This window comes from Rana temporaria, chromosome 6 (assembly GCF_905171775.1).
Source record: "Rana temporaria chromosome 6, aRanTem1.1, whole genome shotgun sequence".
In the NCBI taxonomy this organism is placed as follows: domain Eukaryota; kingdom Metazoa; phylum Chordata; class Amphibia; order Anura; family Ranidae; genus Rana; species Rana temporaria.
Window position 1 is genome coordinate 41,674,463 of NC_053494.1, and position 72,089 is coordinate 41,746,551.

The 72,089-nt window shown below is 44.9% G+C and overlaps 2 protein-coding genes across 2 annotated transcripts; one reads left to right on the forward strand and one right to left on the reverse strand.

Moving 5' to 3' along the window:
- Positions 1–7,887: 7,887 nt before the first annotated feature.
- LOC120942626 (homeobox protein unc-4-like) lies at positions 7,888–11,663 on the forward strand. Its single transcript, XM_040355598.1, has 2 exons — positions 7,888–8,069; positions 10,652–11,663. Exons 1-2 carry the CDS (start codon positions 7,890–7,892, stop codon positions 10,961–10,963), a joined length of 492 nt encoding a protein of 163 aa, XP_040211532.1. The 5' UTR covers positions 7,888–7,889; the 3' UTR covers positions 10,964–11,663.
- A 5,440-nt stretch (positions 11,664–17,103) lies between these two features.
- Positions 17,104–18,012, reverse strand: LOC120944393 (taste receptor type 2 member 8-like). Its single transcript, XM_040358452.1, has one exon. It carries the CDS (start codon positions 18,010–18,012, stop codon positions 17,104–17,106), a length of 909 nt encoding a protein of 302 aa, XP_040214386.1.
- Positions 18,013–72,089: the final 54,077 nt, after the last annotated feature.

Genomic DNA, 72,089 nt, shown 5'->3' on the forward strand with positions numbered 1-72,089 from the left:
ATGGAGAACATTTCATGGTTGAAAATCAGTCTATTCCCCCATTAACACAGATGGTGTTGACAGGGAAATCCCTCCCGTGAGCCATAGTGTTCTCCTTTGGGTGGTGGGCCTATGGCCGGGGGAAGTCGTCCCCGTGGGGATAACATAGGGATTATTGCTAGCGGCTATAACAGCTGCTAGCAATAATCACATGTAAAATCTGGCAGACTGCTTGTACCCAAATCGATTAATCGATCAACTTGGGTACATTCAGCCTGCCCATACATGCTTTGCATCTCGGCAGGTTCCTGCTGAACTGACCAAGGATTCAGACTGTCTATGACCAGTTTAAAACCATGCAAATGAGCTTGGCTTTTGGAGGTAATAAAGGTGCTCTCTTGGGGAATATAAAGTGTTTTAATGTAATAAACACGGAATAATACAATAAAAAAATGAAGCATCCATTGTAATAACACAAAAGGGTAGCAAGTGCCATAGTGACCTTTTGCTTCATAGCAAATAATGATCAGTAAAGCAGATTGGTAAGAAAGGTGGCATTTGCCTTGGTTTTTTTTCCCAATTAAAAAATGTTTATAAATGACTACAAAATGTTACACAGGCTTTTCTTCACATTCCTGGGAATAACACACTGTGGCCCAGATTCACAAAGGACTTACAACGGCGCAGCCCCATGTACGCCGTCGTAAGTCCTAATCTGGGCCGTCGTATCTATGCGACTGATTCTTAGAATCAGTTACGCATACATATCCATTAGATCCGACAGGCGTAATTCTGGCTTTTCCCGGCGTAAAGTTGCCCCTGCTATATGAGGCGCAGCCAATGTTAAATATGGCTGTTGTTCCCGCGGCGAAATTTTAAAAAGTTACGTCGTTTGTGTAAGTCGTCTGTGAATGGGGCTGGACGTCATTTACGTTCACGTCTAAACCAATGGCGTCCTTGCGACGTCATTTGGAGCAATGCACACTGGGATATTTTAGGGACGGCGCATGCGCAGTTCGTTCGGCGCGGGGACGCGCTTCATTTAAATTATACACGCCCCCTACCCGCCGAATTTGAATTCCGCCGGGTGATTTACGCTACCCCGCCGCAACTTTACAGGCAAGTGCTTTGTGAATAAAGCACTTACCTGAAAAAACTTGCGGCGGTTTAACGTAAATCGGATATGTTACGCCGCCGCACAGATACGCCCACTGTACCTGAATCTGGCCCTGTCTGTCCCTGGGTGGCTGTCACCCCTCCACTGTATCTATCAAGGCAACCATAGTTGTCTCCTTAGGTCTCTACTTGTAAGGACTAAAAAATGTCCGTATTTCTGGATGTGATGAAAGCAATGCATTCCTGGCAAGATCAACATTTTTTTTTTTTATCTTTATCCTTTAAAGGCCCAGGAAAGGTTTCCATTTATTGTTTAAATGCAGCAAGTGTAAGTATCTGACTCTCTTTTCACATCAGTCTCCTGTATACACCTGTACAGCAGCACTCAGACTTGGAAAAGGAGCGGTCAGCAAGTCAGAACTTTTGAGTGACCGTGTGTATGCAAGCCAAGCTTGAGGCCCCGTACACACGTCCGAGAAACTCGACGGGCAAAACACATCGTTTTGCTCGTCGAGTTCCTTGTGAAGCCGCCGAGGATCTCGGCGAGCCAAGTTTCCCCATTGACTAACGAGGAAATAGAGAACATGTTCTCTATTTGGCTCGACGAGTTCCTCGTCGGTTTCCTCGGCCAAAAGTGTACACACGACCGGGTTTCTCGGCAGAATACGGCTCCGATCGAGTTTCTGGCTGAATTCTGCCGAGAAACTCGGTCGTGTGTACGGGGCCTAAGCGGAATTCCATTGGAAAAACCATCCAAGGTTTTTCCGACAGAAAATCCGATCGTGTGTACGCGGCATCACTCACATACAGTGCATTCTGAAAGTATTCACAGTACTTCACTTTTTACACATTTTGTTGAGTTACAGCCTTACTCCAAAAGGGATGAAATTTATTATTTTCCTCAAAATTCTACAAACAATACCCCATAATGGCAACGTGAAAGAAGATCGTTTGAATTTATTTTGCAAATTTATTAAAAATAAAAAGTCCCATGTACATAAGTATTCACAGCCTTTGCTCAATATTTTGTTGAAGCACATTTGGCACCAATTACAGCCTCGTGTAGTGGCGTAGTGTGGGTTGTCAGCGCCCGGGGCAGGACAAGAGATTTGCGCCCCCTAACCCATGGATTTTTAGCACTCTGAGTCCCTTCCACTAGTGCAGTAGTACCGACCAACCTGATTGCTACACCGACCTACCTGATTCCTACACTGACAACTAAACTGACCTATCTGATTGCTATTATGACCACTACACTGACCTACCTGATCACTATACTAACCTACCCTCCTCCTCCTCCCCCCCACAGTCTCTGCACGGTCACAATCCCTGGGATCATCACAGATGGTCTTCAGTGTACATTTACTCACTGCTGTGTCAGTGTCACCGCTGAAGCCTAAGCCGGGACTGCAACGCAACTTCTTTCTCATAGCGACGTGGAAGAGCTCACAGTCTCCTAGACTGCACAGCGCAGGAGAAAAACTGCAGGTAACCTGCCGCCTGCTGCTGCGCCCTCTAAATTTTGCGACCAGGGCAATCGTCCCCCCCCCCCCACGCTACGCCACTGGCCTCACGTCTCTCTGAGTATGATGCTACAAGCTTGGCACACCTATTTTTGGGCAGTTTTTCCCATTTTTCTTTGCAGGACCTCTCAAGCTCCATCAGGTTGGATGGGGAGCGTCAGTACACAGCCATTATCATATCTCTCCAGAGATGTTTAATCAGGTTCAGGTCTGGGCTCTGGCTGGGCCACTCAAGGGCATTCACAGAGTTGTCCCGTAGCCACTTCTTTGTTATCTTGGCTGTGTGCTTAGGGTTGTTGTCCTGTTGGAAAAACGTTTGCCCCAGTCTGAGTTCCAGAGCGCTCTGGAGCAGGTTTTCATTAAGGATGTATCTGTACATTACTTCATTTACCTTTCCCTCAGTCCTGACTAGTCTCCCAGTTCCTGCTGCTGAAAAACATTCCCACAGCATGATGCTGCCACCACCATGCTTCACTGTAGGGATGGTATTGGCCAGGTGAGGAGCGATTGGCTGGTTTCCTCCTGGCATGAGGCTTGACGTTTGCCATTCAGGCCACAGAGTTCAATCTTTGTTTCATCAGACCAGAGAATTTTGTTTCTCATGGCTTGAGAGTCCTTCAGGTGCCTTTTGGCAAACTCCAGGTGGGCTGTCATGTGCCTTTTACTGGGGAGCGGCCTCCATCTGGCCACTTTACTATACAGGCCTGATTGGTGGAGTGCTGCAGAGATTGTTCTTCTGGAAGGTTCTGGAAGGTTCTCCTCTCTCTGCCGAGCTCTATCAGTGACACCATCGGGTTCTTGGTCACCTCAGTGGAAACAGAATGAACCCAAGCTAAATTTTGAGTGTCATTGCAAAGGCTGTGAATACTTATATACATGTGATTTTTATTTTTATTTTTTATAAATTTGCAAAGATTTCAAACAAACTTCTTTCACGTTGTCATACTGGGGTATTGTTTGTAGAATTTTTAGAAAAATAATGAATTGAATCCATTTAACCACTTCAGCCCCGAACCATTTTGCTGGTCAATGACAGGGCTACTTTTTGCGATTCGGCACTGTGTCGCTTTAACTGACAATTGCGCGGTAGTGCGACATGGCTCGCAAACAAAATTGACGTCCCTTTTTCCCCACAAATAGAGCTTTCTTTTGGTGTTATTTGATCACTTCTGCAGTTTTTATTTTTTGCGCTATAAACAAAAATAGAGTGACAATTTTGAAAAAAATTATATTTTTTACTTTTTGCTGTAATAAATATCCCCAAAAAATATCTAAAAAAAAAATGTTTTTCCTCAGTTTAGGCCGATACATATTCTTCTACATATTTTTCGTAAAACAAATCGCAATAAACATTTATTGATTGGTTTGCGCAAAAGTTATAGCGTGTACAAAATAGGGGATGTTTTTTTTTTAACCACTTCAGACTCAACCACAGCAAGAGACTTGCTCATGATTTTATTCATTAATTCCGTCTCAGCTTTGGTTTCACATCATTTGTGGTATTCCGAATGTTATTTTATGTATTTATCCTTTACTTTGTTGTATTCATTATTTTACTTATCTTGTTTCATTTAATTGAAAATATAAACCATACCCACCCCCTTCCACTCCCTTCCCCTAATGGTTTGTCCCTTACTTTCCTTTTAGTCTTCTTTAGTTACCCACTGTCTGCTATTATTTTTCCCAAATATTGCTCCGTTAATTTAAAATCTTTCCACTGTCTCCATCTCTTATTGTGTATATTGAGTTGGCCCTCATCACAGCTACATAGGTATTCCAGATTATTATAATTTTCCACCCTCTCGAACCATTCTTTTATGTCTGGTTTCCTTGTATTTAGCCAGTTTTTTGGTATCAATCCCTTTGTGGCATTTATCAATGGTGGAATTAATGTTTTCTTATAAGTAATATTTGATTCTTTTGATTTGTGAAACAGGCAAGCTTGTATGGTATTGGGTACCCTTTTCCCAGTCATCACTTCAATATATTCAAGAATTTCCTGCCAGTATTCCTTTATCTTTGGACAATCCCACCATATGTGTGTAGTTGTTTCAATCTGTCCACATTCTCTCCAGCACAATGGGGTTTTATCTTTACTGAATTTATGAATCACTTCAGGTGATAGTTTTATGGCATTTTTATTAATATTTTTTTTTTACTAGTAATGGCGGCGATCTGCAATTTTTATCGGTGTGACGACCTTATGGCGGACACTTTTGACACATTTTTGGGACCATTGGCATTTTTATAGCGATCAGTGCTATAAAAATGTATTTATTGCTGTAAAAATGTCACTGGCAGGGAAGGGGTTAACACTAGGGGGCGAGGAAGAGGTTAATTATGTTTCCTAGTTGTGTTCATACTGAAGGGGGGGTGGGACTGACTAGGGGAAATGACAGATCGCTGTTTATACATTGTATGAACATGCGATCAGTCATTTCTCCCCCTGAAAGGACCGGGAGCTGCGTGTTTACACACACAGCTCCCGGTTCTCGCTTTGTAGCGAGCAATCGTGGGTCCCCGGCGGTGATCGGCGAGCAGGGGGCGCGCTCCCCTAGTGGCTGATATATGAAATAACGTTATATTACGTGATTTCGCGCAGCCAAGCCGACCTGCCGCTGTAAAACTGCGGCGGCTGGTCGGCTAGTGGTAAAGAATAAGGCTAAAACATAACAAAATGTGGAAAAATGTGAAGCGCTGTGAATACTTTCCGGATGTAGATTGAAGGTTTGTATGGAATGGAGCCAAGGGATTAATACTGCAGTGCCATCCAGAAGCTATAGGTGAAGCCTACTAAATCTGGCTAAATTAGATTTTACAATCTACGTGAATTGCAGTGTAGAACACCTAATTCTCCCGCCCGTAATACAAATATTCCTCCAGGCCAAACAACAATACTTTTCCCTGTAGTCGGGTTCTCACTGCGCTATAAACATTTTTCTCGAAAAACCTCAATAAATCAGGTTTTTCAATCTTCATGTGACTTTCCAGTGCTCAGCCGTGTGCAGACAATATCATTGCCATTAAATATTGATCACCGAGATTGTTCAACATTACAGGGGATGTTATGTCTCTAGTACGTAATCTATGAGTGTTTGTGGAAGAGAAACATTGTATCATACATAATAGATGTTGTGATATTGATAATGACTGGTTGGTGGATTACAGAAGATGTTTGTAGATTGTAATTATTTATGTTTCCATTCAACCTTTTTTCCTCTCCAAAGCTATTGCTATAGTTTATGACAGACAGGGCAGCTCCTAACTGGCAGGGGAAGGGTAAAATATGTTTCAGATGTTTTTTCTCTGCATAATCATAAATCTTTTCCTGGATGAAGGCAAAATGGCATCTCTTTTGCAACTGAAAGCCAGCGAGGAAGATTAGGATGAAAGTCTATTGAAATGTCAGTCCGTAGTGGTAGTCCAGAATTGGGTAGGATTCTACTGGTGGAGTTAACCACTAGTGTCTTCTGTCTCTTGGTAAAAAGCATTGTCAAGTAAGGTAATAAGGGTAAATGGTTCCTCAAATTTAAAGCGGGGGTTCACCCTTAGAGGGCACTTTTTAGCCTTAGATTCCTGCTTGTTTTGTCTAGGGGAATCGGCTATTTGTTTTAAAATATGATCCGTACTTACCCGTTTACGAGATGCATCCTCTCCGTCGCTTCCGGGTATGGGCGTTCCTTCTTTATTGACAGTCTTCCGAGAGGCTTCCGACGGTCGCATCCATCGCGTCACGATTTTCCGAAAGAAGCCGAACGTCGGTGCGCAGGCGCAGTATAGAGCCGCACCGACGTTCGGCTTCTTTCGGCTACGAGTGACGCGATGGATGCGACCGTCGGAAGCCTCTCGGAAGACTGTCAATCAAGAAGGAACGCCCGCTCCCGAAGACCCATACCCGGAAGCGACGGAAGAAGATGCATCTCGAAAACGGTAAGTACTGCTCATATTTTAAAACAAATAGCCGATTCCCCTAGACCAAACGAGCAGGAATCTAAGGGGAAACATTTTTTTTTTTAAGAAATGGGTGAACTCCCGCTTTAATTATGTGCACCCTACCCTACCATTGGTGGTCAGAGGCACCAAGGGTAAGACTAATTTTGTGCCCCCCTTTCTACTGCTGGTCAAGTAAAAACACCTATTCATTGTACTGATTGATAGAATTGAGCAGTGTTCATGTCTACAAGGCAGTGGAATGGGTCTCAAAACATTTAGGGGTAGATTCACAAAGACTTACGACGGGCGTATCAGTAGATACGCCGTCGTAAGTCTGAATCCGCGCCGTCGCAACTTTAAGCGTATGCTCAAACTGAGATACGCTTAAATGTTGCTAAGATACAGCCGGCGTAAGTCTCCTACGCCGTCGTATCTTAACTGCATATTTACGCTGGCCGCTAGGGACGTGTACGCTGATTTACGCCTAGAATATGTAAATCAGCTAGATACGCCTATTCGCGAACGTATGCCCGCCGGTCGCAGTAAAGATACGCCATTTACGTAAGGGGTTTTCAGGCGTAAAGATAAACCACCAAAACCATGGCGCAGCCAATGTTAAGTATGGACGTCGGAACCGCGTCAAATTTTTTAAATTTTACGTTGTTTGCGTAACTCGTCCGTGAATGGGGCTGGCCATCATTTACGTTCACGTCGAAAGCATGACGATTTGCCGACGTCATTTGGAGCATGCGCACTGGGATATGTCCACGGACGGCGCATGCGCCATTCGATCGAAACGTCATTTACGTGGGGTCACAGTTAATATACATAAAACACGGACACAGCTTCAACATTTGAATTAGGCGGGCTTACGCCGGCCCTAATACGCTACGGCGGCAAAATCTTTGAAAATACCATACTCGCCTCTCAAAGTTACGGTGGCGTAGCGTATAGGAGATACGCTACGCCCGCCTAAAGGTATGTGAATCTACCCCATAGTATAAATTGGCCTCTAAGCACTAAATCGCCCGGCATCATTCAACTTGGAGGTCTGAGGACATACCGTGAGTGCAGAGTGTCATGAGCTTTCAACATGGCACATTGGACTGTGTCATTATGTCATAGCCCTTCCTTGGAATCATTGACCACAGCTGGGAGAAGACCAAAGAGCTAGAGGACCCTGCCCATCATGTTAAAAGCCTGGAGATATTTTGAAACGATAAATATAAAAAGCATAAAAAACTACTTGCATGGACTATTATGGGGGAAAAAATCAGGTGGGAGCCTGGATTTTGGAGTTGGGCTTTAACTTGTTAATAATGTACAATCTACTGTAAAATGTTGCTTTCTTTTCCTTTAGACCAAAGCCATCGCTTGAAGCAACGCAGATCCCGAGCGAATTACTCCACCTGGCAGCTCCAAGAACTGGAAAAAGTGTTTCAGGCCAATCAATACCCTGACATCTTCATGAGAGAAGCCTTGGCTCTAAGGCTGGACTTGTTAGAAACTAGAGTGCAGGTAAGATAGTTGAAGACCGATTAGTCTTTGGAAAAAAATTAGAGGCAGACTTCAACACAATGGCCCAGATTCAGGTACATTTGCGCGATATTTGCGGGGGAGCAGGGCAACGATTTTGCCCTGCGCCCCCGCAAATATTTTGCGCTGCCCTCGATTCACGGAGCAGTAGCTCTGTAAATTGCGAGGGCGCGCCGGCAAAATTGCCCGGCGTAAGCGCGCGCAATGTAAATGATCCCGCCGGGGGCGGGAATCATTTAAATTAGGCGCGCTCCCGCGCCGAGCGTACAGCGCATGCTCCGTCGGGAAACTTTCCCGACGTGCATTGCGGCAAATGACGTTGCAAGGACGTCATTTGCTTCAACGTGAATGTAAATGGCGTCCAGCGCCATTCACGATTCACTTACGCAAATGACGTAATTTTCAAACATCGCGACGTGGGAACGACGGGTATACTTAGCATTGGCTGGCCCTGCTAATAGCAGGAGCAACCTTACGCGGAACCCGACGAACGTAAACGACGTAAACTGCGTACGTAGGGCGCGCGTACGGTTGTAAATCGGCATTAGTATGCAATTTGCATACTCTATGCTGACCACTACGGGAACGCCACCTAGCGGCCATCGTAAGAATGCAGCCTACGATACGACGGCATAAGAGCCTTATGCCAGTCATATCTTAGGCTGCAGTCGGCGTAACGAGCTTTCTGAATACAGAAAAGTCGTTACGCCGGCGCAACTAAGCAATTGCGCTGCGTAACTATGGTTACGCAGACGCAATTGCTTACTGAATCCACCCCAATGTCAATTTCCTGAGATCAGGTTCTTTCACAATTGATGATTCAACTGGCTCACTCTGCATCCAGATTCTGGAAAAGGCTGAATTATTCTTGTTCTATTTTATTTTTAAAGCACCATCATATTCTCCAGTAAAGTAAAAGTAAATACTAGCAGTGCGGTGGGTCTCTGGTTACATACAGCCCATTCTCTGGGTCCCCTTTAATAAGGGACCACGGGCTCTGGTAAACAGATCTTTTTAGCATTTGGTGGTGGACATCACTTATTTGGTTTCATTCCCTGCTCTTGAGAAGTTTGGATCTTACCATTTGTGCACGGGTGGATTTACACCAACTGGATTCCTTTATAATTATTTTTATGGACGTTTTAAGGATCATTCACTTTTGCACTTTATAAACTATTGGGACTCGGAGAGGCTTTGAGTATAATAACCGCTGGGCTGTATGTTACCAGAGACCCACCACACCGCTAGTCCACACACTCCATGATGTTAAAAACCAAGTGGTATAGATGTGGCATGAAAGAGAAAGTGCCTCGAATAGTGTAAAAACTTCTTAACGTCACCTTCGTTCACTGCTCGTATCTCCAGACAGACGGGTCTGCCTGCTTGCGTCTGGCCGGTGCAGCAGGCTTTAGGCATATCTGTCATTTAAAATTTGGAAATGCAATATGTTTTTTTTATTTTATGTTAAGTTTTTACACTATTCAAGGCACTTTGTCTTTCATGCCACATCTATACCACTTGGTTTTTAACATCATGGAGTGTGTGGACTAGCGGTGCGGTGGGTCTCTGGTAACATACACAGCCCAGCGGTTATTATACTCAAAGCCTCTCCGAGTCCCCTATAATAAGGGACCACGGGGGTCTGGTAAGCAGATCGTTTTGGCATCATGGAGTGTGTGGACTAGCGTTGCGGTGGGTCTCTGGTAACATACAGCCCAGCGGTTATTATACTCAAAGCCTCTCCGAGTCCCCTTTAATAAGGGACCACGGGGCTCTGGTAAACAGATCTTTTTAGCATTTGGTGGTGGATATCACTTATTTGGTTTCATTCCCTGCTCTTGAGGAGTTTGGATCTATAATAAGGGACCACAGGGGTCTGGTAAGCAGATCTTTTTAACATCATGGAGCGTGTTAAATCTTTAATCTTCCTCCTCCCTGGCACTCAGTAGCCAGTTTATCCTTTATTTGTATTTACCTTTGTTAGGACTCTGAAGGCAAAGCTCCAGGGGGGGTATTCCATAGGCTGCCCACCCTTCCACAATGTAGGAGGAAGGGCTGGCAGCAGCTATAGCAGGGGGAAAACGCATGGACATGGGCTAGCAGTCCTTCCACAAAAAAATATGCATAAAATTCTACTGCCTGTACTTTGCTGCAGAATGGCTCCCAGGATGTGGCCCTTGGATACACTTGGATTGGCATGTTTTCTTAGCATTTACTGCCCCCTGGCCGCCAATGTGTCTGGACACCTTCATCTGCTGTCCATCAACTGGCTAATTTCTACCAAACCAGAACTATGGGCTAAATCTCTGATATTTTTTTGTTTTTAATTTGGTATATGGGGATGCGGCAGGGCGGTTATCAGGTGACTTTATCAGGTGTTTTGCAGTGTTATTTACAGTTTTTCTGCCCAATGATCCAGTGAGGTGCTGAGAAAAAAAAAACCTTTGATTGGATGCTTTGATGTGCTTTATCTGGGTAGCATTATAAGTCACTAATTGTACTGTTTTGTAGTTTGTGTTTAAATCCCTTTTGATAAACCTGGAAATGTTTTGTTTTGGTTGCAGGTTTGGTTTCAAAACCGCAGAGCAAAGATGAAACGGCAAATAAAAATGCAGGATTACCAGTGCAAATCCACCAAGAACAGGTCAGACTGTGTGGGCAGTGGAAGATCAGAGGATATTCTACTAGTAGCTTCCCAAAGTAAAGCTGTGGACCTTTCAAACCAGTCAAAAGAACTTTTGAAAACAGAAGATGTCAGAAAGACTCCAGTTTCAAGCAGCATTGCCATTCTTCGGGCAAAGGCTCGAGAGTATGAAGCTGGAGTATGTGGATCGGGGGCTCAACATGAAAATGACCTTAATGTGTACCCATCATAGGTATAAACAAGAGCTCAAAGACTGAAAGCATGCAACACCAGGTGCCTGCATGTACCTCCATCATCTTGAAATACTGCTGAAATATGTCTCGGTCCTCCATTAGGACATATGGCCACCCCCTTTTACTCACTGAACTCCAATGGCCCCCCTCTCCCTCTACTAAACACCAAGCCCCTCCACCCCCCCCCCCCTCAATTTGTCATCCTGCTGACCACTAATGCCGGGCAATTGTTCCTTCTGCTCGAGGGATCTTCCATTAAAAAGGGCTTGGAATATTTGGTCTGTAGAGCATACAGAACCAACTAGCTCTTTTACGTAGACTAAAGAATGTGTTCCATGGCATCTCATTGATAGCCAGACATGGTTGAATGGTTGGTCTTCCAGCATCAGCTTTCATTGCAGATCTTTGCTTTGCATTACATGACATCTCAGAACTGCAAAGGAGGTTGGTCCTGTAAAACTTCCCTCTGTCAGATGCTGTTATTGCTGCTCTGAATGTGGAGGAGGTACGGTAGGTACTATTAGTGTTCTATGCTTCACTTACTGCATGTACTGCTCTGACATCTGAATGGTTAAATATGTCCACTCAGAGCCACCATCCCAACATATCTTATTAGTGCTGTCCAGAAAGCAAATGCCCTTTCTATCCCCCTGCTCGGTTCCCTCTATGGCTGCATGTCACCTCAGGACAGGCCCGTTGCTACAAGGCAGGCAAACCAAGCAATTGCTTGGGGCCCCGAATTGGCCTGGGGCCCCAAGCAGGGCCCTTGCTGCACTTCCTATATGCTGCAGCCGCCTGAGCGCTCTATAGAGAGCCTGCAGCACTGCTGCCTTGAGTCGTCACTTCCCCTTCTCTGTAGCGTGGCCGAGCTCCTCTTCCTTCCTCCTATCAGTCCAGAGTCCGGCCAGGTACCACACGGTACAGGAGATTCAGTTTCCTGTTCCCGGCCGGACTGACAGGAAGTGAACACTGAGTGCTCACTTCCTTTCAGTCCGGCTAGGAACAGGAAACTGAATCTCCTGCCGCGTGGTACGGACCCGGTAGGGAGGGAGGGCCAGGAGGAGGCATAAAAAGAACATAGGGAGGGAGGGGGCCCAGGAGGGAGTAAAAAGAACATGGGGGGGTTTGCGTGCGTGCGGGGAGGGGGGTTGGGGGTCCTCTATGTCTATTTTGCTTGGGGCCCCCAAATTCCTTCAAATGGCCCTGGATACAGGGCAGGTGCAAGATCAGGATAAGGATCAGAATAAATGGCAGAGCAAACCACTGGAGTGAGAGGCACTGGTAGGGGAGACCTAAATACCCTTCCAACCTAAATACCCTACAACCTTCTGCTCTGGGAAACCCGGTGCCACCAGCAGGTGATCCAGGTCCTGACAGTGGGTGTAGGGCAGGGCCATATATATAGATTTTTTTTATTATTTGCGCCTAAGGCCGTGTACAGACGACCAAACATGTACGATGAAACCGGTCCGCCGGACCGTTTTCACCGTACATGTCTGCCCGGGGATTTCTGTATGGTGGCTGTACTCACCATCATACAGAAATCCGCGCGTAAACAATACGCGGGGCATGGCCTCGCCGTCGCCGCGGCGACGTGGGCGGCCCTGCCAGTTCAATGCTTCCACGCATGCATCGAAGTCATTCGACGCATGCGAGGGATGGCGGGCGCTCAGACATGTACGGTAGGTCTGTACAGACGACCGAACATGTCCGAGCGGACAGGATTCCAGCGGGCTGTTTTAAAACAAGTGCAGAAATATTTGCCCGCTGGAAAAAGGCTCGGTGGGCAAATGTATGCTGGAATCCTGTCCGCTCGGGCCTACACACGACCGAACAAGTCTGCTGAAACTGGTTCGCGGACCAGTTTCAGCAGACATGTTCGGTCTTGTGTATGGCCCATTAGGGTAAAACAAATCTTAATGCCCATTTTTTTTTTACTTTGACATGTGTTAATAAACCTGTAAAATCTATTTTGTCCAGGTGGATTATACCTTCTTCTTTTCAGAACAAATTGGGCTTTCATTTGATGGTAAATAATAATGTATATCTCCTGATTTTTTTTTTTTTTCGTTATCTAAGGAAAACTGGCCCAAAATATTATTAATAATAATAATAATAAAAAAATAATAATTTATTTTTAAATGTAACTATATATTTCTTGCTACTACCATAACCTACCACCTATGAACAACCAAAAATCAATTCTCCTACTCCTGATGATCGTAGTGATACCACACATGTGTATGTTATGCCTTGTACACACGATCGGATTTTCCGTTGGGATAAACTCCGACGGATTTTTCCGACGGAATTCCGTTCAAGCTGTCTTGCATACACACTGTCACACACAATTCCGACCGCCAAGAAGGCGGTGACGTACAACACTCCGACGAGCCGAGAAAAATGTAGTTCAGTGCATCAACTTGATTCTGAGCATGCGTGTTTTTTTCCCCCGTCGGAGTTCCGAATTTTTTCAATCGGAAAAAAAGAGAACATGTTCTCTTTCTAAATTCCGACGGAGTTCCCTACAGACGAACGGAATTTCCACTAAGGTTTTTTTTCCATCGGGAAAAAAAGAGAACATGTTCTCTTTCTAAATTCCGACGGAAAAAAGTCCGATGGGGCCTACACATGGTTGGAATATCCAATGAAAAAATTCTAATCGTGTGTACAAGGCTTTATTTGTTGTTTGTACCCGTAGTACAGCCCAGAAACAATAGTGCACATTTTTCCTTTTTTTTTATCCTACCTTAACCCCTTCCTTACCGTGCCATAGTAATATGACGCCGGCAGGAACCCTCCCTCCGGGTGAACGTCAATAGTCGTCCTTTCCTTGCGGCCCTCTAGGGGACACACAGATCCATCTCCTGTCAGAGGTGAGGAGACCGATGTGTGTTCCCAGTACAGAGCAACACACATCGGTTTCCTCCCCTTGTGAGTCCCCTCCCCCTACAGTTAGAATCACTTAATAAGGAACACATTAACCCCTTTTTTTTTACCAAAAATATGTAGAAGAATACTTTTTGGCCTAAACTGTTTTTAATTGTGATATTTATTAAATTTAAAAGAAAAAGAAAATTGTGTTTTTTTTTTCAAAATTGTCGCTCTTCTTTTGTTTATAGCGCAAAAAATAAAAACCGCAGAGATGATCAAATACCACCAAAAGAAAGCTCTATTTCTCATTGAAAGTGTAACAGCTCTGAAAACTAAAAATTGGTCCGGGCAGTAAGGGGGGGAAAATGTCCTGTATGGAAGTGTTTAAACACGCCGACACTGATACTAATAAAAAAATAAATAAAATGGTATGGTAAATCCCTCTTAGACATGATATTGTAAACCCCTCTTAGACATGATATGGTAACCCCCTCTTAGACATGATATGGTAAACCCCTCTTAGACATGATATGGTAAACCTCTCTTAGACATGGTATGGTAAACCCCTCTTAGACATAGTATGGTAAACCCCTCTTAGACATGGTATGGTAAACCCCTCTTAGACATGATATGGTAAACCCCTCTTAGACATGGTATGGTAAACCCCTCTTAGACATGGTATGGTAAACCCCTCTTAGACATGGTATGGTAAACCCCTCTTAGACATGATATGGTAAACCTCTCTTAGACATGGTATGCTAAACCCCTCTTAGACATGGTATGCTAAACCCCTCTTAGACATAGTATGGTAAACCCCTCTTAGACATGGTATGGTAAACCCCTCTTAGACATGATATGGTAAACCCCTCTTAGACATGGTATGGTAAACCCCTCTTAGACATGGTATGGTAAACCCCTCTTAGACATGGTATGGTAAACCCCTCTTAGACATGATATGGTAAACCTCTCTTAGACATGGTATGCTAAACCCCTCTTAGACATGGTATGGTAAACCCCTCTTAGACATGATATGGTAAACCCCTCTTAGACATGGTATGGTAAACCCCTCTTAGACATGATATGGTAAACCCCTCTTTTTCTTGGTATGGTAAAGCACCTTGTAGAGAGTTGTCATCAGAACAGGTGTTCCCATTGGATGATTACCCCTCTATTCCTGCTCAGCTGACAACTCCAAATTTCGAATTTTCTCATCACTTTCATTCCCAGTGCTAATGATCTCGAGAAGGGGACTGACCCAAGTGAGGAACACAGACAGTAATTAAAATATGACAGGAGATATAACCAGTGGCGGTTCGTCCATAGAGGGCGCTGGAGCGCCGCCCCCTCTGGCTCTCACCGCCACTGAGTGAAATAAAATAGATTCATGCATTGCACGAATCTATGTTATTTTCGCCGCTGCCGATGTTATTCAGATGGTCGGCGCTCAATGTCCGGCCATCTGAATAACGCCAGCTGGTTGGCTGTACGGAAATGTCTATCAAAGCCAACAGCTCTGATAGGCTTTCCCAATACAGCCCTCGGGTCCCGGAAGCTTATTCTCGGAGCGCACAGACTGTACGCCCCTTGAATAAGATGACAGGCGTCTCAACCAATCAGGTTGGCCGGTTCTGGCTACCGGTAACCTGATTGGCTGAGACGCCTGTCAGTCATCGAGGGCGGGAGAATACATCGTGGGACGTGGATGCCTAAAACCAGTAAAGGTAAGTGTCAGGCGGGGGGGGGAAGAAAGCAATTTACAGGGCACAGTGGGGACAATTGTCACAGCGGCGACCATTAAAGAGCACAGTGGCTGCGTTTAATGGCATGGCACAGTGGTGACAATGGATGGCACAGTGGTGACAATGGATGGCACAGTGGCTGCGTTTAATGGCATGGCACAGTGGTGACAATGTATTGCACAGTGGCTGCGTTTAATGGCATGGCACAGTGGTGACAATGGATGGCACAGTGACTGCGTTTAATGGCATGGCACAGTGGTGACAATGTATGGCACAGTGGCTGCGTTTAATGGCATGGCACAGTGGTGACAATGGATGGCACAGTGACTGCGTTTAAGCGTTTAATGGCATGGCACAGTGGTGCAAACTGATGGCACAGTGACTGCATTTGATGGCATGGCACAGTGACTGCGTTTAATGGCATGGCACAGTGGTGCGAATTGATGGCACAGTGACTGCATTTGATGGCATGGCACAGTGACTGCGTTTAATGGCATGGCACAGTGGTGCGAATTGATGGCACAGTGGCTGCATTTGATGGCATGGCACAGTGGTGCAAATTGATGGCACAGTGGCTGCATTTGATGGCATGGCACAGTGGTGCAAATTGATGGCACAGTGGCTGTGTTTCATGGCATGTAACAGTGGCTGCGTTTGGGCACAGTGAGACTGCAATTTTTTTTTTCTTTGCGCCCCCCCAAAAATTTTGAGCACCAGCCGCCACTGGATATAACCCTTCCACACTCCATACAAAGCTAAAAGCTTTGGGGCATATTCTTAAAGATCTGAGGCGGCGGAACGTATGTCCTTTACGTTACGCCGCCGCAAGTTTAAGTGGCAAGTGCCTGATTCCCAAACCACTTACCTGTAAACTTGCGGCGGCGTCGCGTAAAGTCCACCCGCGCAAGCCCTCCTAATTCAAATGATCCTGGTAGGGGGCGTGGATCATTTAAATTAAGCGCGCTCCCGCGTCGATCGTAATGCGCATGCTCCGTCGGGTAAATTACCCGACGTGCATTGCGCTAAATGACGTCTCACGGACGTCATTTGTTTTGACTGTAACGTAAATGGCATCCAGCGCCATTCACGGACGACTTACGCAAACGACGTTAAATTTTCAAATTTAGACGCGGGATCGACGGCCATACTTAACATTGAGTACGCCACCTAGGGGGCATGTTTATCTTTACGCCGCGTATCGCTTACGGAAACAACGTTAAAACACTACGGCGGGCAAGCGTACGTTAGAGAATCAGCGTGACTAGTCATTTGCATATTCTACGCTGACCGTAAATATTGCAGCCTAAGATACAACGGCGCAGGCCGTCGTATCTTAGGCATGTTTAAGTGTATCTCAGTTTGAGAATACACTTAAACATAGGATCGGACTTACGTCGGCGTATCTGCTGATACGCCGGCGTAAATTATTTGAGAATATGGCCCCTTGTCTCTAGAAGCATTTTAAGTTGATCCCTATACAAGGCAGTAGTATATATTTAGACATTCAAGTTACTATCATCTACATTTTAAGTCTCTGTGTTCCTCCGGCTTCTGCTCCAGAATCTTCTCAGAATGATCCTTCTCAGCTTGTTGCTGGCCTGGAAGATGACGGCGGCCTCCACCGATGGGGATAATAATTGTAAATTCCAACTGACAGCAGTTAATAACTCTGTGAGCTGTGTGGATTTTTCAAGAAACAGAAGAACCTGAGACATGCAGAAGATTGAGAAAATGAGAAGTAAGAAGAGGATTGTCCTCAGTGCCGTGACATGAGCCTGAAGATTTGGACGTGTTGATCCCGAGTCGTTATTCTTCACCCTCCAGACGTGTCTGAGCAGAAAGGAGAAAGTGAGGACCAGACACAGAAGACTAAGGAAGAATGGAACAATCACGCCTAGGAAGGTCACAGGGACAAAATAAGAGAGACTGATATGAATCCTGATAACAGAGGTTTCTGTGCTGTTCTGGAAACTTTCTTCATTCAAAGTCCAGAACTGCAAAATACTAACGGGGAACGTCCCAAGTGCTGTCAGGAATAGAAGGTGACTCAGGAAATTGGACACAATTCTCTTTATCCAGATGAAGAGCCCATAGCTGAGATTGGTGATGCTGGTACAGTAATGAGCCGAGAGCCAAAAGGTCAACCAGAAGTTGTAGTAGAATAGGAAGTAATCTGATGTGATCAAAAATCCACGTACTTCTGTAACATAACAGACTTCCAGACACAAGACATAGAGCATTGCCTCTAGACTCAGCACACCCTGGAGGAGAATATTCACAATTCCCTTCCCCAGAAAGATCACATCGGAGGGACTCAACTTCCCTTTCTTTCTGATGATGTCCAGATTACCCATCACAATACAAGTGTTAGAAGGGATTGCCAAGACCAGTCCCAAGACTGAAGAGATCAAAATAGATAATTCCAGGTACATCATGTTGAGGTTTGGTGTGATCTCCGGACAGAGATGACGGGACACGTCCAGTGATAGCAGACAGAATGATATAATTAGAGTTGGAATTATGGAAAAAGTCTTCAGAGATCCGTCTCATGATTGACTTTGCATAAATGTGATGGATTTCATTGCAAAGCCGACATCTAAAGTACAGAACATCCCGTGTAATACAATCTTTGACTCATTTCCATAATGGGAGTGATATTGTGCAACATTATCTATGTGACAAATCTGCTTTCGTTTTATAATTTTAGACTTTATAGAATGAAAACCACATACACTGTTAGAAACTTGTTTGAGAAAAAAATATGCAACCTGCTCCTTTAAATTTTCTTGCCAGTGCAGTCGAAAACCAACGTCAGTTTGACACACTAATGATTAGAAATACAAACTTTCTTAGAAGCTTCTTTTCCCAGAATTTTTAAAATTTTACCCATCTATGGCCAGCTTTACAGTGGAATAGTGAGCTACTCAGGGAAGTGTGTCATTCACCAGGTGAGAATAAAAAAAGGAGAAAAAAAAGAAAACAAATAAAGCCATCACATCTTAGAACTTGTACAGACGAGCGAACATGTCCGATGAAAACGGTCCGTGGATGGTGTACACACCATCAAACCAAAATCCCAGCGGACAGACAGCGCGGTGACGTTGACGCCGCCACGCGCGCAAAGTTCAATGCTTCCACGCATGCGTCGAATCACTTTGACGCCATGCGCGGGTTCTCGGGCCAGCAGACATGTCCGATGAGTCGTACTGACCATCGGACATGTCCGACGGACAGGCTTCCAGCGGACAAGTTTCTTAGCATGCTAAGAAACTTTTGTTTGCTGGAAACCTGTCCGCTAGGCCGGAAAATTGTCCGGTCGGCCCTACACACGACCGAACATGTCCGTGGAAACTGGTCCGCGGACCAGTTTCAGCGGACATGTTCGGTCGTGTGTACGAGGCCTCAGAACTTGTAATCTTGCATATATAACATTTTGGTTTAGGGGTTTTTATACACTTTTGGTCAATACAAAAGAAGAAATATTGTGTAGTTAGTGATGGACATACACATGAACTCTTATGAGTGTGTTTATAAAGAATCGAATTGTAGATTCGCTAATGACTGGCCAGACATTAATTTACAAATCATACTTTTTTGTCTATAAAGCACATTGAGGTGACACTAAAATCTGAATTTTTTTGTCGGAAATCCGATGAAGCTGACTTCCATCAGTCTTGCATACACACTGTCAGACCAAATTCCGACCGTCCAAAACGCGGTGACGAGCCGAGAAAAATTAAGTTCAATGCTTCCGAGCATGCGTTGACTTGATTCTGAGCATGCGTGGGTTTTTTCTCCGTCAGAGTTGCACACAGACGATAGGAATTTCCAATCGGAAAAATATAAAATGTGTTCTATTTCTAAACACCGACTTTTTTCATTGGAAATTCTGATCGTGTGTATGTGGCATAAGGGGGTAATTTACGAAAGGCAAAACTACTTTGCACTATAAAAGTGCACTTGGAAGTGCAGTCGCTGTAAATCTGAGGGGAAGATCTGAAATGAGGGGAAGCTCTGCTGATTTTATTATCCAATCATGTGCAAGCTAAAATGCTGTTTTTTATTTTCCTTGCATGTCCCCCTCGGATCTTCTGCTGCTGCAGCACCTCTTTGGTGTAGCCAAGTTGTATCCACAGCAGCTATAACTAGGTCTATGATCTCTGGTGGAGGGTTAGGACCATACTGTGCCAGTCTTAGTTTAACAGCCTGATCAAACCTTGCCTCCTTAGGTGTCCTATCTGTTACGCTGGGCCTTTCAGCTCTATCCATTTCGACAAGTACTGCGATAATGTCCCTTTTCTTACGGTTGTTGGCCGGCCTGCCCCGGCTCTCCAGTAAGTCCTTGAGGGAAGAGAGCTTCAGCCATTCATACTGTGTCTCCATTGTCCTGTGTCCTCTTGTAGCTGTTCTTCCGGCGATGGAATCATCCCACTGCTAGCCAACAATTGTAACGGTCAGGGGTTAACGCTGTTTACGATATTCCATTCCACCAAACCACGACAGCTTATCCACACTCCACAATCCAGCAGACGAACACGGCCCATATGGATTCCCCAGAAACGAGACACACAGCTCTGTTCTCTGGTTCAAAACGGATAGACAATCTTTATTGAGAAGGCAGGCTCTTATATACATCAAAAAGGATGCTGCAGTAATCAGATGGACAATGACACACTCCACCCACAACATCATACAATGGGTACTAATGAGCCTCCAATACACATCTTTTAGTAAGACTTTCTTGCACCGAGATAATCTACATGAGCTAATTACTAATCATTTACCCAGACAAGGTGACTCCGAGATAAGCTCTTCTCACCTGCTATACAATACACATTTATCATCAATAGAAATTCACACAATACAGTGTCAATGAGCATAACACAATGAAAGGTCTTTAGGAGGCCAGACTAAGGTTCATTTACATCACAGTAGCAGACTTAATTACTACCTTAACAGTCTGTGTTCCCACATAAATGAGTCACTCTTCTATTGACCTGTTGGGTTCAGAATCAACAACCTGTAATTAGTTCAAGATATCCTGGAATACATTGTGAATTATCATTATTGTCCCATCTCCTGTAATCCAAGATATCATTTCTCAGTCATCCTATGCCCCTAGTGGACATAGGATGACTTTAGACACAAGAGTCATCGGTAAAGCTGAAACAGAGGTACCCCATACCCTGCAAGAGCCTCTGGGTCCCACAGGCCCTCCCGTTACATACACAAATACTAATGTTTATTTCTCTGTTTTTAGTTTTGTGACTTATCCCATATACATCGTTTAATAAATGATGTGCCTATGTATGGCTCCTGAGGAAGCGGACATCAAGTAACCGTGAAACATGCAACATGTAGAGTTTATATACACTGCACAATTTTGGATGTTTTGTATACATCATTGGTAGTACAATGTTTATGATAAGCTGATTTATGGTTGTCACTTGTCACAATCAATATTTTATTGTAAATGCCTAGAAACTTTTTCTACTTTGTAATAAAAATATTTTTATACTATAATTTTGACTGTCTATCAGTTGCTCATACGATGCCATTATAGTCCATATAGTCCATTATAGTCATAGACTAAGCACTAGTTTCAGTGCGAAACGCGTCAGCAGTCAGGTTTTATTTTATTTTGCTGTGACTTGTAGTGCTGTCCTTCTTTTAATAAAAGGCTACAATTTGTTCAGAGTGCGGCTGTCCAGAGACAATCTTTGTTCCTGCTTCACTAAATAAAATGGTTAGCTTACAGTCCTGTTTACACCTGCTTTTGCTTGGTGCTTCGATGAGGCTTTGTGGGGCTTTGGTGGGGCTCAAAGCAAGCTTTGTCATAGACTTCTATGGAGGCTTTAAACACTCTTTGAAGCACCACTGAAGCTACATGGGGCAAAGCAAAAGCAGGTGTATACAGGACTGTAAGCTAACCATTTTATTTAGTGAAAGGAGCTTTGACTGGCGTTCAGAGAGCTTTAACAAAGCTTGTCCAAAGCCTTGTTGAAGCCGAAGCAAGTGTAAATGAACCCTTACTGTGTTTTTCTGGCTTCTTGTAGCGTCCTCTGCAAGCTTTCCTTTTTTCCCTGACCTGTGTTTGTTTGGAACGAGTAGTGCACTTTAGTTGCAGTCATGTACACTGCTCTAAGCACACTACACATCCAATAGTCCATCTCGAGGGGTAACAGGAAATCAGATCACAGCTGCAAAAAAAAAAGGAATTGAGAATTTGGAGGAGGCTGAGAACAATGGAAGAGCGTTTTTGAGTTAAGAATACATTTAATACTTCAATAAAAAAATGTAACCATAGTTTAGTGTAATTTTCTGCGTGTATTTTCTTACAAATTCACCTTTTTACTAGCATCTGAAATTTTTATTTTTCGTGTAACTGCTGGTCTCCCTGCTATTCATTTTATATATAAAGCTGTTTATTTATAAAGCCATTAGGATTCTTGCAGTCACCTTTACCACTTGCGAAAGTATTCGGCCCTCTTGAACTTTGCGACCTTTTGCCACATTTCAGGCTTCAAACATAAAGATATAAAACTGTAATTTTTTTTGAAGAATCAACAACAAGTGGGACACAATCATGAAGTGGAACGAAATTTATTGGATATTTCAAACTTTTTTAACAAACAAAAAACTGAAAAATTGGGCGTGCAAAATTATTCAGCCCCTTTACTTTCAGTGCAGCAAACTCTCTCCAGAAGTTCAGTGAGGATTAGTGACCTAAATGACCAATGATGATAAATAGAATCCACCTGTGTGTAATCAAGTCTCTGTATAAATGCACCTGCACTGTGATAGTCTCAGAGGTCTGTTTGAAGCGCAGAGAGCATCATGAAGAACAAGGAAACACACCAGGCAGGTCCGAGATACTGTTGTGGAGAAGTTTAAAGCCGGATTTGGATACAAGATTTCCCAAGCTTTAAACATCCCAAGGAGCACTGTGCAAGCGATAATATTGAAATGGAAGGAGTATCAGACCACTGCAAATCTACGAAGACCTGGCCGTCCCTCTAAACTTTCAGCTCATACAAGGAGAAGACTGATCAGAGATGCAGCCAAGAGGCCCATGATCACTCTGGATGAACTGCAGAGATCTACAGCTGAGGTGGGAGACTCTGTCCATAGGACAACAATCAGTCGTATACTGCACAAATCTGGCCTTTATGGAAGAGTGGCAAGAAGAAAGCCATTTCTTAAAGATATCCATAAAAAGTGTCGTTTAAAGTTTGCCACAAGCCACCTGGGAGACACAGCAAACATGTGGAAGAAGGTGCTCTGGTCAGATGAAACCAAAATCGAACTTTTTGGCAACAATGCAAAACATTATGTTTGACTTCAAAGCAACACAGCTCATCACCCTGAACACACAATCCCAACTGTGAAACATGGTGGTGGCAGCATCATGGTTTGGGCCTGCTTTTCTTCAGCAGGGACAGGGAAGATGGTTAAAATTGATGGGAAGATGGATGGAGCCAAATACAGGACCATTCTGGAAGAAAACCTGATGGAGTCTGCAAAAGACCTGAGACTGGGACTGAGATTTGTCTTCCAACAAGACAATGATCCAAAACATAAAGCAAAATCTACAAAGGAATGGTTCACAAATAAACATATCCAGGTGTTAGAATGGCCAAGTCAAAGTCCAGACCTGAATCCAATCGAGAATCTGTGGAAAGGATTGAAAACTGCTGTTCACAAACGCTCTCCTTCCAACCTCACTGAGCTTGAGCTGTTTTGCAAGGAGGAATGGGCAAAAATTTCAGTCTCTCGATGTGCAAAACTGATAGAGACATACCCCAAGCGACTTACATCTGTAATTGCAGCAAAAGGTGACGCTACAAAGTATTAACTTAAGGGGGCTGAATAATTTTGCACGCCCAATTTTTTATTTGTTAAAAAAGTTTGAGACATCCAATAAATTTAATTCCACTTCATGATTGTGTCCCACTGGTTGATTCTTCAAAAAAAATTACAATTTTATATCTTTATGTTTGAAGCCTGAAATGTGGCAAAAGGTCGCAAAGTTCAAGGGGGCCGAATACTTTCGCAAGGCACTGTATATCCAATGAATTTCGCTGGATGGAGGTTTCCCCTCTGGAAGTGATGCCACTACCTCAGATTCAAAGTAACATTTTTAATTGTCTGTCTGGAGTGTCTATGTAATTCAGATTGTGGTCAGATAGGTGAAAGTCTATCTGATCCAATCAACTGCAAGCTAGCTTGCCAAGCGCTTCCTGGGCGTGTACGAACCACAGTGAGGCTTGAAGCGCAGCATGTGTTAGTTTATTCAATCTGATTGCTTGCAATCACAACTGAAATACCAGTCACTCTTCATTTGGCTTCGCTTTTTGACCACTGTTGGGTCACTCCGCACATATATCCATCCATCCTCTTTTGGGCAACATCATTTGGAGATTTGGAGGTCGTTAGAGAACTGCAGCACTGATTGGTCCAATTACATCTACATCATGCTTGATTGACCCTCTCGAACATATGTTCCTTAGGGTTCAATCCCTCCGGTAAGCCTCTCTTCAGTTGGTGACGGCTTCTTTCTTCCTTGGTTTCACGTTTGGAATTATTGGAGCACCATCACTTTTATATATATTTTTTGGACTATCACTCACTTTCAAGAGAAGGGGCCGGATTCAGAAAGAAGATGCGACGGCGTATCTCTGAGTCCGGCCGTCGTATCTATGCGCCTGATTCATAGAATCAAGTTACGCATAGATATGCCTAAGATCCGACAGGTCGGACACCGTCGGATCTTAGGCTGCAATTCCAGGCCGGCCGCTAGGTGGCGCTTCCGTATCTTTTATGCGTCAAATATGCAAATGAGCATTTACACCGATTCAGAAACGAACGACCGCCCAGCGCTTTTTTTTTACGTCGTTTGCGTTCGGCTTTTTCCGGCGGAAAGTTACCCCTGCTATTGGAGGAGTAAGTGCGGCGTATCCTATGTTAAGTATGGCTGTCGTTCCCGCGCCGAGTTTAGAATTTTTTACGTTGTTTGCGTAAGTCGTTCGCGAATACGGCCGGACGTAATTTACATTAACGTCGAAACCAATGACGTCCTTGCGACGTTATTTGGAGCAACGCACGCTGGGAAAATTTGCGGATGGCGCATGCGCTGTTTGATCGGCGCGGGGACGCGCCTGAGTTAAATTGTACACATACCCGGAAGCGGAGGGAGAACATCGATCTCTAAAATGGTAAGTACTACATTCATTTAAAAAAAAACACCCGATTCTGCTTACTAAAATTAGCCTCAATCTAATGTTAAAAATGTATATTTTGGGCGAACCTCCACTTTAAAGGTCGTGTCTGGGCTATAGCCAATCACTCGATTTGCTTGCCCTCTGGTAAGCGGCCTATTATTCCGGTGGAGGGTTCACCGATATTGTTTACTTGTCTCTTGGTGGTGTGGATCGTAGGATATCATCCGCAGTGATCTAACCTACATGGATTTATACTTATCACCTAAGTGATACTTTTTTATTTCCTCACAGACTTTTACTTAAAGCGGGGGTTCACCCTATCGACGGGAAAAATTTTTTTTTTTTTTATTTTACCTTAAAATCAGGCATTGTAGCGCGAGCTACAGTATGCCTGTCCCGAATTTTTTACCGCCGTACTCACCTTGTAGTCGTCCATCGAAGATTCCGGGGAATGGGCGTGCCTATGGAGACGGAGGATGATTGACGGCCGGCTCTGGCGCGTCACGCTTCTCCGGAAATAGCCGAAATAGGCTTGGTCTTCACGACGCGTGCGCATAGCCTGTGCGCAGGCGCCGTGAAGAGCCGAGACCTACTCCGGCTGTCTTCGGGGAGAGTGACGTGCCAGGGCCGGCCGTCAATCATCCTCCCTCTCCATAGGCACGCCCATTCCCCGCGGGAGCCGGAATCTACGATGGACGACTACAAGGTGAGTACGGGGTTAAAAAAATCGGGACAGGCATACTGTAGCTCGCGCTACAATGCCTGTCTCTATGGTAAAATGTGTCGGGGGGGGGTGAACTACCGCTTTAAGTGATTCATGTTACTTATATATGGACTTTTTCTATATACCATACTCTGAGTTTCCTATCAAGAGTGTTTTAAACTTTGTGGCGCGGCTTTTTTGTTCCTGAGTGGTGGGGAAACCCCTGCAGAAATGGTACTGGACAACCAACAAATTATTGGCCACACCTTTTTTTGGAACCGTCATGTCGGAATATAAATTTTCTCTGATCATGAAATATTTGCACTTTGCAAATAATGAGGACTTTGATGAGCTCCAAAGCTGAAAAAAAAAATTGGGAGATTTACCAGCTTATTTTGCATAATTTTCAGCAGACCTATGTTCCAGAGAGAGAAATTACTATTGATGAAAGTCTCATGGCCTACAAAGGTAGACTCAGCTGGATACAGTTCATCGCATCAAAGCGCGCTCGCTTTGGCATAAAGTAATTTATGCTATGTGAATCCAGCTCTAGGTACATCTGGAACTCAGTCCTGTACACCGGGAAAGGGACCAAATTCTGCCATCGATTCAGCAGTTTTGGAATGGCAACTGCTTTGGTTCTTTCTTTGATTGAGCCATTGCTGAACCAGGGCTACTGTGTCACCACAGACAAATTGTATACGTCCCCAGAACTCTATTGCCGCGTACACACAATCGGTTAAACCGATGAGAATGGTCTGATGGACCATTTTCATCGGTCAAAACCGACCGTGTGTGGGCGCCATTGGTTATTTAACCATCGGTTAAAAAAAAGCCAACTTGTTTTAAATTAAAATTTAACCGATGGAAAAAAAATGACCATCGGTTAAAAATCCACGCATGCTCAGAATCAAGTCGACACATGCTTGGAAATATTGAACTCCGTTTTTTTTTCAGCACGCCGTTGTGTTTTACATCACCGCGTTCTGACACGATTGTTTTTTTAACCGATGGTGTGTAGGCGCGACGGACCATCAGTCAGGTTAATCGATGAAAACGGTCCATCGGTCCGTTGTCATCGGATGGACTGATCGTGTGTACGCGGCATATGAGTTCCTTCTCCTGAACAAGACGGACGCATATGGGACCGTGAGGCCTAACCGGTGTGACATGCCGTCAACTTTTGCTATGATAGCACTGAGGTGGCGGGACAAAAAAGACGTGTGCCTTATGAGTACCATTCATAACACCCCGACCATAATGGTACACACCAAAGGTGGAAAGGATGTGATGAAGCCACAGGTTGTGTTGGACTACAACCACACTATGGGAGGTGTGGACAGAGCTGACCAGGCCATGACCTTTTATCCAGCCATGAGGAAGCAACACAAAAAATACTATAAAAAAAAATTCAGACATATTCTGGAACAGTGCCTCTGCAATTCCTTCATTCTGATGAAATAAAAGAGTGACAGGCCTATGGTCCATGCGGACTTTGTGTGCAAGGTCGCAGAACTAATCTTTCTAAAGCACCAGACGCCAACGGCTGTAAACTGATCTGGAGGTCGGGCTGCTGGTGTTGTGAACCCTGAACGACTGACTGGTCGTCACTTTATGGACCACATTCCACCCACTGAAAAGAAGACAGCACCCACAAGGATGTGTGTGGTTTGCTGCGCCAAGGATGACGAAACCGGAAGAAAAATCCGAAAAAAAACCAGTTTCTATTGTCCCGTCTGTGACGTTGGACTTTGTGCTGTACCTTGCTTTAACCACTTAAGCCCCGGACCTTTAGGCAGCTAAATGCCCAGGCCAGGTTTTGCGATTCGGCACTGCGTCGCTTTAACAGACAATTGCGCGGTCGTGCGACGTGGCTCCCAAACAAAATGGACGTCCTTTTCCCCCCCAAAAATAGAGCTTTCTTTTGGTGGTATTTGATCACCTCTGCGGTTTTTATTTTTTGCGCTATAAACAAAAATAGAGCGACAATTTTGAAAAAAATGCACATTTTTTACTTTTTGCTATAATAAATATCCCCAAAAAACATATATAAATTTTTTTTCCCTCAGTTTAGGCCGATACATATTCTTCTACCTATTTTTGGTTAAAAAAAAATCGCAATAAGCGGTTATCGATTGGTTTGCACAAAATATATAGCGTTTACAAAATACATTTTTTTTTTACTACTAATGGCGGCGATCAGCGATTTTTTTCGTGACTGTGACATTATGGCGGACACTTCGGACAATTTTGACACATTTTTGGGACCATTGTCATTTTCACAGCAAAAAATGCATTTAAATTGCATTGTTTATTGTGAAAATGACAGTTGCAGTTTGGGAGTTAACCACAGGGGGCGCTGAAGGAGTTAGGGTTCACCTAGTGTGTGTTTACAACTGTAGGCGGGTGTGGCTGTAGGTCTGACGTCATCGATCTAGTCTCCCTATAAAAGGGATCACTCGATTGGTGCAGCCGCCACAGTGAAGCACGGGGAAGCCGTGTTTACATACGGCTCTCCACGTTCTTCAGCTCCAGGGAGCGATCGCGAGGGGGCGGCTATAAACGAATAGCCGCGCCCTCGTCCCGGGTCGCTCCCCGCGGGTTACCGACCGCCGCATGTACCGGGGGGGGGGGGGTTCCGATCGGACCCCCGCCCCGCGGAAAGGCGGGGACGTACATGTACGCCCATATGCCTGTACGTGCCATTCTGTGGGCGTATATGTACATGCGGCGGGCGTTAACCGGTTAAGATTTTCCATACCCGAGACATTTACTGACTAATGATATTGCACCCTTGTTTGACCCCCAAAAAAATCTGAGTTTTTGAATTTATTATTTACTAAAATGTATTGAATAAAAAGTATTGTTATTATTAAATTATTATTTGTTATTATTTATTATATTATAATTTATGATTTTGTGTTTCAAACTTTATCATAGTCTACTAGACTCTGGTTTGGACAGATTTAGGTCAATTATTCTTAAGAATTACAGGCCTGCAATCTAAAACGCCAAATTTCCATGCAAAATAATGGTACCGCTTTCAGCACCTAGAATCTGAAAGAATCATACCGCCAGGGAGGTTAATTCACCAATAAATCTCTTCTTTCTGTATCTACTGGTTTAGTAGTTGTAAAGTAAACACAGGTTATATTTAATAATGGCTTCATACCAGGAGCAAGCAAGATAGTCTCCTTGGAATTTAAACTTTCTGCACCAGTGCTTTGCACAAAAATTCATTTTTGGATAGCGGTCTTAAAAATGAACAGTTCTGTTATTGCTGTAGATAGAGAACTAAAAAAAATGTTGCCAGGTCTTGATTGTGATGAAAGAAGAATGGAATTTAAACTGAACTTTAGGCTGAACTTTTGAAATTCAATTGGTAAAAATACCAATGAATGCAATAATACATTAATATTCAATACAAAGTTGTATTAAGGAAAAGAAATTCAATAAAAAAATGACTGGATTAAAAAAAAAAATATTCATTACAATTATTACATGTATTTTAAAATGCAACAAGTGTACTTAGACTTTTCTTTATATAGGCCTATTCTAATCACCTGTATAGCAGCATTCAATCTGGGAGAGGGAGGAGCAGCTCTAGGAGCCAATCAGGCTCTGATGCAGTGCACAATGTGCTGACAGAAGGTGACATCAGAGTGAGTTGAATGATGACCTTAACATTGCCCCCCGCCCTCTAGCGGTCATGTGATTAGGCCAAAAAAATGGGAAGTTGGAAACTTTCAAATCAACTTTTAAAATAAAGTTGACTTTTTTTCTCCTCTCCTTTCTCTTTTTCTTCCTTTTCCTTTTCCTACCTTGCCTTCATTTTCTTTTATTTTTTTCTGTTCCTTTTCTAATTCTTCTCAAGTAAATAAATGAAAATATGGTGTGTACAGGATCGCATTCTCTACCCCATTTTAGACTTCCCTTTATGATGTGATGGATTTCCCTGGCAGTCAAGGGGTTCCCCCCCTAGGACGGACTCGCTTTTGGTGAGACCTGCCTGAGGGGTTTTCTTCGGGAAGATGGGAATGTCGTTTATTTTATTTATTTTTTTCTTATTTTGCCTTCAATATTTGTTTTGACATTTTATGATTCAGTATGAAGTAATGGCAGTACAAAACAAGTGTGACATTGATTGTTTGTTCTGAGAAGTTACCGTTTTATTGTACCTGTAACACATCTTTAAATAAAGAATAAAAAAAATAAAAAAATAAAGTTGACCACAAGGTATTAGGACATTTTTATTTTTTATACTGATAATCGCCTTAACCACTAGCCGACCAGCCACTGCAGTTATACGGCGCAAGGTCGGTTCGGCTGTGCAAAATCACGTAGGTATACGTCATTTCGCCCATTAGGGGCGCGTGCACGCCACCGGAGGTGCGCGCGTGCGCCCCTGGTGCCGACGCGCGTGCAGAAATGCTGTATACTGGACAAGCAACCTGGAGAACGAGTAGTATTCCAGACTATCTGCTCATTTCACTAAGCTACAATGCATGTTTTTTTCATCATAAAGATTGTCATTTTTAGTTACACTTATTTTCAGCTCTCACTGGCTGCAATTTCTGAAAATAATGGCTGGCATACAAATACCCTATATACTCCGACCCGAATATAAGCCAAGGCACCTAATTTTACCACAAAAAGCTGGGAAACTTATTGACTCAAGTATAAGCCTAGGGTGTCCATCTGCATGCCTCACTGTGCCTCACTTTGCCTCACTGTGTCCATGTGCATGCCCCACCGTGTCCATGCCTCACTGTGTCCATGCCTCACTGTGCCCATGCCTCACTGTGCCCATGCCTCACTATGCCAATGCCTCACCGTGTCCATGACTAGACTGATGTTTAACATGGGAGTCTTTGGAAGGGGTGACTGGCTTTGAAAAATTGGTTCTCCCCAGCTGTAGATCCCCCAGACAACAATGACCGTTGAATATGGGAGTCTATGGAAGCGGTGCCCAGCTTTGAAAAATCAGTGCTCCCCGGCCATAGGTCCCCTGGACAACAAACTTTGCACACTTGTAGAGGAAGAGTGGGGCTACATGTGTGCCAAGTTTGGTACCAGGTCCCCAAAGTCCAGGAGATCAGGAGCAAAAAGGTGACTCGAGTATAAGCCGAGGGGGGCATTTTCAGCACAAAAAAAGTGCTTAAAAACTCGGCTTATACTCGAGTATATACGGTACCTCCAAAATGACCTCCAAAATGACCTCTGTCAATAAAGTAGACACCTTACAGCAGAACTTCACCCAAAAGGGGAAGCTCTGATTGTCTGCCTCTTCCACCCCTCCTCTACTATATTTGGCAATTCTTTAGGGGGGGGGGGACAGCTACCTGGCTTTGACAGGTACCCGCTCCCGCTTCAGGTCGGATCGCTGTGGCGATATAAGCATAAGTTCGCCCCTTTCCCCCCCAGCCCTCTGGGACATGTCAGGTATTAGAAAGGTGCAAGACTGCTCTCAAAGCCACATGCGCAGTGGGAAGTCGGCTGTGAAGCCGAAAACAGTCACAGCTAGCTACTCAAAGTAAACATACAGCACCTGGACCAGAAGATGGCCAAGGAGCCAACTTAGGTGAGCACAGCGCTGGACCCCCTAAGAGGTAAGTGTTCTATTAGTAAAAGTCGTAGCTACAGTATTTGTAGCTATTGACTCTTCATTTTTTTTTCAGGGCTAAGAACTGCTTTAAGGTGATCTTATTTTTTGCCAAAATTTTGGGGAAATTGGAAAACATGCTTGTATTGAGGACGTTAAAACATAGAGCTTGGTAATGGGGCACTGGATACAGTGCATATAAGTCATACACAGAGGGAGGAGGAGATGAAGGATTTAATGTACAGGTCACCTACAGTGGAAGAATGGTAACAAGGGCGTTAATGTGCAGTATAAGGGGTTAAAGTAACTAATATACAGGTCACTACAAAATCAGGATAGTGATGAGATGTACAGGAGAGGAGGCGGGGGTAAAAGGGTTAAAATAAATCTCACAATAAAATTTAGTAAACCCCCCAACTTGAACCTTCTGCTTCCTACCACTCTAGAATCATCCCATTTAAAAAAAATCCCCTTCCTTCATTGTGAGAGGGGTGGAGAGAACATCACAGAGATCTCAAGGCACAGAGCCACTCTGACTGGCTCCATGCATTTTGCCTGTAATTTACACTGTCTAATGACAGCACGATCACAGGCCTTGTGCGAGCAGTGGGTGAACATACAGGTAGTAAACAGAATACTGCTGCCGCAAATTTAAAATAGTTGTCAGTGGGCAAGCAGCTAAATATTCAGTAGAGGCAAATGCTGTTGGTTAGATGCCAGTGGGGCGAATTATACTTTGGGTTCTTGGGGCTTACATTGCCTATTTAAAAAAATAATATACCTTAGGTAAAGGCAATGTCACAGAATCTTGTAGGAGACTCACTCAAGCAGAAGTCCACAGAAGACGTATACCAAATTCCAGATATGCGTGAAATATCAGTTTCATGGGTGCTTAATATTTAAAATGATATTAGCGTGCAACTATAGATAGATGTGCTTGTCAGTCTGCGCAGCCCCGGCGTGATCCGATATATGAAGTGGCCAGACAAAGTCATACAAGTATGCTCTCTTTCAATGTTGATCTATTGGTTCAATAAATCACATTGCAGTGTAATAAGCATTCTATTTTGACATCTCAGCATCCTCTACATTCTACATGAATGTGTTAGCCTGAGGTAATAATACAGAGTTTTTGGCCTCTGATATCCAGCCTCTTCCATCTCCCTGATGGTCTTGGTAAATGAAGGCTTCAGTTTATTAGCAGCAGTAGGCCAAAGGGTGGTCAACTTTGTTCTTATTTTGATGATCCTTCTTCTAAGAAATGTGGTGTTAAATTGTGCCAATGTAAATCTAACTTTGGCTGATCTTGGCAGAAATATTGCTTAAAGATAAAATAACTACTTACATAAAATAGGGAATTGAAGGATTCTAACAGAAAGTGATTGTGAGGGGCATTGGACTTTGCCCTCATAGTTTCAAAGTAGGTTGAAAAATACGCAAAATAAAATGTCTTGTCATGTCTTGAAAATCGTAGTGAGCAGGATATATATTACAGTAAAATGTAGGGTTATTAGGACACAATAGAGCTCCATGACCACAGAGAACTGCAAGCATTCATATCAGGTATTATTGTAGAGGTAATGTAACTTCTGAACACACCAGGCCATCCATTCTCAGCCAGGAGTCCATGAAACCTAAGGTTCCTCCAAGGATTCCTTGAGCGCCATCAATTCTCAGCCAGGAGTCCATGGAACCTAAGGTTCCTCCAAGGATTCCTTGAGCGCCATCAATTCTCAGCCAGGAGTCCATGGAACCTAAGGTTCCTCCAAGGATTCCTTGAGCTGTGGCTGATTGACTTCCTATTTGATGGTGTCTGCAAAGTCCCGGGGGTCTACACAGCCAGCTACATGAACCCAATGATCTTCTTACTTTTCTACTAGGGTGGCATTCTGAGCACCACTATAAAGCCTCATACACACGATCGGACTTCCATTGGACTTTTCCGTGGATCTTGGTCCAAATGGGCGTTGGCAGTGAACTTGTTCTGCATACACACGGCAGAACATTTTCAGCCAACTTTCACCAAATCACATGGTTTTTCAGCTCTTTACCACCACCCTTTGGGCAACTTCTGCTATTGTTGGCTGATCTTTAGCATTGGTTCTGCACATGAGTGTTTGTACTTTGGAAAAAAAAAAGTACTGTGCTGTCTGTAAAAAAAATTGTGGAAAAAACTGCTGCAACTTTTATGTGAGATAAACACAAATAATAGAACTAGAAAATAATAAGCTGCGTTGAAATATGTGAATAAATTGAATTAAAATGACATACTGTAAATATGAGAACAATGCATCAGACGCAGGAAGACTTGAATTCACTATGGGGCAGATCCACAGACAGAGTACGCCGGCGTATCTACTGATACGCCGGCTTACTTTCAAATTATCCGCGTCGTATCTCTAGTTTGAATCCTCAAACCAAGATACGACGGCATCTGGGTTAGATCCGACAGGTATACGTCCTCGTACGCCTTTCGGATCTAAGATGCAATACTTCGGCGTCCGCTGGGTGGCGTTCACGACATTTTCCGCGTCGGGCGTATAGTTAGATTTGCCATGTTAAGTATGGCTGTCGTTACCGCGTCGAAATTAGAATTTTTTATTTTTTTTGCGTAAGTCGTCCGTGAATCGGGATGGACATAAGTCACGTCTAAGTTTAAAAAATGACGTCCTTGCAACGTCATTTCGCGCAATGCACGGCGGGAAATTTAGGGACGGCGCATGCGCAGTTCATTCGGCGCGGGGATGCGCTTCATTTAAATGAAACACGCCCCCTACTCGCCGATTTGATTTAGGCGCCCTTACGCCGCGAGAGATAGACTACGCCGCCATAACTTACGACGGAAATTCTTTGAGGATTCGAAGTTTAAAAATGTAAGTTACAGCGGCGTAGCGTATCTCCCATACGCTGCGCCCGTGCAGATCTCTGTGGATCTGCCCCCAAGTGATCAGGTGATACGTCCAAAATAGATCTCAAAACAAATATGTATCAAAATATATAAAATTAAAAGAGACCTCTAAATATTCAAGTGACCCCAGTAATTTGCTGGGAGAATAGTCTACTCTACAAAATATAGTTCAGAATGGAATGGAGATTTAAACGATGATTCCACAACCATATATTCCACAGTGACTTGAGACCACAACACCCAAAAGGTTGTGAAGAGGTATAGGAAAGGTCCTCCACCAATAAAATGACTGACGCTTACCAGCTTGCTAGGATCTCTTGTTACGGAGATCACAAACGCCTGTGGCTTATTCCCCAGCCCCAGCTCTCTATGCTTGGATAGCAAGATGTCCCCAGAAATTTCAATCAGGATATCCTCAATGTATGGTATTCAATCATTCCTTTTGTCTTCCAGAACTTGCACAACAGCATGAGTGTCAAAGTAGAACTTTTTCCCCACAAATGAAAATACGGTCCTTTTATGTTTCTCCCGGGTAATGAAACGGATGTTCTGTAATCTCTCAGGCACGCTCTCGGCACGCTCTAAAGTCCAAAGTACAAGTGTTTGTACTTTGGACTTTAGTCCGATTGACTTGTGTACACACAATCAGATTATCATTTGTTGCCGAAAAGTTTGAGAGCATTCACAGTGAACATTTGTCCGATGAAAAACCGAAAACAATTGTCCGATGGAGTATACACACGGTCGGATTGTCCAATAAAACACATCCGTCGGACAATTGTCAAAAAGTCTGATCGCGTGTATGGGCCTTTAGGAGGACATTCTTCCCACTAGCCGTCAATGTGGGAATTTTTTATTTACTTTTAATTTTTTTTAGGAGAAAAAGCTTGAGAAAGGCGACATCAGATTATTATTTATATATATTATTATGTAACAGATGTGCAGCATCAGTTTGGCCTCTGCCCCTGCCATGGCTTTCTGGAAAGTGATCAGTGATAGATTATTAGCCGGAAATAAATGTACTAACCTGGAAGCTGAATAATGTAGAAAGCATAACCTGGAGCCAGTATGTAGCTCTCCGTTTTTCTACAGTACTTGATCACATCTATCATAACTCAGAATTAGCCCATTGCCATAGTTGATGGTTTAGTTATTCCAGCACAGATGCAGGGGTAATGGGAGCCAAGTACAGACATTGTAGAGGAAAGCATGATGGATTTGAGGACTCTGCAAGTGCACTAGTGCCTTTGCGTCCATTGTGCTGCAGTAACGCATGTGCTATTTTTTCATAGTGGCACCCAATACATCTTACCAAAACATCTGCGTTGCAGATCACCTCCATGCATAACCAGGCATTGGGGTTGATATACTAAAATTGGTGTGTGCAAGATCTGGTGCAGCTGTGCATTCTAGCCAATCAGCTTCTAACTTCAGCTTATTTAATTAAGCTTTGACTAGAAGCCCTGGTTCACACTGGTGTGTTTTGACATGCGATTTGGCATGTCAAATCGCATGTCAAAACAGCGGTCTTTGCCGCAAATTGCCGGCAATGGCACCGTCCTAATCAGTGCGGCGCTGCACCGATTTCAAAAAGTAGTTTCTGTACTACTTTTTGCGATTTCGGCCCGCGATTTACATTGACATCTGTGCAGAAACCTGCAAATGTCTCTATAATCGCGGCCGAAATCGGGACTGCCAGCGGGAGTGAAATCGTGAGAGTTGAGCTGAAATCGCAACAGCTTCACTCCCGCAGCCCAGTGTGAACTGGTGAAGCTGATTGGTTTGTATGCAGAGCTGCACACGATTTTGCTCGCTCCAATTTTAGTAAATCAACCCCATTATGTTGCACTGTAATACAAAATACTGCATGTACCTTTTTTGTGCATTAAAGTGATTTTAAAGTCTTGCTTTTTTTATTTTAAAGTAACAAACATGTTATACTTACCTTCTCTGTAAAGTGGCTTTGCACAGAGCAGCCCTGATCCTCTTCTTCTCGGGTCCCTCTTTGGTGCTCCTGGCCCATTTCTCCTGTTGAGTAGACACAGAATGCATTAAGATAAAAAAATCTTCTACCTTTAAAACCACTTTAAGCCTAGTACACACGGGCCAAATACCGTGCGGTTCAACAGAAACAGGCTGACATTTGGCCCATGTGTACATCAAGACAAAACCAAAGAAATTCCAAGCTAAACTTACTGACTAGCATGCAGCCACCCAACCAAATTATCCTGGGGTGCCTTGATGGGGCTCTGTATCTTACACAGGTATTTGCAAATGTGTACAAACTACTGTTTAGGATAATTTGGATAATTAAATTGAAAATTAAATATATATGTAAAAATAAATAAGTTCTTCACCACAAAAATTGTTAAATCTTTTCAGGTTCTTTTTTGGTGCGCCGCAAGACGAAAAAGTTTGAGAAACCCTGACTTATACTGTATACTTTTATATCTCTGTATGGTTTGTGTCATACGCTTGAATTGCGCACTTTGTAATATTTCCTTCCAGACACAAGAGGGAGCCCATGTCTTGTAAATCACGAGTATATTAAACAAGACATTAACAGCTTACATAAAATCGAAATACACGCAACAAATTAAATACAGCTGCTCAGCCTGCAAATCATTTAAATCCTGTGTAGTGCATATTTTTGCGTAGTGCAAAGGAATTTTAATTATAACCAAAAAGTTAATGCATTGTTAATGTCATATACATCAAAAGCTTGTGCATATTTTATGAACAAGAAATTTCAGCCATGTTATAATTACCAAATATAGAAATGTTTCTCCATGCTTTGTTCACATATAAAATCTATACCCTGACTCCCTCTGAGTCCCTCTCCCTCCCGAATCTTTTCTAGGGACATTTTATGGCTTGTATATCAAAGCTAAATACTGACGCAGAGGACTGCGGCATCCTTAAATATACAACTCGCTGCAAAAGTAATATTTTAGCAATACCTTTTTCCCAGTAAACAAAGTAAAATGTTACACGATGATAAGAATAATAATAAAAAAAAAAAAAACGTAATTTATTATTTATTTGGACTGTAAAGAAAAAAAAAAAGAGTTGCATTCTTATATAAATAAATATACATCAAATATTGCATATGAATATCTCATTTTCATTGCTTCAGCCAATGAGATCACCTTCTTCTCTGCAGGTTTCTTCTACCGCTGTGCTGTGAAGTAGATCTAAAAAGAGATATCAGATTACTGAGTAACTCAAATAGGACCCCCCCCCCCCCACTCCCTCTCTCCTAGCAGAGACAGGCTTAAAGGATACCTAAAGGTATTTTTTATTTTTAAACAAACATGCAATGCTGTATCCTGGCCTAGGCCAACAAGGCCCAGGCCTAGGGCAGCACAGTGTCCCCGCCGGCTTACACTGTTGGGCAAATTAGTTTAGCGCCCCCATAAATCGGCCGCACTGCTTCCAGTATGTGGGCGGTTGGCATTCTGCAACTGTGGGGGGGGGGGCTTCTAATTTTTTACCATCCCTGTCCCATTGCAGAGATTTCCCTTCACTTCCTGTCCCATAGCCAAACAGGAAGTGAGAGGAAATCCATTGCCTCCCCCCTCGCCCCCAGGCCATCAGAACTAGTGTCCCCACTTGAAAATTTCAGGGTGGGTCTTAAACCGCAAGGGGTGTGGCCTTGACAGGAAGGGGTGGGTCATATTTAAATTAGGGGGTGCACGAGTTTAGTCAGGCCCAGGGCAGCACAAAACCTAAATACACCCCTGCAAACATGTCATACTTACCTTCCTTTTTGTAGTTGGTTTTGCAGTGGCCCCTCTTCTGGGGTCCTGGCTCCTCCTCTTCTTCAGTGCCTGGTCGGAGAAGCGCTCTCCCTGGGGGTAACAGGGGGTGCTCCCGTGTCCTGCTGCTGCATCTATGGACACAGACAGCAGGACTTGGCCCCGTCCCGTCTCCCGCCTCATTGGATTTAATTGACAACAATGGGAGCCAATAGCTGCGTCCAGGGGTCAAGTCCTGGGGAAAAAAGTGTGGGAACTCCCACCCAAGATCCACTCCCCCACCAAAAAAAAAAAATGATACGCTCATATGCATAATTATTAAATCGCTTTTTTTTTTTCGATCCGCTGTACCTTAGTAGTCCTTTATGTTATTGGCCGCTTCCTGTATATGGATTCATCAGGTAGTGTGCAGGTATTCCGTCACTTCCTCGATGCCGCAATGTCTCCTGGGAGCTTTTGTCATTGTTCCCAGGAGACATTGCGGAGGTCTTCCGCGCGTTATTGCGGGATTTAGAAAGAACTTTAAGTTCTTTCTAAATCCCGCGATAACTTGGAAATAAGTGCAGGATAACCCGCGATAACTGTGAAATAAGTGCAGGAACTCCGTTCCCACGCGTTCCCGCAGGACTTGAGCCCTGGCTGCGTCGCTATTGATGTATCCAATCAGGACACGAGACACCGGCTGGAGCTGGTGTGCTCGTTCCCAGCGTGGGAAAGACCGGGTTCAGGTAAGTAAAAGGGGGGCTCTGGGGGGCAGCTGCACTTAAAGAGGTTTTTCACCTTAATGCATAGACTGTATAAAGGTGAAAAACTTTGAGGGTTTAGAACCCATTTAACCACTTCTGCCCCGGAAGAATTGGCTGCCCAATGACTGAGCCATTTTTTGCGATTCGGCACTGCATCGATTGCGCGGTCATGCGACACTGTATCCAAACAAAATTTACACAATTTTTTCCCCACAAATCGAGCTTTCTTTTGGTGGTATTTGATCACCTCTGCGGTTTTTATTTTTTGCGCTATAAACAAAAGAAGAGCGACAATTTTGAAAAAAAAAACACAATATCTTTTTGCTATAATAAATATCCCAAATAGTTTTTTAAAAAACAAATTATTTCCTCAGTTTAGGACGATATGTATTCGTCTACATATTTTTGGTAAAAAAAAAAAATCGCAATAAGCGTATATTGATTGGTTTGCGCAAAATTTATAGCGTCTGACACTTTTGACACTATTTTGCGACCATTGTCATTTATACAGCGATCAGTGCTATAAAAATGCACTGAATACTGTGTAGACATTACATTAAAGACATTAAACACTAGGGGGCGATGAAGGGGTTAAAGGGACACTAAAGGCAGAATAAAAAATAACAAACATGTTATACTTGCCTCCACTGTGCAGCTCGTTTTGCACAGAGTGTCCCCGAATCCGATCTTCTGGGATCCCTCGACGGCTGTCTCGGCTCCTCCTCGCAAAAGCTTTCCACCTTCATGAGAGCGAGCTTGCATGGTGGAAAGCTTTTGCGGGCGCGCTCCCGTGATACAGCGGCGGGCATAGCCGCCGACTGTATCACTCGGCCCCGCCCCCAGCGTGCCGCGTCATCGGATGTGATTGACAGCAGCGCCAGCCAATGGCTGCGCTGCTATCAATCCGTCCAGCCTAGCCAATCAACGGCCAGGCTGGGAACCGAAGAAGATCACAAGGACGCGCACGGGGCTTTCGAGGGGTGAGGTAAGTAAAACGGGGGTTCGGGGGGGGGCCGGTACAGTCGGATGTTTTTTCACCTTAATGCAGAAGATCAGTCATTTACCCTAGTGAGGCCACCCCCCCTACAGTTAGAACACACCCAGGGAACATACTTAACCCCTTTCCCGCCCCCTAGTGTTAACTCCTTCACTGCCAGTGGCATTTTTATAGTAATCCAATGCATTTTTATAGCACTGATCGCTATAAAAATACCAATGGTCCCAAAAATGTGTCGAAAGTGTCCGAAGTGTCCGCCATAATGTCGCAGTACCGAAAAAAAATCGCTGATCGCCGCTATTACTAGTAAAAAAAAAAAATGAATAAAAATGCCATAAAAATACCCCCTATTTTGTAAACGCTATAACTTTTGCGCAAACCAATCAATAAACGCTTATTGCGATTTTTTTTTAAGAAAAATATGTAGAAGAATACGTATCGGCCTAAACTGAGGAAACAATTTTCTTTTTTATATATTTTTGGGAGATATTTATTACAGCAAAAAGTAAAAAAATATAATTTTTTTTCAAAATTGTCGCTCTATTTTAGTTTATAGCGCAAAAACTAAAAACCGCAGAGATGATCAAATACCACCAAAAGAAAGCTCTATTTGTGGGGGGAAAAAAGGAGCCACATCGCACGACCACGCAATTGTCAGTTAAAGCGACGCAGTGCTGAATCGCAAAAAGTGCTTTGGTCTTTGACCAGCAATATGGTCCGGGGTTAAGTGGTTAATATACTGTAAAAAGGAAAACTGACTAACAAAGAAATGTGTGGGAAATTATAGATTTTATAATTCATATCATCATGCTGAATATCAGGGAGTTTTTCTAGGGCAAACATTTTAGTAACAAATAATCAAATCTCAAAATGATGCTTGAAAATTAGAGGCAGCTGACAAGTCTACAGCTCCATTCTGTTCCATTAACCTTCTCCTTTCCACTGACCAATAGATGGCTAATTGTTTCTCAATGGCAGACATTATGTTGTAGTTTTGAGAATTTGTTAGTTCAGTTCACGTACATTGGGCCAGATCCACAAAAGAGTTACGCTGGCGTATCTATGGATACGCCGCATAACTTCTATTTTGCTCCGGCGTATCATTGTTTTGTATCCAGTACAGCGCTCAAAAAAATGAAGAAGATCTATAGTAAACTGATCTTGAATATGACTTTAGTAACAGGTGAATACTGAAAAATAATTCTCACAGTAACAAAATCTTGTGAAAAACCAGTATGAGTGACACAAAGAAACATGTGTGAAAAAGAAAGTCCCACTACATTGAATGGATAAAGGAACATAAGAAAAATCAGTCCTTATGAGGTTAATCCAGGTAAGCGCCCAAAGGAAAGGTTGAAAAATAGAGCAAACTTCATCCACCAGGAAGGCACCCAGAAGTGGTAATGCAGTCTCCTTACCCTAACTGTATGACCACCGTTACAGCGGTCTCAGCAAACGTGGGGATTTTAGGTCTCCCTCCGGACCCTCTATGGAATGTCTGGGGTGGTATCTGTTATCTCGAATGATCAGAGAAAAGAGGACCATAGCATAATACCGTAAAGTATAAATTTATCTAGCCTAGTAACTATGCACTTACAAGACCATGGAGATTTTGTTGCGATATAAACAAATCCGATGGAGGTGCGGCGGCTTCTCCTGCTTCTCCTATTTGTATATGCTCCATGCTGCCTCATCTGGAAAAGCGTGATGACGTCGGATCTGCAAGCCACACCTCGTCTGGAAAGGGCCTGAAGATGTGGTACTGGGCTCAGTAGCCATGCAGATAGCTAGCATTAAAGAACGACTTTATTTTTAAGCTACACAAAAAAGGGGGCCCGCGAGCCTGCAAAGGGCATTGTAACGGTCACCACCGTTTACGATACTCCTATTCCATCGCCCATGTCAGCTTATCTGACACTCCAACCATCCAACAGACACGATCCATTCCATTCCCCAGAATAACTGAGACTCACACAGCTCGTACTGGTTTCAAAATGTATGAATGAACTTTTTTATTTTTTTTCAAAATTCTTTATTTATACATCACAATGAGCGTTTCCGCATGGATCACAACAGTAGTGTAAAACATAATATCAACTCCAGACTAGCATGTGTAGAAATTTCCAGTTATACATACATTTTCAACAGAGTCGTGCAATCAAGGATCCGCGGGCCTGCCCACATTTTCCTAGTTTCTAAGAAGTAGCAAGGGTGGAGAAAGGAAAGATAGCGAACAACAGCAGCTTCCAGGAAGTAACCTGGGGAGCTAGGAAGGGTAGACACCCCGTGGGGAGTTTCCCCCTCGGGTAGTCCAGGGAGAGGGGGGGGGAGAGTAAGAGTAGAGAGGGGGGGGGCGTGGCCAAGATGGCAACCGAGCTGGACGTGTAGGAGCGGAGCTCTGCTGAAACGGAGGGGATTTCATCCTGTTTGCCTATCCTGTTCTGGCGGGGGCACCCCTCATCCTGCCTGCTGGTGTTGGCTGATGGTCCAGACCCGAAAAAAGCACAAGTGCGGGTCCCGAGCGGCCGTGAAGAGCCGATCGCCGCCTCATCACCCTCCGGCGGGGACCGCGCACGTGGAGAGGACCTCCAATATGGCGACACAGACTGCCGACGCTGGCCCGGCTCTCACTGCGGATGCTAACTTCTCGGCCCTGATGCAAGCCATCAATGGCTGCCAAGCAGCACTTACAGCCAAGATTGACTCCCTCCAGGCTGAGATGGGTCTCATTCGGCGTGACCAGGACAAGATCAGGGGCCGCGTGGCTGAGACGGAGCGCCGGTTGGGGGATGCTGAAGATGTGATCCATGATCACACTGCCACGCTCCACACGGTGCAAGTCAGGCTTAAACACCTGGAAGCCAAATCCGAGGACGCCGAGAACAGAAACCGACGTAATAACCTGCGGATTGTCGGTCTCCCGGAGGGGTCCGAGGGGTCAGACGCACCAGCCTTCACTGAGCGGCTCCTCCGAGGACTGTTCCCCCAGGCCGCATTCTCTGCGCACTTCGTCGTGGAAAGAGCCCACAGGATGCCGGCTGGCCGCGGGCCCCCGGGGGCCCCCCCCGCGCACCTTCATATTCAAGCTATTGAATTACAGGGATCGCGACCTGGTGCTGCGGGAGGCACGGAGGATCGAGGCTGTCCGGTTTGAGGCCACTAGGATCATGTTCTTCCCGGACTTTGCGGTGGATACGCAGAAGCGGCGGAAATCCTTCGACACTGTGAAGCAGTCTCTCCGCGCCAGGAACATAAAGTACAGCATGATGTTCCCGGCCCGCCTGCGGGTAGTGGATGGCGAGACCGTGCGGTTTTTTACTGTGCCCGAGGAAGCTGCCAGATGGATCGACACCTTGCCACGCGGATGATCTGACTGTGCCTGTGAGTAGTATCCTGTTTGGCTGTCCCTCCCTGTTTGCCCCGGATCGTGCCCTCTAGGGTAGGAACTGTCTGCCTGGTGCCCTCAAGCATCCCTGCCTGAGCCCTGGGACCGGTGGGTGCCCCCCTGCTACGGCATGGCCTGGCCTATTCTGCCCCTGTGACATGACTCCCCTGCCTGACCCCCCCTGTTTCGGTACTGTTCCTGACCTGGGAAGGACTTGGCTGGGAGCTACTTGTCTGCCCTTTCCCCTAGGAGCTGATTCCAATGAACACACACTTCTGATACACCTCCTGCACTTGGGGGATTGGGGGCCTGAGGCTTGCTCTGGAGGGAGGGGGTGGTGGCCGGCTGCATGATCCGGGAATGGCATGGGAGGATACTATGTGTTGGTATATCTCTTTTTGTTTTAATGTTCAGGCTGGGTTATAGTACTGAGCTTATTTTGATTGTTTGGTGGGAGGGCTGGGGTGAACTTTGCCTCGGAACGACCCACCTGCGTCTGACTGTCATGGATCCTCACCACGTGGTGCTTGCTATTGTAAGGACCTAGTTAAGAACAGTGCCCCTGGCTAAGCCAGGAGACTACCTATTTTTCTTTTTTTGGAGTCCCGCTCCGTTGGCGGCACCTCTGCTGTTCACCTGTGCACCTAGTGCTCGGACTGCACTTGCCTGCTTGACTGATGTTCACGGCCCTATGTGGTGTATAACCACCTTTGTTGGGGGGGATCAAGGTGCATTCTGGTTTTGATGAATGTACAGGGTGGGGGGAAGTTGGGGATGTTAACGTTTTAAGCTTTCTTTTGGTTTTTCTTTTCTTTTTCTTTGTTTTCATATGGTTTGAAGGAATAGATACTGTGCTCAATTCCAGATATGTGCATGTCCAGCTGGGGGGTGGGGGGGGGTGGCCCGCAGTCGCTGCCTGTCACGGCGGCTGTGCCCGGGGTTCCAGATGCGGGTCTCTGCTGCCTCCCGGTCCCATTTTACTTTTTATTATATTTTTCTGCAGTTTTACTATGGCCTCCCTATCGGTAGTCTCTTGGAATGTCCGGGGGCTGAACTCCAAAATTAAGCGGGCGCTGGTTTTTAAGTTTCTTCAGCACTACTCCCCGGACGTCTGTATACTACAAGAGACACATCTAGTGGGTGGCAGGATTCTCAGCCTGCGTAAACCATGGGTGGGGCACTACTATCATGCCACCCACTCTAGTAGGGCCAGGGGGGTTAGCATTCTTATTCGTAAGTCCCTAACGTTTGAGCTGCTTGACCTGCATCTGGACCCAGAGGGAAACTATGTAGTGGTACACGCCGTGATGGCTGGTATGCCGATGGTTCTGGTGGGCCTGTACAGTCCCCCCCCTGCTAGTATTGGTCTCCTAAATAGGATTGTTCAGCTAGTAGCGTCCTATTCTGCCGCTGCGGTCCTCTTGGCGGGGGATTTTAATATGGTGCCCTGCCCAAACTTGGACAGGATGTCCTCTAGCTCTGCAACTGACTCCCCGCTCTCTAGGTGGGCGGAGGCAGTTGGCCTTACGGATGTTTGGAGGTGGAGGAACCCGGGGGTTAAAAGCTTTACGTGCAGCTCAGCCACCTATGCAGCCATGTCGCGGATCGACCTCATGTATGCCAGCAGCCCTATGTTAGCTAAAGTACAAGAGATTTCTGTGCTCCCGAGGGGAATATCAGATCATGCCCCCATCTTACTCCGACTACATACGGGCCTGGCCCCCGGGGGCGGCCTTTGGCGCCTTTCGAGGTACTGGGTTTCCGATGAGAGGATAGAACCTGAAATGGAGTCTAGTATAGCCGAATATTGGTCTTCCGATGCTCCTGGAGCCGAGTCTCCGGAGCGCTGGGAGGGGTTCAAGCTTTTAGTTCGAAATAAATACCAGTCCCTTATTCAATCTGTTCGCGCGTCCTCCCGGGCCTCGCTTGCCCAGGCGGAGGAGAGAGCTCAGTCGTTGGAGACGCAGTATGCTGAGGAGGGGGGGGAGCAGAAGAGGGCGGATCTTCAAGTGGCGGTGCGGGAGGCTCAACTCCTTAGACTGACGGCGGCTAAGAAACAGCTCCTGCATCAGTCTCAGAGAGTGTTTGAGCAGGGGGAAAAGACGGGACGGCTGCTAGCGTGGATCTCTAGGGACCCGACCAACTCAGTTCCCATAGCTGGTATCCGGACTGTGTCGGGAGACCTGGTATCTGACCCTGGTGAGATAAATGCCTGCTTTGCTACCTACTATGAGGGGTTGTACTCGTCTAGGGTCGATTATTCTCCGGATGAACTACACTCCTTCTTAGATGACCTGGTCTTCCCTGCTCTTTCGGAGGAGGCTCGCGCGTCACTGGACGCTCCGATCACTCTGAAGGAAGTCCAGGGGGCGATTGCCTCCCTGCAGGCCGGGAAGACCCCTGGAGATGACGGCCTGCCGGCCGAATTCTTTAAGACCCACGGGGCCACCCTGGGAGCGCGATACCGAGGGGCCCTACTGACCTCCCTCCGGAGACACTCATTGCCCCCCTCCATGCAGCGGGCAGTTGTCGTGGTGATTCCCAAACCGGGGAAGGACCCTGCACTCTGCTCGTCGTACAGACCGATTTCGTTATTGAACGTTGATGCAAAGATATTTACTAAGGTATTGGCGAATCGGCTCGGTACAGTGATACTTTCTTTGATTAATGGGGACCAGACCGGATTTATGCCGGGCAAGGGGACAGACATAAATTTACGAAGGCTGTTCACGGTTATTGATCGGGTGGCCGGGAGGGGGGGAGAGGAGGTTATTGCCTCCCTCGATGCCGAGAAGGCCTTTGACTCGGTGGAGTGGGAATACTTGTGGGAGGTCTTACAGAGATTCGGCTTGGGTCCACAGTTCATCTCTTGGCTCAGGATGTTGTACGCCAATCCGACGGCGAGGATTCGGACCAATGGCTCCCTCTCTGCATCCTTCCCACTCCACCGAGGTACAAGACAGGGGTGCCCTCTCTCCCCGGCCCTGTTCGCCCTTGCCATCGAGCCACTGGCTATTATGCTTCGCTCCACCCCTGAGGTTACCGGTATTACGGTCTGCTCTGTTGTCGAAAGGGTCTCTATGTATGCGGACGACACTCTCCTCTATCTAAACGACTCACACAGCTCCCTGTCCGCTGCGCTTTCGGTTATTAACACGTTTGGCCGGTTTTCCGGTATTCGAATCAACTGGGACAAGTCGGTCCTTTTTCCTCTGACGCGATCGCCCCCTCCCGATGATCTGCCGGCTCCGCTTCAGTGGGTCGACAGTTTTAAGTATCTGGGCATCATGGTTCGCAGAAACCTGTCTGAATACATCGAGGCCAATGTGAACCCTGTTCTCCAGAAGTTTCTCCAAAGATGCGCGGCCTGGAAGACCCTGCCTCTCACACCTGTCGGCAGGGTTAACTTGGTTAAAATGTCCTTCCTCCCTAAGTTTCTATACGTCTTCAGACATACACCGGTGACTATCCCCAAGTCATTTTTTGATAGACTGGATCAGGCGGTGGGTACGTTTGTCTGGCAGGCCTCGGTCCCGAGGGTGGGAAGGCCCATACTTCAGCTCCCCTTGTCGGAGGGCGGTTTAGCCCTTCCGAACTTTAGAAAGTACTATTGGGCGGCAGTGTTGGTATCCGTAAGATGGTGGTTTGCTCAGGATCACAACAACCCGTCTGTTACCCTTGAAGCAGCAATAATGGGATCCTATGCTGGACTGAGCAACTTGGTTTACCGGGGTGTTAGAGTGAGCGCCCAGATTACTGCACCAATGAGGGCCACAGTGGTGGTATGGAGACAGGTCTCGAGGCTACTGGTTGAGCCCGGATCTTTCTCCCCCCACGTCCCTTTGTGGGGCAACCCATCCCTGTCCCATATGAGGACTGTGCCGGATCCGCAGCTGTGGGCGCGATATAGCATTAAGACACTGAGAGACATCATGCCGGAGGGTCGTTTGCTCTCTTTTGGCGTGTTAAAGGCTAAGTTTGGGCTTCCCCCCTGGATGTTCTTCAGATATCTTCAGCTTCGGCATGCGGTCCGGGCGCAGTTTCCGGATCCTATCAAGGTGGAGCCCCACTCGGTGGAGAGGCTCCTTACCTCCCGTGTAGTGGACAGGGTGCTCTCTTCTGTCTACCTTCGGCTGGCCTGTGCTGGGGGGCCCGGGGCCTCGCGGGCATTTTCAGCCTGGCAGCGGGACTTGCCGGCCCTCACATCGGAGGACTGGTCAGAGGGACTGCAGCAGTATATTCCCTTCATGATATCGGCAAAGGAGCGTTTTATCCAGTTGAAATTTATTCATAGGGTCTACTATACGCCTCAGAGGCTGGCGGTTATTTACCGCACCTCTGAGGATAAATGTCCCAGATGCAGCCAGGCCGTGGGGAACTTCATTCACATGGTCTGGCTCTGCCCGAAGATCCAGGAGTTTTGGCGGCTGGTGGCGGCAGAGATTGAGTCGATCGGCGGCGTGGCTGTTGGGCTGAACCCCTTAATCCTACTGCTGGGTATTACCGATAACCTCCCCACCTCCACACACAAAAAGCTTTTTATCTTCTATACAGCTTTCTACGCTCGCAAAGCGATCCTACTCCAGTGGAAGGCGACTGACCCGCCTGGTCTACCTGCCTGGCGGAAACTGGTGAATGACATCCTCCCCATGTATAAGCTCACGTACATGGGGCGTAACTGCCCCAAGAAGTTCGACAAGGTCTGGGGGGCCTGGGTGGCGGCCAAGAGGCTGACGGTATAATGAGTTTGGGTCTAGCTGCTTGCCCCCCCCTTCCCCGGGGCGGTCCCGGGGTTCCCCCTTACCCCTCCTGGGTCCGTGATTTGGGTTGGCGGAGCCCCCACGATCGGGTTCTTTGGTAGGGGTGTTATGCTTGGGAGACGCAGAGGGTGCACGGTGTGTTATGCGGTATGGTCACCACATATGGCTTGCTGGATGGGATATGGCCCCCCCCCCCCAACCTCTCCCCTCTCCCCCTTCCTGCCCTCCTCTCCGGTCTGGATAAGTTTTCATGATGTCCTCTAAATGCAACTGTTTTTTTTTTTTCCTGCACTGTCTGTAACCAATGGTTGGGCCTTGCGGCCCTCTTTGTATTATTTGAATGATATGAGCATGTAATCGTTTGATTTTCTTGAATAAATATTCCTTCTGTTAAAAAAAAAAAAGAGTAGAGAGGGGGGGGACCCGCAAGCATGGATCTACGCGTCCGGTGGCCTCATCTGTATCAAGCTCAGTTTGGCATACTCGTCTCTGTTTAAACAAGGGTGTCAGTCAGGTCTTTGGTTCTAGGTCTGGTCTCTAAGGCTCAGTCCTTCGTCTGAATATTTGTAGATATTCCACAACTGCCATGTGTCTTTATAGGCTTCTTGTCTGTCCTGGCTTGAAACAATCAAATCTTCCAGTCTTTTTATTTTATCCAGCAGCGGGCGCAACATGGCCCTTCTTTGTAACGTAGCCCTTGATAGATCTGGGAGGATTTTTATTTGTGTCCCTTCAAACCTGACCTCCCCGACATCCCATGCTGCTCTACTGACCAACTCTTTATGAGCATATCTGTGGAAGCACCCAATTATGTCTCTCGGTCTATCCAAGTTCGTTGAGCGGGGTCCCAGTGCTCTATGTAGCCTCTCAAACTCAAATCCTGAGGGGGGCGGTGAGCCCACTAATTGGTTACATATCTCTATTATCGTTCTCTGCAGGTTCTCTTTCTCCACCGTTTCGGGGACCCCTCTAAACCTTAAATTCCTGCGTCTACCACGGTCCTCAATTTCTTCCAGCCTAAGCTGAATATAGTCAACCTGGGATATTTTTGTCTTATATGTCTGCTCTATTACAGTAACCCGTGCATCCAAATTAGTCAACAGCAATTCATCTTTTTCCAACTTATCTGTAATCTGTTGAACTTCTTCCCGTACGACCTCCAGATCTTTACGATGGGATTCCTCCATACATGGATAAAATAAAAAGTGTGGGAGGAAGCTACAGATGGGGGTACCCAATTTCTGTTACAGTTAAACGGGGGACTGAATCTTACCATGTGCAGCAATATGAGGACTTGCCTGGTGTGTTTAAGTTTATGGGAATAGAGCCAATTGAAGTCCCAGATTGGCTACAGCAGCTCTCAAAAGTAAGAAAATAAAGCCGGGGAATAGTAAGGAAGTAAGGAAGATCCTGGAGTATAAACAAGGGGTGATTAAGGGGTCCCTGTCTCCCTGCCCGGCTTCCCCCTCCCCCTGAAATTTTTTTTGGAAAGGAGTGGTTTTCCTTTTTCCCCCATTACTGGCCAGGTCCCTCCACCTGAAATCACCTGAAATCACCAATAGCACTACTGCACAAATGACACTAAATCACAAAAAGATACAAAGATAGAAGAGAGAAGAGAAGATAGAAGAAGAGACAAATGTCTGGAAAAATTGAAACACGCATCACAAATTTGAAAGGGATTTTTTTTCCTTTTTTTTTTTTTTTTGGTTGTGTTTTTTGTTTTTATTTTTTCTCCCCCCTTTTTTTTATATAGGGGAGGAGGGGTGGGAGGGGGGGGGGGAGGGAAGAGGGGGGGTATGGAATTTCGATAGAATTGTTTTTTTTCCTCACAAGAGGTCCCAGTCCTATAGGACTTAAGGACTTACAATACTCACAGGACTCACAGGACTCACAGGAATTATGGGGTATTATCTGCTTGATTTGTGAAATAATGTGCTGAATTATGACTAATAGAGATACAAGAAATGAGTAGAGGTACAGAGGTCGGCAGAAAGTGGCAGATATGTATACACTTTTTGTTCATGTTTTTTTTTTATTTTATTTTTTTTTATTTTTTTTCGCACAATATGGGGTATGTGGGAGAGGGTGGGGTGGAGATGGCCGGGGGGGGGAGGGAGGGGCCCTACCTTGAGCCTATGGGGCTATTTAAGGTTAAGAAAGGGGGGTAAGATAAACAACATACTTCCTCTTCTCCTTTGCCTCCCCCTTTTTATTTTTTTTTTATTTTTTTAATTTAATTTTGTTTTTTTTTGTTTTTTTTTTCTTCCCCCTCTTTTTGTAAGAGAGCAGAGTTATAAAGGCGGTGGTCCCGCCATATGGGTCTTTTTTTTTTTTTTTTTTTTGCTCTCTCTCCTATAGAAAAGGGGTAAGCGCCTACCAGTTCAAAAGGGGTATTAAATATGTAGGAATATTAAATACTTAATAACTTGGGGAAATTAAATATAAAGAATAGAATTAAGAATGAGAACTGGATAGCGGGAGAGAAGGGGAAGGGGGAGGGAAGGGTAGGAAGGTGGAAGGGCTGAGAGACAAGAATGGGGCGGGTGGGAAGAGAGGGAGAGATTGAAGAAGGAAAATTAAGGTGGGTCGGGGGAGGAGTGGAGGGGAACTGGGTGAAGCTACTCGATCGCCCAGTCAATCCCCCCAGAATAGGTATACACCCACGGTGAATACTGGAGAGAGATCCAGTCTTGGGTGTTTTTTTTTCCTTAGGGCCATAAGGGGAGGGGTGGAAATAAGGGAGGGAGAGAGGTTGAAATAAGGGGGGGGCTGTTGGGGGTGTTTTTTTTTTTTTTTTTTTTTTTTTTTTTTTCTCTTTCCTTTTTTCTCTCCCGAGATGGGGACAATAAAAGTAACCTCTTTGAATGCGAGAGGATTTAACATCCCTGAAAGACGGAAAATGTTACTAAAGGACTTAAAGAATTGGGGCTCGGATGTAGCGTTCATCCAGGAAACCCATTTCAGGGGTGGGAGCCTGCCATTCCTCCAGAACAGATTTTTCCCTTTTGTGTACCATTCGATGAACCAAGAGGCAAAGACCAAGGGAGTATCAATCTTGATTTCAAATCGAGTGAATTGGTCTCTACAAGAGAAACGTCTGTATCCGAATGGCAGGTTCCTATTCCTGAAGGGGAGTATAGGAGGGGTAAAGGTGACTCTGGCTTCGCTGTACGCACCAAATATTAAACAAGACAGATTCGTGAAAGAAGTTCTCACAGAATTGACTGAATTTACAGAGGGTAAATTAATTTTGGGAGGTGATCTTAATATTACGTTGGATCCCAGAATGGATGCATCCACAGGGACCTCGTCGATACCAGGGAGGGTCAGAAGGGGGATAATAAAGAAACTACACGAGGTACAATTAGTGGATGTGTGGAGGATTCTACATGGAGACGAAAAGGACTACACTTTTTTCTCCAATCCACATCATGTTTATACCCGTGTGGATATGTTTTTTGTCCCTCACTACCTGATTACTTCTGTAACGGAGACAACAATAGGGAACATAACGTGGTCAGATCATGCCCCGATTAGTTTATGTCTCTCCCTTTCTAACGAGGTATTCGCCCAGGATAGAACCTGGCGTTTGAACGAGAGTCTGCTGCAAAACCCAGAAGTCAGGGACGATGTCGCTAAGGAGATTGCAGCATACTTTCAGGTCAATGATATACCAGGGAGTAATATAGGTATGGTATGGGAGGCCCATAAGACAGTCATTCGGGGTATTTTGATAAAACATGGATCCTATTTGAAAAAAAAAAGGGAAAAACAGATTAGGGACAAATTAGAGGAAATTCAAAAATTAGAACTCCAACATAAAAAAAAACAAATACCCGAGGTGGGGAGAAAGCTGGGACAATTAAGGAAGCAGATCTCAGAGATGATGCGGTTTAAAGCTAAAGCGACTATACAGAGAGGAAGGAAGGCTAACTATGAGCTGGGAGATAAATGCAGCAAATTACTTGCAGGGAAACTCAAAGAAAAGAACAGGTCGGTATATGTCCCATTGATCAAAGGGAAAGAAGGACAGCTTATAAAAAAACCTAGAGAGATTGCCCAAGTATTTGGGGAATATTATGCGGAGTTATATAATTTACCAATAGAAGGCGATAAACAGGTAGAGATAGAGGAATACCTCTCTGGGGCAGGAATGCCTAGATTACCATCTTTAGTCCGAAAGAAGTTAGAGAGTCCAATAACTGTTGAAGAGGTTGGGGAAGTTCTAAAGAAGGTGAAGATAGGGAAATCTCCAGGTCCAGATGGATTTTCGGTAAGCTATTATAAGGAATTTTTAGGGATATTAAATGGACAGATGGCAAAGTTTTTTAATGCATTGGGAAGTTCGGCGGTATTCCCCCCGGAGGCACTTTTGGCCCACATTACTGTTATTCCTAAAGAGGGGAAGGATCCGGCTGAATGTGGCAGTTATAGACCTATCTCATTACTAAATGCAGACCTTAAACTCTTCTCCAAAATAATAGCATCCCGGCTTCAACTATGTATATCAGAATTAGTAGATATGGACCAGGTGGGATTTATCCCAGGAAGAGAAGCTAAAGATAATTCGATTAAAATACTTAACTTGGTGCATTATGTTGGAGAAAAAAAAATTCCCTGTGTGTTTTTAAATACAGATGCAGAAAAAGCGTTTGACAGGGTGAGCTGGCGCTTTTTGGAGGAAGTATTGAGACAGGTGGGGGTAGGTGAACAGATGATCAGATGGATAATGAGTATGTATACAGGCCCCCGAGCCTCAGTAAGGGTTAACGGAGTAATATCATCCCCGTTCAAAATTACAAACGGAACAAGACAGGGATGCCCGTTATCACCCTTGTTGTTTGCCCTTACACTAGAACCCCTATTGAACAGAATCAGATTAAACGGGGATATTCAGGGAATACAGATGGGAGATCAGACTCATAAAATTGCAGCATATGCGGACGACCTGCTCTTTTCAGTGACTAACCCTCATGTATCACTCCCTAACCTTGTAAGAGAAATTGAGAAATATGGTAGGTTATCTAATCTGAAAGTAAATAACACAAAATCGGAAGCAATGAACGTGGCAATCCCTGAACCCATGGGGGATATAATAAAACAGAATTTTAAGTTCAAATGGGGGAAGGTATTAAAATATTTAGGCACATACATATCAGCAGACATTAAAAATACTTATGCATTGAACTTCCCCCCATTGTACCTTGAAATAAGAAGATTGCTAGAAAAATGGAGACATGGAGTGCACTCCTGGTTTGGGAGAGGAAGTATAATCAAAATGTGTATTTTGCCAAAGGTATTGTATTTGTTCCAGGCACTGCCTATCTCCATACCAATAACCTATCTTCGACAGGTGAATTCTCTGTTCATGAAATTTATATGGGCAGGGAAAAAAGCCAGAATTAAAAGAGAACTGTTGAGAATGCCTAAAAGTGCTGGAGGGATGGCAGTCCCGGATATAATAAAATACTACAGAGCATCGCATTTAACTAGGTTGGTAGACTGGTGTAGACATGGGGAGTTTAAACGCTGGGTAAACATAGAGCAGTATGTGAGTCAGATTCCTCTGTCTAGAGCACCTTGGTGTTACGCGGTTCTCCCTAGATACCTTAAGAGACACCCTATAATAGGCCCCACATTGCAAATTTCAGCGAAAATCTGTGGAGATAAGAAATACACACCTAGTAAATCGCCACTACTACCTATAATAGGTAACCCTAATTTCATTCCAGGAATGGAAAAAAATACAAAAGAAAAGTTTAAAGGAAAGAACCTCTGTCAGGTCTCAGATTTCTTGAGGTCAAATGTATGGCCCTCAATCGGGGAACTGACAGAGGAAGGAGGTAAATTTGAACTTGCACTGTGGCAGGCACTTCAGGTAAGTCATTTCCTAAGATCTTTGGGCCCGGTAACAGAATTTTGTAGACAATTGACAATACTAGAGAGATGCTGTGATGAGGTGGAACCTCTACCGAGAGTATTATCTAAAATGTATGGGTTTCTGAACATGCCGGCTGAGGACTTTGTGATGCCAGGCATTCGGAAATGGGAAAAAGACCTGGGGAGAATTTTCACCCCAACACAGCATAAACAAATAATATACCTGGCAGTCAACTCGTCGGTATGTTCAAAAACGCAAGAAGCTAATTACAAGCTTCTCGTACAATGGTATTACACCCCAGAAAGATTACACCAATTTGATAAAGAAGTAGATGAAAGGTGTTGGAGATGTGGTAGAGAACAAGGAACTTTGTTACATATTTTTTGGTATTGCCAAAAAATAAGACATTATTGGGAGGAGGTGAGAAGAATCTCGCAAAAATTTTCGGAAGCATCGCTTCCGGACGATCCTGCTCTTTTCCTGTTACACAGCTCAGAAGTACCGGTGCAGAAGTACAGGAAGTCGGTAGTGTGCCACATGATCAATGCGGCACGGGCAGGAGTTACATTGAGGTGGAGGGACGTTTGTCCCCCATCTATTGCAGGCTGGCTTAAAAGGATTGAGGAGGTAGGTGCAATGGAAGATTTGGTGCGTACGGCGCAGAACAAGAGGATACAGTATGAAGAAATATGGTCCGGATGGAATGTATTTATGAGATCAGAAGAAGGAAAGGGGTTAATAGAGGGAAATTAAGACTCTTAGAGAGAAAGATTTAAGGTATTGGTAGATGACTAGGAATTTAGAAGTGTATGTCCAATATCTCGGGAGAGGAGAAGGGGAGAGGAGGGGGGGGGCGGGAGGGGTGGGGGGAATCTGTTGTTTTTTTTTTCTTTTTTTTGGGAGGGGGGGGGGGGGGAGGGGTAGGGAGGGAGTATTAGACGAAAGGGTAATAGGAGTAAGGATGGCTTAGGGGAAATATAGTGACGGATTAAAATGTTAGAATATGTGGAATACGTATCTATGGTTGTAACATTTTCTGTTATCTGTGGAAAAATAAAATAAAAGATGAGTAAAAAAAAATCTTCCAGTCTGCTAATGTCGTCCACCTTCTGCAGCCACATTGCAACGGTTGGTGGGTCTGGGGATTTCCAGTAGATGGGGATGCATGCTTTAGCGGCATCAAAAAGGTGACGTAGAATCGATTTCTTTTATACGCGGGCCGGGATGTCATTAGCGTGTAGTAGAAAAAAGGCTGGTTCGTCAGGGAGCTGTCGATTTGTAAATTTCTGTGAGATCTTCCTGACCTCCGACCAGAAAGGTCTAAGTTTTGGGCATGACCAAAAGACATGGAGCATCGTACCTGTCTCATTCTGGCACCGCCAGCACAAGTCCGAGGTCGTCTGGTATAGTTTACTAAGGAGAGCCGGCGTGCGATACCACCGTGTCATGACCTTATAGTTTGTCTCTTGGACTTTAGTGCAGATGGAGGACTTGTGTGTGAAGGTCAGTATGTGTTGCTTTTGCCGTGCCGTAAATGAGCGCCGTAATTCCTGTTCCCATTTAGCCATACATGGAATTTGATATCCAGCTGTCGGCGTGGAGAGTGTGGTATATAAGATGGATAGGGCATGTGGTAGGGCCTCCGTGCCTGAGCACAGCTCTTCTAGGGGTGAGAGAGTGTGGGTCCCTGCAGGGGGGGATGTCATGGTACGTAGGTAGTGATGAAGCTGGTTGGCCCTCAGGAAGTCTAGGCAGTAGCTCCCCTCTGGGTCAGTCAGTTCTGCAAGTGTCCTCCATCGGCCAGCAATGCTAAAGTGGGAGGCTCGAAACACGCCTGAGTCTCTCAGGGTCCGAAACCTTGCGTCTCGTACTCCTGGTTCGAATTGCGGGTTGCCTAACACCGGGTGTAAAGGTGAAACCCCCACTGTCAGCCTTGCCCGAGGCAGTAGCTTAGCGCACACTCCAACCGTGGTTCCTATCAGCGGGTGAGTCCGCACCTGTCTGGGCAGTGTCTGGGGGCACCACGGGGCTGTCTGCAACGGGATTTCGCTCTGAGCTTGTTCTAAATGAGGCCACAGTTTTGTATCCTTATGCCGGCACCAGTCGACCAGGCGGTTTAGGTGGGCAGCGTAGTAGTATGCCCGGACGTCGGGCATAGCCATTCCGCCATGTACTTTGGGTAAGGTAAGTACCGATCTGCGTATCCGGGGGTGTTTCCCAGCCCACAGGAAGGTTTTGAACATGGTCTGAACTTGTTTAAAGAAATCTGCCGGAATGTGTATGGGGAGGGCCTGGAGGAGGTACGTAAATTTCGGTAGGATGGACATCTTTAATATGTTGCACCTACCGAACCAGGAGTGGAGGCCGGTGGTCCATTGGTCTAGTAGTTTCTGGACCGCTTTAAGAAGCGGTGGGAAATTCAGTCGAAAGGTCTGGGAGAGGTTGGGGGGGACTCGTGTGCCAAGGTAGTTCAGGGCCGTGTCCGTCCACTGCAACCCAGCACTGCCGCGTAGGCGTTCTAAACAGGGGTCCGGAATCCCCACTCCCATCGCCACCGATTTGCTCATGTTTATTTTAAGATTGGAGATCTGTCCATATAGTTCAAATTCCCTCATCAAGCTAGGAAGGGACGTCACAGGGTCTGTCAGAGAAAAGAGCAGGTCATCCGCGTAGGCGGAGACCTTATATTCTCCCTCACCTACCCTAACTCCCGAGATGGCTGGGTTTTTCCTGACGTGGCGCAAAAAGGGTTCAAGGGTGAGCGCGAATAGTAAGGGTGACAGGGGGCATCCCTGTCGCGTCCCGTTTTTTTATCTGGAATGGGTCGGACAATACTCCATTGGTCCTGACTCTGGCAGACGGATCCGTGTACGCTGCAGATATCCAGTTCTGCATTTTATTGCCTAGCCCGACGTGTGTCAGTGTTTGGGACATGAACTGCCAGTTAACGCGATCGAACGCCTTCTCGGGGTCGGTGCTTACAAAGACGCAAGGCGTTTTTGTATCGTTCACCGTGTGAACTAGGTTCAAGACCTTGGCGGTATTGTCCCTGGCTTCTCTGGTGGGGACAAAGCTTGATCGAGGTGGATCAGGTCCGGGAGGTGGCGTTGGATCCTGCTCGCCAGAATTTTAGTAAGAAGTTAAAGATCCACGTTTAGTAGCGAAATAGGGCGGTAGCTGCTGGATTGGCCTGGGTCTTTCCCTTCTTTAGGGATGACCGCTATTTGTGCTTGTAGCATCGAAACGTGTAGTTTCGCTCCTGTTCCCAGAGTGTTAAACAGAGAAACCAGCTGGGGGCCCAGGGAGGGGAGGAATGTCTTGTAATATGTCACTGTCAGTCCGTCTGGTCCCGGTGCTTTACCCGGTTTGGTGCTGCCCAATGCTAACTGCAATTCAGGCAAGGTAATGGGTTCGTCCAACAGGCCACTGGCATCTGAGCTTAGTGTTGGCATGTCTGATTCGGTCAGGTAGTCTCGCACAAGGGTCGCATCTGAGTCACGGGATGACCTGGGTAGGTTGTATAGGGTGTTGTAGAAATCCCTGAACTCCCGTGAGATTGACTGCGGCCTAAACACCTTCCGCCCCTCTCGATTTACCACGTGTGGAATATAGGACGCGACATTCTGTGCGCGCAGGGACCGGGCTAGCATCCTCCCACATTTGTTCCCCGACGTATGAATGAACTTTAATTGTATCTTAGCTTTCTTATATACAGTACAAATATGTTACAGTAATCAAAGGAACAAAGGAACTCTCCACCCCCAATATCACACAATGGGGCTTCAGTACACATTCAGATGGGCTAATTACTAATCATCCCCAGACATCCCGTCTCCGCACTAGAGGGGTTAATTACTACAGTTTGACAAGTCCCCCTCACCTTTTATAGGGCACCCTTCTCACAGACATATTCAGCCAATTCAAGAGGGGGGAGGTGAGAAAGAGAGAGGGGTGATAGAGAGATCTGATGGTGCCATCATTACTATCGATTACAAGCAAACTAGGCGGCCGCAAGGCCCCTGTGAGTGCGAGGCCTTAGGTGACCGCCTAATTTGCCTAATTAGAGAGCCGCCTCTGCTTCTGGGAGTAATTGTAACTGCCAGCCTTGCAATGCCTTATGGGAAATGTAGTTCCACAACAGCTGGAGGGCCCCAGGTTGCCCACCCCTGCTGCACATTCTTTGTACGGCCATGTACATGAAGCCTGGGGGTAAATTGCTTAACTGCACTGCGATTCCCTCTATTCCCCGCTGACAGAGTTGAGTGATAACGGGAACGCTTCGCAGTGCATTTCAGGAACTTGTAAAAATGGAAACTGTTTTGGATGAAGCTGTTCTTCTTGGAAGACTTTCTGTTTAATACACATTAGACTTGCTGGCAAGCTTATTAGACAGTACACCAGGGAGCCTGGAATGGAAAATTAGAGGACAATAGTTTTCACTCTCCAAGCAATTCCGCAACAATAAATGTTTATGTAATGTTCTTCTGAATCTGCAGCTCTTCTGACATGCGATAGCTCCTGCGAAGCCATAAAACACCCAGTCCATCAACAAAGCACTCCCTATAGAAGACCATTGTGTTTCCATTGTGCTCTGGGCTGTCAGTGAGGTCGCAGGTCACTGCCTGCAGTCATGGAAACAATGTTTCTCGTTGCTGATCAGAAGTCCCAACTGAGCTAACTCCTGACATCGCCCTCGTTAATCTGCGTCTATGTATTCCATTCATTATGCATGTGCGAGAAGGAAGCGTTACATGCAAATAGGTTTCAGGAGAAATGGACAAATCTGTTAATAGCCCAAACAATGACATGGCCTACATGACACCATCATGTCAGATGAGGAGCCTTATCAAACATCGCACCAACGTTATTCTTCATGGGTTTCCACCCACGCCCCCGCCATCTTGGATCGGTTACATTTCACTGTAATTCCAGTTGCTAAAAGATTAAAAGGAAACTGGAAAATCCCCTGACTATTTAACATAATAATAATTCAACGTATTATTGTTAAAGGAGTTGTAAAGGAAATTTTATTTTTTTGCTGAAATGACTGTTTACAGCAGGCGTCTCAAACTGGCGGCCCTCCAGCTGTTGCAAAACTACAAGTCCAATGAGGCATTGCAAGAATGACAGTTACCAGCATGACTCCCACAGGCAGAGGCATGATGGGACTTGTAGTTTTACAACAGCTGGAGGGCCACCAGTTTGAGACCCTTGGTTTACAGGGTATAGAGACATAATAGTTAACTGATTCCTTTTAAAAATGATTACAAATAGATAAAAATCAATCATATAATGTACCTGCAGTTTCTAGTTTCGTTTTTGCATGTTGTTTCCTGCTTCTGTGATGTACAGAGCCACAGAGCCAATACAGGGCAGTGATGGTTTGGAAAACGAAACTGATTGGTGCTGAGGGGTTTTAGACACACGGGCCCAGGTACAGATACAATTGCGTATCTATCGGCGGGCGTAACGTATCTCAGATACATTAACTTAGGGCGCAAGTTCCGTATTCAGAAAGAACTTATGCCCTAAGTTACGGCGGCGTAGTGTAAATGTGTCAGCGTAAGCCCGCCTAATTCAAATGTGGATGATGTGGGCGTGTTTTTTTTTAAATTTCTTGTGACCCCACGTATTTGACGTTTTTTACGAACGGCGCATGCGCCGTCCGTGAACGTTTCCAAGTGCGCATGCTCCAAATTACGCCGCAAACTGTCAATGCTTTCGACGTGAACGTAACTTACGTACAGCCCTATTCGCAAACGACTTACGTAAAATACTACGCTGTTCGTGTGTTTCCGACGTCCATACCTAACATGACTTACCCCTGCTTTATGAGGGGTAAATTTACGCCGGAAAAAGCCTTATGCAAACGACGTAAAAAAATGCGCCGGGCGGACGTACGTTTCTGAATCGGCGTATCTACCTAATTTGCATATTCCTTGCGTAAATCTACGGAAGCGCCACCTAGCGGCCAGCGTAAATATGCAGTCTAAGATACGACGGTGTAAGAGACTTACGCCGGTCGGATCTTAGGGAAATCTATGTGTAACTGATTCTAATAATCAGGCGCATAGATACGACGGCCCGCACACTCAGAGTTACGACGGTGTATCCGGAGATACGCCGTCATAACTCGTCTCTGAATCCGGGCCACAGTAATCACACCTCCTTGAAGTTAGTGACCACTGAGAGAAAGCTCCCAGTACTGTGGTCATCAGGAAACAGACAACCAGGAAGTGTGGAGATCAGAGAAGAATTACAGCAACTTGAGAGCAAAAACGAACAACGAGGACATGAAAACAGCACTGCAAGGTAAAGGAAGCTATTAAGATAAAAAAAAAATTCCTTTACAAACCCTTTAAGGGCTCATTCACAGGGGAAGTTATTTATAAAAGCAGATAGTGTAAGGAGGGCCAGATTTAGACCTTGGGGGACCCAGGGCACTTTAGATTCGTAGGGCCCCCATACACAGAGTTGGTTTCCATTCTTAATGACGACCTTACATCTTTAACCTCTTATGCCTCGTACACACGATCGCGATTTCCCAAAAAAAACGCTGAAATTTGTCTTGCATACACACGGTCACACTAATCTTGGCTGAAATTCCGACCGTCATGAACGCGGTGACGTACAACACGTATAACGTGCTGAGAAAAATGAAGTTCAATAGGCAGTACGGCTCATCTGCTTGATTCTGAGCATGCGTGTTTGTTTTGCACGTCGTAATTGCATACAGACGAACGCGATTCGCGATAGGAACTTTTCCTGTCACGAAAATTGAGATCCTGCTCTCAATCTTTTCTTGGCCGTAATTCTGACAGAAAAAGTGTGATGGAGCATATACACGGTCGGAATTTGCGACAAAAAGCTCACATCGCACTTTTCTCTTCGGGAATCGCGATCCTGTGTACGAGGCATTAGCGCCAGCGCCTCCTAGCCCTTTAAGAGGTTTTATGACATTGGGAGGAGGGTGCAGCTTAAGATCACGTGATCGCCATGATTGGCTGTCAAGGCGGTCACGTGGTCTGAAAACTCTGAAAACTAATAGAAAGCTCCCAGCTTTCTGTTAGGCGATGGTACCTGTGCACACGCTCTCAGCACAGGTGTATTGAGGGCAACTCACACAAATATGCGACCCCTCTGCATCTGATACCAAGAGGCTACATATTTGGGTATGGCCATCGCCAAGGGGTTAAAATGCATGACACAACTTCATTCTGAGGTCATCTGTGCACACACGCACAGTTATAGCACTCTATGTGTGGTTTGCTTGAGCTGCCAAAATGTGTTTTTAAAAACTATACAATATACCAGTCAAGAGGAAAAACTTGTACAGATGATGGCCGGCAAAATATTACTTATTAGATACATTTAATTAAATAAAGTTATTTTTTACTATTATATATTTTATATTATTTTATTACTATATATTTTATATTTTATTATTATATATTTAAAATTATTTTATTATTATATATGTTATATTATTTTATTATTATATATTTTATTACTATATATTTTATTATTATATATTTTAAATTATTTTATTATTATATATTGTATATTATTTTATTATTATTTATTTTATTATTATATATTTTATTACTACATATTTTATATTTTATTACTATATATTTTATATGTTATTATTATATATTTTATTATATATTTTATTACTATATATTTTATATTTTATTATTATATATTTAAAATTATTTTTTTATTATATATTTTATATTATTTTATTATTATATATTTTATATTATTTTATTATTATATATTTTTAATTATTTTATATCGTTTTTTTATACATGTTTTAAATTATTTTTGTGTAGAGGGAGCTCTGTCAGGGGGCCCAAGACAGTTTTCCCTTTTGCCCCCCTATAAATCAGACACTAAGCGTAAGTACCTGAATTTCATTTGGTATTAACCTCTTTATAATCCCCTATATAGCAAATCCTAGCGTCACATAACAAACTGACTGCACAATCTTTGTACAAATAACTTTGGATTTAGCAAAACTATTTATAATAAGAACCTACCTATACTATCCAATCAAAATTTACCTGATTATGCATGCCTTTGCACTATGTATTGGTGGATAGATCTACAGGAGATTGTAAAATTGGATTGTAATGTGTGCTGTCACTGCTGTGATGTGCTTTGCGTGGAATGCCAGGTGACATCGGCCGGTTCAATAAAAAACCTGTATGGGAGTTAGACCGACAGAAGCCGGTGTAGTGTCACTGCCTATCGTAGAATGCTGCGGAAGTCACATGACGGCCAACTGCGCATGCGCAATGCGTTCCAAGCGCAAGTGCGATGCGTTCCAATAGATTTACGACAGTACACAACAGCGAACCTGGCATTCAGGGCGACGTGGAATTAGAGGAAAGTGGCCAGTCGGCCTCACGGCTCGCTCCGCTTGCTCGGCCTCCTGGCTCTTTTTTTAACATCCTCCAATCCACGGGGATGTTAAGGAAAGAGCCTGGATGCCGACCAAGGTTTCACTGGTGTGTACTGTCGTGAATCCATTGGAACGCATCGTACTTGCGTTTGGAACGCATCGCGCATGCGCAGTTGGCCGCCACGTGACTTCCGCAGCATTCTACGATAGGCAGCAGAATGTGACAATACACCGGCCGTCGGACGAGCATGCTGGAAAACCAGCAGCCAACCAACTCCCAATCAGCGCTCTCAGCCAATGGGCATCAACTGTGTAATAATCTGTTTGCATGGAAGGGAACTCTTAAGGTGTCAGCATACCAAGACATTTTGGACAATTTCATGCTCCCAACTTTGTGTACCAGTGTACAAAGCAAGGTCCATAAAGACAGAAAAAAAACGGTATTTTCGAAAAAAAATTAAATCATGTCAGTTGTTTATGATAAACAGTTTCTTTAGCAGATTAATGTCAATTCGTTAGGGGAGGCCTATTTATAAAACATTCATTGGATGAATGTCATAAAAATTCCTCCAGGTTGCACAAATGTTCCCTATATTTTCTCTAATGCTGTGACTTCCTATGATCGCCAGCTCCAAACTGCTAAAATACCGCATTTGGCCACTAGATGGAGCTGCCGATCATAGGAAATCTGTGATGGAATGAGACATGTGAACGCCTCCTACTTTAAGAAGCCTTTACTTTGCTATGCACTAACTGGATTGGAGTGCTTTTTTGATTGCTTTCATCTCTTTTCACCAAAACCAGTATGGTTAACTCTTGAAATGTACTCATGTCATCACCGGCTGGGAATAACATGTCTACACATGTCACATCTGGACAAAGAGTGACTAAGACTCTCTTACTCATACACCATCTGTTGAAGTCATATCTAGTTATTTGTGTGGGGTCTAAACAAAACATTTATTTCTGGGTTGTGTACTGAGTATTCCAAATATTCATTATAAACAGTCATGGGAGACAAATCATTTGTTAGTGTTTCACAATGCACGCCGACAGTAACTTTTTAAAAATAAATGTTGTGGTTTACTTTTATGTCCAAAACACAAAAATTATTACTTCCTGTTTTTGAGTTAGGAAAAAAAATGCCAATCCAAAAAGTGCTAAGTAATGTAATAAAATGTTATAAATGTTAACAGGAACTGCCAGTTGCTTGCAAATGAACTATATTACCTTCTATAGTGCAAAGGGTACCCTGAAGCCAAGGGTACTCTGTTATACAAATAATGACCCACCCTCTCCAGGGGTCTCAAACTGGCAGCCCTCCAGATGTTGCGAAACTACAAGTCCCATAAGGCATTGCAAGGCTGAAAGTTACAATCATGACTCCCACAGGCAGAGGCATGATGGGACTTGTAGTTTTGCAACAGCTAGAGGGCTGCCAGTTTGAGACACCTGCACTAGGCCATTGCATTTCCCTATAGGTCAATGAGACCACTTATCAGAGTGATGGACCAAAATGAAGGTTTCAAAAGCAGAAAAAGTGGGTGAGGCCCTTGGCCACTTTAGCTGCTCCATATTTGAATGATATAGCGTTGTTTGGATTTGTAGGATCTTCAGACTCTTTAGAACAGTAGTTCTCAACTTTTCTAGTGCTGTGACCCCTTGATAAAAATTTCCCAAGTTGTGGGGACCCCTAACAGTAAAATTATTTTCGTAGCACCCAAGGCAAGACAAGTAATTTGCGCCCCTAACTCATGGACATTTAGTGCTCCCCCATTTCCCTTCCACTCGTACAGTATTAAAACCCCTTATGGTACATTTTCGGATTTGTACCGCTCTCTTTTTGTTCTCCTTTCTTTCCCTTTTATCTCTCTCTATTCTTATTGCTTGTTTTTTTTTTTTTTTCACCCCTCTCTTTAGCCGTCTTTCTTGTTCTTCCTCTTCCTTTTTCTTTATTCCTCCACCTCTTTTCCTCTCCCTCCCATGTATTTGTTTATTCCTTCTCTTACTCCTTGGTGAGGAATGGGGGGGGGGGGGGGTAGGATGAGTGGCAGTGCTGGTGGTGAGTTCTGATCAGCCAACTTAGGTGCTCTTGATCAAGGCCATCTGCTGATCTGAGTACTGTAGTGGGGACTTTTAATGGCAACTATAATCACAGGTAGTGTTACTCACTGTGTCTCCAACTTCACTGTGTGCCCGACTTTGTGGTGACACCTCTACCGAAATCTGGAGATGGGATCTCTTTCAGCCCCTTCCACTTCACATTCCTCACCAGTCAGCTGACCTCAGGTCCCTGCCCCCCAGCCATGCCGTGAACTGAATGGGTGGCTGCAAAGAGGCTGAGTGGGTGGCCACGGGCTCCAGGGACAGCCCTGCTTTGTGACCGCAAAAGGGCTGGGAGGGAGGTGCGGGCTTCAGGAACAGTCCAGGATTTGGTGACCCCTGGCAAATCTTAATTTGACCCCTGAGGGGTCACGACCCCCAGGTTGAGAACCACTGACGTAAGTTGACTGATCAGAACTCCCCCCAGCATTGCCACTGATCCTATTAACCCCACCCCCATCAAGGAGTAAGAGAAGGAATACAAATAGAGAATACATGGAAGGGAGACAAAAAGAGGGGGAGGAACAAAGAAAAAGGTAGCAAAAGACTGCCAGAGAGAGGGATGGGGGAAAAAAAGGGAAAGAAAGGAGAACAAAGCGAGTGGTACATCCTCAAATATACCATAAGGGGTTTTAATACTGTGGGAGTAGAAGGGACTCAGGGAGCGCTAAATGTCTGTGGATTAGGGGCGCAAATTACTTGTCTTGCCTTGGGTGCTGACAACCCACGCTACGAAAATAATTTTACTGTTGGGGGTCCCCACAACTTGTGTAATTTTATCAAGGGGTCACGGCACTAGATGGTTGAGAACCACTGACTTAGGTGCTCTTGATCAAGGTCATCTGCTGATCTGAGAACTGTAGTGGGGACTTTTAATGGTAACTCTAATCACAGGTAGTTTTACAGTGAGTATCTCCAGATTCACTGTGTCTCCAACTTTGTGGTGTCTCGTAGCAGTGACACCTATGCCGAAATCAGGAGATAGGGTCTCCTTCAGCCTCTCCCACTGTACATTCCTCACATCAGCTGACCTCTAGTCTCTGCCCCCCCCCCAGCCGAAAACTGAATGCGCGGCTGCAGGCTCCAGGAACAGCCCAGGATTTGGTGACCCCTTGCAAATCATCATTTGACCCCCAAGGGGGTCCCGACCCCCAGGTTGAGAACCACTGTTCTAACTGGAAGCCAGGTCACAGCCGCACCAAAAGAAAGGCTGCAAGCAGAAGGAGGTACTTTTTTGAGTTATGACCACATACTTAATAATAATTAAATTTCCTTTTTTTAAAACAGAATTTAGTGTCACTTTAAACCATTTGAAAATATAATTTCTATGTTCTAAAGTAAAACACGTTCTATGTAAGGTTTCTGGAGGGAAAAAAAATAAAAATCATTGACTCCAAGTCAGCCAGGCTTACCAAGAAGATAGCTTTGCTAACATTTCAATATATACCTGAAACTAATCCTGCCACTGCTGCTTTCATGGGGTACAATCTCTGGCTTTGCAAAGTTATGTTTCAGTTGGAAGAATTTAATGAAATCCCCTTGCTTTTCCTTGCTTCCCTGCTCCCGAGAGATATCTCAACCCACTCTACGAATACACTTGCTTTATTTTATTTTTCTCCCCCCCTCATACTCAATTATTTTTAGCAAATATAATCCAACCCAATTTTTTTTTACATCACACATCTTTAAATCATGCCCTTTTTACCAAAGGCTAATTCTCCCGCTAATGAAACCTGCAGATTATAACACAGGACTGTTGGAACTCTCAGCAACAATTAAGAATTTAATTAAAATACAATAAGATAGTTATTGCAGGGTAATTAAGATGTAATAATTGATAAATGTCCTATTAGCATTAAATAATTACAAATAGAACAGATAACATAAAAGTTAGGAAGAGAAAATCATCTCTCTTATTTTCTACAGTAAAACCATTTAAAAAACGTAGCAAGAGTAATAGATTCCCAAGAAGGTTGCTTAATGCCCTTCAATTACTTTTATGTGTGTGTGTGTATTCTAAATAAGTGGAATTTGCCGCTAAGCTTGGCAATCACAGCAAGGACAGTTGCTTATCCCCACTTGGACCCTATTAACCTTGGTGTTCTATACTGTAGGGTCCTATCGGGTTGTTTTGATCCTTTAAGTTTTGGATTATTGTCTTTATAAAATGTAACTGTAAAGATCCTTCAAGGGGTAAAGGTGACAGCTGTCAGAAACATACCATTACCCAGAACCCTTTGTGGTATAAACCAGTGTCTGCTGTAGAAAAATGAAGGTAACCACGGAAGAAAATAGGCTTTTAATCATCTTATCATTTTATTTAAAATGCATTTTTTTCACAAATTGGTCATAAAATGTGATCTGATCTTCATCTAAGGGCCCTTTCACACGTGGTGGATCAGTAATGATCCGCCTCCGTGTGTCCGTAAGCTCAGCGGGGATCGCTCCGTATATCCCTGCTGAGCCGTCGGCTGACAGGGTGGTCCCCGCACACTGTGCAGGGCAGTGCCGATCCTGACCTCCCTGGGGCCCTAAGCAAAATGACATGGCACATTAAAAATTAGAAGCGGGGGGCGCTGACAACAGTGACATGTCACATTAAAGAAAGTTGAGAAGCGGGGGGAAGGGGTGTTCTGCTGTCGGAAATGACAAAGCCAGTGAGTTTAGAAGCGGGGTGAGGGGGCGAAAATGACTTCTCACCAGGCGGGGCCTCTAGTAATTTGGGGGGCCCTTCGCAGCTTTGCGGGGCCCTAAGCGGCTTGCATAGTTAGCCTATAGGGAGGATCGGCCCTGGTGCAGGGACCGCTCTGTCTTTTCTCCGCTCTCCCCTATGGGGGGATCGGATGAACACGGACCATGTGTCCGTGTTCATCCGATCCGCAGACGGAAGAAAAAATAGGAAATTTTTCCGTCTGCAAAATCGGATGTTTGCGGAGGCGAGTGATTACGGGTGTCAGCGGACACCAGCTGACACCCGCAATCACATAGGGACCAATGTATGTCCCTTTTTCATCCGCAAACGGATGGATGAAAAAGCCGCCATACGGTCCGCACGTCTGAAAGGGGCCTAAGTCACAACAATAGACAATCACAGTCGGCTTAAACTAATAACACACAAAGAATTAAATGTTACCATGTTTTTATTGAACACATGATGTAAACATTCACAGTGCAGGTGAAAAAAGTATGTGAACCCTTGGATTTAATAACTGGTTGAACCTCCTTTGGCAGCAATAACTTCAACCAAACGTTTCCTGTAGTTGCAGATGAGACGTGCACAACGGTCAGGAGTAATTCTTGACCATTCCTCTTTACAGAACTGTTTCAGTTCAGCAATATTCTTGGGATGTCTGGTGTGAATCGCTTTCTTGAGGTCATGCCACAGCATCTCAATCAGGTTGAGGTCAGGACTCTGACTGGGCCACTCCAGAAGGTGTATTTTCTTCTGTTTAAGCCATTCTGTTGATTTACTTCTATGCTTTGGGTCGTTGTCCTGTTGCAACACCCATCTTCTGTTGAGCTTCAGCTGGTGGACAGATGGCCTTAAGTTCGCCTGCAAAATGTCTTGATAAACTTGGGAATTATTTTTTCCTTCGATGATAGCAATCCGTCCAGGCCCTGATGCAGCAAAGCAGCCCCAAACCATGATGCCCCCACCACCATACTTCACAGTTGGGATGGGTCTTGATGTTGGTGTGCTGTGCCTCTTTTTCTCCACACATAGTGTTGTGTGTTTCTTCCAAACAACTCAACTTTGGTTTCATCTGTCCACAGAATATTTTGCCAGTACTGCTGTGGAACATCCAGGTGTAACGTCACACCAATAACTTTGCACTAAGTACAACTTTAGTTGCTTCTTTCCCAGTCAAATCTCTTCCTTCTTTCCGAATATCCTCTCACTTCCTGCAGCCTTGCTCTCCACGGTGGTTGCGGAGGTGCTCCACCTAGTGGTACTTCCTGGTTCATTCCTGTGCGGCCTATTTAAACTCCCAGCACTGACAGAATGGTGTTCCTCTATTGCTGACAGAACGCCACTGTCAGCTGGGCTTCCAGACTCACCTGAACTGAGCTCCAGCTTCCTGAACTGGATCACCAGGACTCCTTGTTTGCAGCTACCGCTCTCATCAACCAGGTCCAGGCTCCCAGGACGCACATCCATGCCCAGCTATCTGCAACCACAAGTACTCTGCTATAGAAACCAATTACTAGACGCTGATCCCATACTTGTCGCTTGCTTCCAAGTTATGTTCACTGCTATGCTCATCTTATCATCTAGTACTATGGAGTCTCACTAAATTCAACTACAGCACTCATGTTTAAAGTGGAGGTTCACCCTTTAAAAAATTTCTAACACTACATCCAGCCCAGTCCTGCATATAAAATGACACTGACCTTTTTTTTTTCTTTGTCGTAGATAGCGTTTAGCCGCGGAATTCACCGCGGCTTCCGGGTAGGGAATCCCGCGGGAGTGGGCGCTCCTATTGTCATGCCAATTGATTGACATGCTAAACGACGGCGCACACAGCGCATCACGACTTCCCGAAGGAAGCTCGGGTCGGCTCGGCTCTATTCGGCGCCTGTGCACCGGCGCCGAATAGAGCCGAGCCGACCCGAGCTTCCTGCGCCGTCGTTTAGCATGTCAATCAATTGGCATGACAATAGGAACGCCCACTCCCGCGGGATTCCCTACCCGGAAGCCGCGGTGAATTCCACGGCTAAACGCTATCTACGACAAAGAAAAAAAAAAGGTCAGTGTCATTTTATATGCAGGACTGGGCTGGATGTAGTGTTAGAAATCTTTTATAGGGTGAACCTCCACTTTAAGTTCATTGCTATAGATATCAATTACTATGCTCTGCTTGCTGCTTTGCTTCTATGCCTGTGTTCATTACTGACCTCTAGTGTGCAGTCCCAGTACTGTGGCTACATTATTCCTATACCTGTGCTATACCATTAATACCAAGATTTACTTTAATGTTGCTTATGCTGGAATAAGCACTATTTACTCTACTGAGGCTGTGATGATAGAACCCAAACTCTTAACTGAGTTAAGAGTGAAACCTGGGTTCGAACCTGAGAAGTCTCCACAGTTGCGATCCATAAACCTGAATCTAATTTGGCGTATTGTTACACCAGGTGCTCTCGTGCAAACTGTAAACGTGCAGCAATGTTTTTTTGGACAGCAGTGGCTTCCTCTGTGGCATCCTCCCATGAAATCTATTCTTGTTTAGTGTTTTATGTATCGTAGATTCACTAACAGGGATGTTAGCATATGCCAGAGACTTTTGTAAGTCTTTAGCTGACACTCTAGCATTCTTCTTCACCTCATTAAGCAGTCTGCGCTGTGCTCTTGCAGTCATCTTTACAGGACACCCACCAGGACACCCACCAGGACACCAGGGAGAGTAGCAGCAGTGCTGAACTTTCTCTATTTATAGACAATTTGTCTTACCGTGAACTGATGAACAGCAAGGCTTTTGGACATACTTTTATAACCCTTTCCAGCTTTATGCAAGTCAACAATTCCTAATCGCAGGTCTTCTGAGAGCTCTTTTGTGCGAGGCATCATTCACATCAGACAATGCTTCTTGTGAAAAGCAAACCCAGAACTGGTGTGTGTTTTTTATAGGGCAGGGCAGCTGTAACCAACACCTCCAATCTCATCTCATTGATTGGACTCCAGTTGGCTGACACCTCACTCCAATTAGCTCTTGGAGATGTCATAAGTCTAGGGGTTCACATACTTTTTCCATCTGCACTGTGAATGTTTACATGGTTGTTCAATAAAAACATGGTAACATTTAATTATGTGTGTGTTATTAGTTTAAGCAGACTGTGATTGTCTATTGTTGTGACTGGATGAAGATCAGATCACATTTTATGACCAATTTGTGCAGAAATACATATCATTCCAAAAGGGTTCACATACTTTTTCTTGCAACTGTATTATTTTTTTTGGTCTTATGCTTTAGCTAATTCTCTGTGTCAGTACTGCTTTGACCTAGAAGTAGGGGTTCATCCTAAAAACTTGTCCTTAACTATTTTCGATAACCCGGACCTGCCGGAGGGTGGAGGCCTCCACTCCTTGGCTGGCCACCTCAGGCAGGACTGGCCTACGGCACGAAGCTTCGTTAACCCCGCTACAGGTTCCCTCATGTTGACCCCGACGTCAGCTTCCCCGAGAATGACTTGGCTCACCCGACTGCACCTGACGGCCTATTGCAAGACACTCCACAGGTCCGGACAGGCCCACAGACCACTGACAGAATTTGAACAACTTTGCTCCTTTTCCTCCCCTCAGAGACACACCCTCTCTTTGATCTACAAATTGGTACTAGGTCACACACATAGCGCCCCTCCCAAATTCACGTTGGCTTGGTCGGAGGAGCTAGGGAGAGACATTAGTGAGGCAGAGTGGCGCAAGGCCTTCTTTTTCACGCATAAGTCATCCATATCGAGCAATGCGCAGGAAAAAAACTACAAAGTACTTTCACGATGGTATCGGGTCCCGACCACCCTCAGGGTCATGTTTCCCTTGACCCCGGACTCATGCTGGAGATGCACTGCAGCCAAAGGTACGTATAGCCACATTTGGTGGGAATGCGATAGGATACGCCCGTTTTGGGCCCAAATTTTCTCGATCTACTGGGACCTTTATGGCAAACCGCTCGCTCCCTCCCCATTTATAGCCCTTCTCTCCATTTTGCCGGGAGCCACCAAGTTCCAGAAGAATTCCCTCCTGAGGTTTTGTTTGAGCGCTGGGAGGCAGTTGATTTCTAGGCACTGGAGGTCGTCCTCCTCCCCCTCCATCATAGAATGGATAAACGAAATGAATGGTATCATGCTTATGGAGGAAATGCAGGCCAGGTCTCTGGATAGGTATGCTAAATTTTCTTTTACTTGGAGTGTCTGGAGACAATACTCCACTTCGAATAAACTCAAGGACAGGGTTACCCCTGCAGGGTCCACCTGAGGACCGAGGGCTAACCACGGAAACAACGTTGGGGGCTCCCTTCCAGTTTAGTTAATAGGTTTTACACTCTTCCCTGGATATTTACCAGGAGAGTTTGTCTGGGACATTTTGTCGCACACCTGCTGGAGGCCGAGCACACCGCTTCCCATACCTTTTCCCCACCTCCCCTTCCTTTTCTCTTTTCTCTTTTCTTCTCTCCTTGTTTCCTTTCTATCGTTTCTTTTTCTGGCTGACTCTTCAGCTACTTCATGGTGGCACCTTCGCACAATCCTACTGATGCACACGGTCATTTACTTGTACCCTTCACCCTAGCATTTTCGCATTGTTTGAGTTTTGTATCATGGTATATGGCAGTTCTGGCTACTTCACCACATTGGTCGACTTGACCCTTCCCACTCCCCTGGGCCTGGACGCAGATGGATCCCATAGGGGTGCCCAGGCCGGAGGGGGGTCTTAATAGACCAGGGCCATGCCCTATGCGTAGTGAAATTTGCTATTCATGTATTTTACTGCAATGACTTCTTGTTTTGTTTTATGCCTTATGTAATAAGGTTTAAATATGTTGCACGTTTTATGTTTTCGGACCTGAGCCGCCCTCTGTCGGGCCCTCGGCTGCACCATATTCTATTTCCTTTTATACTGTCTAAAAATCTCAATAAATCTTTATTGAACCTTAAAAACTTGTCCTTAAGAACTGTTATCACAAATAAAAAAGGTTAATGGACAGTAGTCAATTGCAAACTCCTTACTAAGATACTTTTGCTCCCAATGGTAATCTGACATCAGATAGCATCTCACTTCTCTTTTCTATGATATATTTATACATCGGGTTTATGCGTATGCAAAAAAAAATCATTTTGACCAAAGGTCAGTGTGTTAGATTAGATAAACTCTTTATTTGCAGAGGTGACAACACAGAAGTCTACTCTGGTTTCAGTGGGAGATAATGGGCCTTGCCCACACCGGCGCTGGCTTAGAGGAATACATTACTCTGTTCTAGCTCATTAGTTATGCTCTTACCAATAGGGAGCTGTTAATCAGTTTCATGTAAGGTATACTGTAACT

Bases quoted from the DNA above. Each gene is read 5' to 3' on its own strand.
- LOC120942626 (XM_040355598.1), top strand. From the start codon at position 7,890: ATGTTGCTTTCTTTTCCTTTAGACCAAAGCCATCGCTTGAAGCAACGC. The intron at 8,070-10,651 runs GTAAGATAGTTG...TTTTGGTTGCAG, and splicing joins TGTTAGAAACTAGAGTGCAG to GTTTGGTTTCAAAACCGCAG.
- LOC120944393 (XM_040358452.1), bottom strand. From the start codon at position 18,012: ATGATGTACCTGGAATTATCTATTTTGATCTCTTCAGTCTTGGGACTG.